Source organism: Manis javanica, chromosome 2, assembly GCF_040802235.1.
Source record: "Manis javanica isolate MJ-LG chromosome 2, MJ_LKY, whole genome shotgun sequence".
Lineage (NCBI taxonomy): Eukaryota > Metazoa > Chordata > Mammalia > Pholidota > Manidae > Manis > Manis javanica.
Window position 1 is genome coordinate 114,478,727 of NC_133157.1, and position 60,948 is coordinate 114,539,674.

Genomic DNA, 60,948 nt, shown 5'->3' on the forward strand with positions numbered 1-60,948 from the left:
AGCAATTCCACTCCTAGGAACCTACTGGAGAGAAATGAAAACATACCATTCACACAAAGACTTGAATGTAAATGTTCATAGCAACATTATGCACAGTAGCCAAAACTGGAAACAATTTAAATCTCTAACAACTGGTAAAAAGAGTAACAAAATGTGATATATTCATTTAACAGAATACTATTTAGCAATAAAAAGGAATGAAATATTCCCACATGCCATAATATGGATGAACTGCAAAAACAGATGCAAAATGATTCCATTTATATGAGATGTCAAGAAACAGAAAATTATAAAGACAAAAAGTAGATCAGTGGCTGCCTAGGCATGGGAGTGAGAATAAGGAACGACAACTAGTGAGGGAGTATTGGGGGTGATAAAATCTTTTAATAGTGGAATGTGGTGATGGAAGCACATCTCAAAACATTTACTAATAATCATTGAATTGCACACTTATAATGGGTGCTATGATATTCAAGTTATGTTAATAAACCTGATCAAAAGTACAGTCATTTGATGTGAGAACAAACAGCAGCAGGAACTAATGTGGGCATCCTTTTACTTTTAGCAACTATTAGTATTAATAGTAATAATAATGACAATCCTGGGTTATCAAGAACTGACTCAACTATTTGTGCTTCTATGCACTGATTTAGGTTGAAGTATATTGTGAAAAATAGCCCATCCCAAAAGTTAAATTCCCCAAAAGGGAAAAGAATCCTCGATCTGAGTTTCTACAGCAGCTATCCTGGCTTAAGACTGCCGTAACCCTGGATATCAACTCTACAAATTCATCAATTTTACTGGAAAAACAAAAATGAAAGAGTAAGTCCAATCACTACTGGTAGACCACAGACACAGACATATTATTTTTCTACCAATATATAGCATTACTTCTAATCTATTAAAAGGAAAATATAAAATCCTTATAAAGATCAGTTTTTAGATTCCTGCCATACAGGTGATGCCTAATAGTCAATGGATTCTCCTAAGATCCCAAAGGGCAGGAACAGAATTATTTAAGTGCTATTTATATGCAGTATTTTAATACTTGTGAAGAGCTCCTTAAATGTGGTTGAGTGATAGTAATTGTTCCACTAATTTTACTGATACATCTCTTTACAGACATTCAGTGGAGAAAGCATGGCAAACAGAACATTAAATTAAGAGTTAGAAAACACAGGACAAAATTTTTCCAGCGTCTAACTGTGAATTTCACTAAGCTTCAAATGCCTCATATATAAAAGAAGTTGTACTATTTTGTAAGGCCCTCTCTTTCAGTACTGAAATCAACAAACCAGTGTTTTTTATGTTTTAAATGAATAACCAGTAACAGCTGCAAAACATTTACTGAATGTTTATGTACCACATACTATTCTAAGCATTTTAGGTGTTGATATGAGTTATATGCATTAACTTACAATCCTCATAGCAACTCTATAAAGCAGGAACTATTACGATTTCCACTTTATAAATGAAGAAGCTGGGGGACATGCATTAATTAACCTGGTCAAGGCCTCAAAGTACAGAATCAGGATTCATATCCAGTTCATTTTGCTCTAGCATATTGTGTTGTTACTTATTATATATACCAACTCTACAAAAAAGTTGATTGTAGAGCTAATTGCTAAATATTCTTTGATAAGGGGTACATAGGTGATACCTCAAGTGTTTTCCTGTAGAAAATGAAAACGATATCTAGTATTTATTTGCATGCTTAGGTACTATTCTAGTGCTTTACATGAATTATTTCACATAATTTTCACAACCTTATGAGACAGATACTATGAAGTGAGATGTAAAGAGATTAAGTCCTTGAAAGCCAGAGTTTGAACCCAGGAAATGATGGTAAAGCCTAAACTATTTAAACACTGATGTTTTATTTGGCTGTGGGTCTCAGTCTAAAAGAATGTACATTCCCAGAGAAAAGAGTTGACTCAAACCTGGAGCCAGAACAAACTCTCAGGAAAACTAGGCCAGAAAAACAGGCCTTCTTCTGAGCTCTGAACCACGTGGTACGGCTCAGGGCTGTCAGTGGACACAACTCTTTCCTACTACCCAGAACAGACAGAGGAGGAAGTTAAGAGGGGAATGCAGTTCAGAAGCCTGACATAAGAAGCCTAACATAGAAAACTTACACCTCATTGGATTCTGGTTGTTTCTGCTCTTTTTTCCCCCTAATTATCTTTCCCTTGCTATAATTCTATAGCAGTCAGCACACACACATTATGTCCAAAAATTTTTTTCTTTACCTCAGCATGAAGTAGTTCCAAGTATGAACATTTAGCAGAGGCGAATCAGCTTCACAACTCTTTATTTAACTTGGTACAGATTTAAAACTAAGTTATTTCTTTTAGGTTCTGCACATCTTAGCCATTTCTATTCCCTAGCTCCTTCTCTAGTCTAGCCAATTTCCTGCTAGGATCGGAGGACTGACAATTAGCAATGGGTGTACTTAGCAATGAGCTCCAACCACTTGGGCCAGGGTGATTAAAGGGCCGGCTCTCTAAAAAGTAGTCATGCATGAACATGTACGTATATACACCCCCAACAAAAGCTGACAAGTTTCACTTTAAACTCCTGACTACAAATATCAGATGGGTCTTGAGTTCTGCCCAGAAAGCTATTATATTTCCCTTGTCATTTCCTCTCCTACCCTCTGAAATAACTCAAATCTTTCTCTCTTTACTCTTTCAATACTCCTTCCTCATCCCCACCTCATTTGCACTTATGAATCTTACTGTATTATATGCCACATGCTTGTACTGTTCAATCTGCCAACATACCATAAACTTTTTCTTTTCTCTTTAATAATGTATTACCTAAAGCCAAAACCTCTATTTGTACACTTGGTCATAACTTCTCTTCCCTATTCTTAAAACCAGCCAAAGACAGACCACATTAACTTCAAAGGAACAAGAATTAAACATTAAATGTAAATGGATTATATGTATCAATTTAAAGATACAAATTGCCAGGAAGGGGGAAATCCTTTCTGAATAAGGTAACAGTGTAATCAGCTTGTCTTGAGGAAAAGCAGTTGTGTGATTGAATTGTGAGCTATATTAGCTGTTCATTTCCATAGTACAATATTTTTACATGAGAGTGTGGCCAACAGATAAACTATCATCATTATTTGAACTTGTATTTTGCAGACATTTAACTCTATAATGGTACAATGGAGCATTGCTGCCAGTGATTTGAGCTTTCAAATGAAAATCAGAATTTTTGAAAATTGTACCCATCTCTGTAAGAATGATATCTTCTCAACACTAAAAAGTTTTCACATGAGTTTGGTGGTGATATTAATAATTGTGATATTTTGCTGGCAATTAACAGTATGTATTTACCTTTCGAAGACCTGCATAATGCAGTGCACCAATATTTTCCAAATGATCAATACATAATGTCACAAAAATATGCATTGGTAAAAAAGACTCATTTAAAATTTAAAAGACCAATGGATTTTACTGTAACAGAAAAAGAAAACTTCATTAATACAGTTTTAGATTCCAAACTGCTGCCAACTATTAAGAAACTACCACTTGTCAGTCCTAGCATATTACCAAAGAGAAATATCCACAATTGTCTGAAAAGACTATTAAAGATCCCAGGGTTTTTTGAACTAAAAATCTACCATGGCAGATGGCAACGTAAGAAGTGAGGCAGAAACCTCCTCCCCAAACCACAAATAACATGAAAATACAGCAAATATAAATAATCCTGAAAGAGCGACTAGAAAGAAGACTGCAACAGACAGCCTACAACTGGGGAAAAGAGAAGACCTTACAGTAAAGAGTAGGTAGGAAAGCTGCAATTCAGTGGTACCCAAGCCCTCCTCATTTGCAAACTCACCGGAAGGAGGATGAGAAACAGAGTGGGCAGGGAGTAGAAGCCCAGGACTGCTAAACAACCACCCCTGGAGAGCTGCTCTGGGAACACGAACCCACATTACATAGTGTTCTGAAGATTAGTGGGGTTGGAAAACAAAGACAGGCAAAATACATGGAGAGACTGAGATTCCAGCCACTTGTGAAGAACAGGTACCCACAACTAGATTCTCTGGGACAAAAGAAAGGTGGGCACTTTGAAAGACACCCCAGTAGTTAGTGGACTGCTAAAGGGGCAAGGATTACCCAGAGCTTACTGCTCAGGAGAAAGGACAGGTGGACTAAATTGTCCTGGTACACTCAGCCCAGCAGACTGGGAACTCTCAGGAGCTTCAGGTGCTCTACCCCTTGGTAGGCAAAGCGCTGAGTCCCCCTAACGTGATATGCAGCCTGATGCTCCTTCCTCCCGGCTGGTAACAGTTTGCAAAACTGCTGCCCCCACCAGAGTGCCAGGCCAGCCAGAGGGCGGTCCTGCCTACAGGAGCTACAAGGGCATAACGCAGAGGCTCAATCATGCGTGCTCAGCCAACTGGCCCTGGGAATGAAGGCAGGCACTGCAGCTGGTGAGCAGAAAAGAGCTCTTACTTCCCAGTAGGCACCAGCAACGCTCACCTGTGCACCTGCCATCGCTCCAGATGCTGGACAGGTCCAGAGAGTAGAGCTTCCAGGAAAAAGAGGGCACCACGACCTACACTAAGTTATTATTCCACAGGAATCACTAGAAATATGAAATGGCAAAAGAATCTTGTAGAAACCAAAATCCCTCAAACAATAGAAAGAGAGCTAAGTGCAACTGAAATCACCAATATTCTTGATAAAGATTTCAAAATAAAAATCATAAACATGCTAATGGAACTGGAGAAAAATAATCAAGTTCTCAGGGAGGATTTCAAGAAAGAGATAGAAACTTTGAAAATGCAGTATCTGAAATGAAACACACAATGGAGGGATTTAAAAGCAGATTAGATGAGGTGAAGGAGATGGTAAATGAAATAGAAATTAGAGAACAGGAATACAAAGAAGCTGAGGCACAGAAAAAAAAGGATCTCTAAGAATGAAAATACAAATGAAACAATATTCATATTATAGAGGTTCCAGAAGAAGAGAAAAAAAGGGGAAGTAAGTCTCTTAGAGGAAATAATTGACAAAAACTTCGCCAATCTGGGGAACAAAATAGTCTCTCAGGAAATGGAAGTGCACAGATCTTGTGACACAAAGGATCCAAGGGAGACAACACGAAGACATATAATAATTAAAATGGCAAAGATCAAAGACAAGGACTGAATATTAAAAGCAGCCAGAGAGAGAGAAATGATCACATACAAAGGAAAACCCATTAGGCTATCATCAGACTTCTCAACAGAAACCTTATAGGCCAGAAGGGAGTGGCATGATATATTTAATGCAATGAAACAGAAGGGCCTGGAACCAAGAATACTTTATCCAGCAAGACTATCATTGAAATTTGAAGTAGGGATTAAACAATTTCCAGATAAGCAACAGTTAAGGAAATTTACCTCCCACAAACCATTTCTACAGTATATTTCAAAGGGACTGCTCTAGATGGAAGTGCTCCCAGGGCTAAATAGCTGTCACCAGAGAAAATAAAACCACAGTAAAGGAACTAGACCAATAAATACCTAGGCAAATGCAAAATTAAATCAACTTCTCCCAAAGTCACTCAAGGGATATACAAAGAGTACAGAATATGACACCTAATATATAAAGAGTGGCAGAAGAAGAAAAAGAAGGGAGGAAAGAAAACCCCTTTAGACAGTGTTTGAAATAGCGTAATAAGCGAGTTACGTTAGAATGTTAGATAGTATAGAAGCTGCCCTTGAACCTTTGGTAACCACGAATCCAAAGCCTGCAATGGCAATACAAGTATCTATCGATAAGCACTCTAAATGTAAATGGGATGAATGTACCAATCAAATGACACAAAGTTACAGAATGGATAAAAAGCAAGACCTATCTATATGCTGCCTACAAGAGACTCACTTCAAACCCAAAGACATACACAGACTAAAAATAAAGGGATGGAAAAAGATATTTCATGCAAATAATAGGGAGAAAAAAAGCAGTGGTTCCAGTACTTGTATCAGACAAAACAGACTTCAAAACAAAGAAAATAAGAAGGACATTACATAATGATAAAGGGGTCAGTCCAACAAGAGGATATAATCATTATAAATACCTATGCACCCAACACAGGAGCACCGACATATGTGAAACAAATACTCAAAGAATTAAAGGGGGAAACAGAATGCAATTCATTCATTTTAGGAGACTTCAACGCACTACTCCTCCCAATGGACAAATCAACCAGACAGAAAATAAGTAAGGAGACAGAGGCACTGAACAACATTAGAGCAGATGGACCTAACAGACATCTACAGAACACTCCACCCAAATGCAGCAGATACACATTCTTCTCGAGTGCATAGGGAACATTTTCAAGAATAGATCATACATTAGGCCACAAAAAGAGCCTCAGTGAATTCAGAAAGACTGAAATCGTACCAACCACGTTAACAAGATATAAAACTAGAAATAAATTATACAAAGAAAACAAAAAAGCCCACAAACACAGAGGCTTAACAACAGGCTCCTAAATAGTTAATGGATCAATGACAAAATAAAAACAGAGGTCAAGCAATATATGGAGACAAAAAACAACAATAACTCAACACTGCAAAATCTATGGGTTGCACCAAAGGCCATGTGAAGAGGGAAGTATATTGCAATACAGGGCTTTCAGGAAAGAAGAAGAATCCCATATGATCAGTCGAAACTCACAATTAATGAAACTAGGAAAAGAAGAACATATGAGGCCCTAAGTGAGTAGAAGGAGGGACATAATAAAGATTAGAGCAGAAATACATAAAATTGAGAAGAATAAGACAAGAGAAAGAATTAATGAAACCAGGAGCTGGTTCTTTGAGAAAATAAACAAAATAGATAAACCCCTAGACAGACTTATCAAGAAAATAAAGAAAGTCTATACACATAAACAGAATCAGAAATGAGAAAGGAAAAATCACTACAGACACCACAGAAATATAAAGAATTATTAGAGAATACTATGAAAAATTATATGCTAACAGATTGGATGACCTAGAAGAAATGGACAACTTTCTAGAAAAATACAACCTTCCAAGACTGACCCAGGAAGAAACAGAAAATCTGAAGAGACCAATTACCAGCAGTGAAATTCAGCTGGTAATCAACAAACCACCTAAAAACAAAAGCCCTGGTCCAGATGGCTTCACCACTGAATTTTATCATTTAGAGAAGATCTAACACCCATCTTCCTTAACGTTTTCCAAAAAGTAGAAGGTAGGGAATACTTCCTAACTCATTCTATGAGGCCAGCAACACTCTAATGCCAAAATCAGGCAAAGACACCATAAAAAAAGAAAATTACAGACCAATGTCCCTGATGAACAAAGATGCAAATATCCTCAACAAAATATTAGAAACTCAATTTAAAAATACATCAAAAAGATCATCCATCATGATCAAGTGGTATGTATTTCGGGGATGCAAGGATGGTAAATATGAGAAAATCCCATCAACATCAGACCAAATCAACAAACAGAAGGGCGAAAATCACATGATCGTCTCCATAGATGCTGAAAAAGCATTCGAACAAATGAATATTCAGTCACGATAAAAAACTCTCAACAAACTGAGTAGAGGGCAAGTACCTCAACATAATAAAGGCCATATCTGACAAACCCACATCCAATATCATACTTAACAGCAAGAAGCTGAAAGCTTTTCCTCTAAGATCGGGAACAAGACACTCTACATACTTTTATTCAACATAGTTCTGGATGTCCTAGCCACAGCAATCAGACAATACAAAGAAATAAAAGCCATCTAGGTTGGTAAGGAAGAAGTTAAACTGTCACTGTTTGCAGACGGCATGGTATTGAACATAAAAAAACACTAAAGAATGCACCAACAAACTACTGGAATAACTGAACTCAGCAAAGTTGCAGGATACAAAATTAATACGCAGAAATTGGTGGCATTCCTATATACTGACAATGAACTAGCAGAAAGAAAAATCAGGAAAACAATTCCATTCACAATTGCATCAAAAAGAATAAAACACCTAGGAATACACCTAACCAAGGAGGTGAAAGATCTATACCGTGAAAACTACAAGCCACTCATGAGAGAAATTAAAGAAGACATTAATAAATGGAAATGCATCCCATGCTCCTGGATAGAAAGAATTAATATTGTCAAAATGGCCATCCAGCCTAAAGCAATCTACAGATTCAATGCAATCCCGATCAAAATACTGACAGCATCCTTCAATGAACTAGAATAAACTGTTCCAAAATTCACATGTAACCACAAAAGACCCCGAATAGCCAAAACAATCCTGAGAAGCAAGAATAAATCTGGGGGGTTTATGCTCCCAAACTTCAAGCTCCACGACAAAGCCATGGTAATCCAGACAATTCGGTATTGGCACTACAACAGATCCATAGATCAATGGAACAGAATTAGAGAGCACACATATAAATCCAAGCATATATGGTCAATTAATATATGATAGAGGAGGCATGAATATACAATGGGGAAATGACAGCCTCTTCAACAACTGCTGTTGGCAAAACTGGACAGCTACATGTAAGGGAATGAAACTGGATTATTGTCTAACTCCATACACAAAAGTAAACTCAAAATGGATCAAAGACGTGAATGTAATTCATGAAACCATGAAACTCTTAGAAGAAAACATAAGGCAAAAATCTCTTGCGTATAAACATGAGCACCTTTTTCCTGAACACATCTCTTTGGGCAAAGGAAACAGAAGCAAAAATGAACAAATGAGAGTACATCAAACTAAAAGCTTCTGTACAGCAAAAGACACCATCAGCAGAACAAAAAGGCATCCTACAGTAAGGGAGAATATATTCATAAATGACATATCCGATAAGGGGTTGACATCCAAAATATGTAAAGAGCTCACATGCTTCAACACCCAAAACCAAACAACCGGATTAAAAAATGGGCAGAGGATCTGAAAAGACACTTCTCCAAAGAAGAAATTCAGATGGCCAACAGGCACATGAAAAGATGCTCCACATCACTGATCATCATGGAAATTCAAATTAAAACCACAATGAGATATCTCCTCACACCAGTTGGGATGGCCAACATCAAAAAGACAAGGAACAAGAAATGCCGGTGAGGATGCGGAGAAAGGGGAACCGTCCTACACAATTGGTAGGAATGTAAATTAGTTTAACCATTGCGGAAAGCAATATGGAGGTTCCTCAAAAAACTAAAAATAGATACACCATTGGACCTAGGAATTCCACTCCTAGGAATTTACCCAAAGGAAAGAAGATCTCAGATTCAAAAAGACATATGCACCTCTATGTTTACTGAAGCACTATTTGCAATACCCAAGACATGGAAGCAACCTAAGTGTCCATCAGTAGATGAATGGATAAAGATGTGGTACATATACACAATGGACTACTATTCGGCCATAAGAAAGAAACAAATCCTACCATCTGCAACAACATCGATGGAGCTAGAGGGTATTATGCTCAGTGAAATAAGCCAGGCAGAGAAACACAAGTACCAAATGATTTCCCTCATTTGTGGAGTCTTAACAATGAAGCAAAACTGAAGGAACAAAACAGCAGCAGACTCACAGACTCCAAAAAGGGAACAGTGGTTACCAAAGGGGAGGTTGGGTGGGGAGGGAGGAGAAAGAGGATTGAGGAGTATTATCATTGGCGTACATGGTGTGTGGGGGGTCATGGGGAAATCAGTGCGGCACAGAGAAGACAAGTAGTGACTCTGTGGCATCTTACTAGGCTGATGGACAGTGACTGCAATGGGGTGTGGGGGGGACTTGTTAATATGGGTGAATGTAGTAAGCACAATGTTTTCATGTGAAACCTTCATAAGAGTATATATCAATTATACCTTAATAAAAAATATGATTACTTTCATGTACCAACACCCATATATGCTGGCGCAATTACCTTAAGAGAAATTGCTTGGTTTTAAGTACATAATAAAAATGAGTTTTATTTACCAGATTTCCCTGCAACATGTATGTAACACAAGTACTAGAAGAAGAGGAGAGAGAGGAACAGAAAAAACAATGTGAAGAAATAATGGCTGGAAACTTCTCAAATTTATAGAAAAACAATAACCTACACATACAGAAAGCTCAACGAACTCCAAGTACCATAAAAAAGAGACATGCACAGACTTAAACAGTAAAAACGGTCAATAACAGGAGAAAAACCTTTAACGCTCGCTGCTTAAAATGGAATTCCAAGAAGATCAATAGCTGACTCATCAAGAAACAATGGCAACCAGAAAGCAGTGGGATAACCCAAAGTGTTCAAAGACAAAAACTATCAACAAATAACCCTATATGCAGGAAAACTATCTTTCAAATATGAAGGTGTAATAAATACATTTCTAGATAAACAAAAATTGAGAACATCTGTTGCCAGTAAGCCTGTCTTAAGTACGAAAGGCAGTATTTACGCGAAAAGCAAGTCAGCCCAGATGTAATCTGAATCCACACAAAAAAGAGCACCAATAAAATCAATTTAAATGAAAAGTTCAGCAAAAAAATAAATTGTTATAAATAGAAAACATTCACTTAAGGCAAAAAAAAAAGCAATAAAGGAGAAATAGAGAAACAAAAGACATAAAACAAAAGTAAAATAGCAAGCATGAATCAAACTACATCAATAATAACATAAAATGTAAATAGGGTAAGCAACCCAAAAAAAAGAGAGAAAGAAAGACAGGACAGGACAGGACAGGAGAGGAGAGGAGGGGAGGGGAGGGGAGAAGAGCGCAGAGGAGGGGAGGGGAGGGAGAAAGACGATCTAACTATATATTGTCTATAGAGACATTAGTTTCAGAGATATGAACAGCTTGAAGAAAGGACAGAGAAAGGTATCACAGAAACAGCAAACCACAAGAAGCTAGATTGGCTACATTAACATCAGACAAAACAGAGTTAAAAACAACAACAAAATAACTTATCAAAGATAAAGGGGGACATCTGATAATGATAAAAGGATTGATTCATCAGTAAAGTTTAATCATTACAAATATGTATGTACCTAATAATAAAATACATGAGGCAAAAACTGACATAAAGGAAGGTAAAAATAGACATTTCAACAGTAATAGCTTCAATATCTGCTGTCAATAATGGTAGAATAACTAGACAGAAGATCAACAAGGAAATACAAGACTTTAACAATCTTATAAACCAACTAGATCCAATAGACATCTATAGAGTATGACATCCAACAGAATATATGCTCTTTTCAAATGCATGGAACATTCTCCTTGATAGACCACATTCTAGAGCATTAGCCTTAATATATTTAAAGGGACATAAATAATACAAACTATTTTCTCCAACTACAATGGAATGAAATTGTAAATCAACACGAGGAAAAAAATTGGGAAACTCACAAATATGTGGACATTAAACAACACACCTAAATGATCAATGGGTCAAAAAAGAAATAAAAGGGAAATAGAAAACAATTTAAGATGAATGATAGTGAAGATATAAAATATCAACATTTCTAGAATGCAGCTAAAGCAGTGCTTATGGGGAAATTAATAGCTATAAATGTCTACATTATGAAAAAAAAAATTTCAAATAAGTAAATAACCGTCCACCTTAGGACACTGGGGAAAAGGGGGCAAGCTAAACCTCAACCAAGCTGAACAGATAGTACAAAGGTTAAAACAGAAATAAATGAAATAGAGAATAGAAAAACCAGTAGGAAAAATAAATAAATAAAGCCCAAAGCTGGTTCTTTATAAAGATCAACATGATTGATAAATCCTCAGGCACACTGACCAAGATAAAAAGACAGAAGACTTGGTAATTCAAGTCATTACTCTCATGCTGCTTATGTCAACAACCTTTTTCCGACAGACATAATTTCCAACCTCACACAAAAAGTAGAAACCTGGTGGGAAAACCCTCCAATTACTGCTCACAACTTACCCGACTCCCCAAACTTACCTAAAACTATACCATCCATAGCTCTTACCCAGGTTAAATTCTCTACCCTTAATTTGGAGAGAATCTTGGTCCTTCTCTGCCTTCTCGGTTGCTTGTTTAATCACTTGCCCTTTCCTATCTCTTCAACCTCTCCTCTACTTACTTATTTCTCCCAGCATATCAACTTTGTCCCTTATTAAAAGTCTGCCCACAAACCTGTGTGATCTCCCTGTATTGTTCTTTCTTGCTTTCCTGTTGCAGTGAAACCTCTTGAAAGTGTAATCCACAAACTTTCTTGTTCTCCAATGTCACTACGAGCTGTCAGATTAAACACGCATCATTTTTCATCTAGGCTACTGCAGATTGACTTGCCACGAACTTATCAACTACACTTGAGATTTTTAATTTGGTATGCACAGGTGGGCTGCAAGGGTTCACAAATTTGAAAGTTTACATATATGAGCACGTTTTTCAGGAGTCTTTTTTTTTTCATAAAATCTAAATAGTGCTAGGATGCCAAAATGTTACCTATTTTTCTTATGGAAAACAGAGCGACTTTAAGAACGCAAAAGTGATCGTGTCATTGGCTTGTCTTTCAGTATTTCTCCATCACCTGAAAATAAAACCCAAACCCCTCCATGATGTGGATCTTACCTCTTCAGCACAGTACTTCATCACTACCTACCTCCTCTCCATCCCTATTTCAGTCCTCTCCCCTACACTACTAGCATCTAGTTACAGTGAATTATTAGCATACCTAGAGTTCATAACTCTCATTTGCTTTAGGGCCTTTTAACATGATTCTCCTCCTCTACATGAAATCACCCATTTAGACCTATTCTCTAAACTGGGATTACAAAAGTGAGGTAGAATAGGAACATGGGACATGTAACATGATTAATTTTTCCTGCCTATGATGAGAAATGCCAACATATAATGGTTACTGTAGTAAGAACAGGAGGGACTCCATCTTAAAGCTAAGATTCTATTCTAAAAACCAGGGAGTTAGGAGGTAAGATTCCTAACATATTTTATCATGATTCGCCAACAAAAGACCCCATCCTAACGCAACGTAAGCAGTTCTCAGTGATGTGTTTTCACTGCTTGAGGGTCACCATTATCTTGGAGAAGAACAGAATTAATAAATTTCTGTGTTAAGTTTATCTTACAGAATATTCAGAGGGCTGATGATGGACGGTGATGTAATGTCTCTCATCGGAGACAAACATCATGACACCACACATCAGCCTATGCTCCCCTGGCCCTATTCTTGAAATCCTTAAAGACCCAAACCCTAAAACTTAAGTGCACCTCCTCTCTGAGATCACCTGCACAGCCGCCTGAGTGTGCACTGTCTTAACAAACTTTCTTGCTGCAGAAGCCTGTTGCCCTTCTCTGAACTCTTTTCATTTTAAAGACAAGAACTTGCTGACCTCCTCTGGAGGTAAATGTATTTGTCACTTTGCTTTTTCATTCAATTTTCTAGTCTTAACCCCAAGTCTTCTCTCTATTGTGCTGCAAATAAGTAGGAAAGGGCTACTGAAATCTGATTTCGGCTCGCAAATTTCTGTCACCTGGGTGACTCTCACAGAACTGTGGCTGCATGATCATACTCTTTGTACGCTGCCTGAAGAAAAGTTCTTTGATTTGGGAAGTTCTCACAACAAAATCTCACTCCATCCAGTGCTCTGTGGCTCCCTCAAATTTTGGAGTGGTAGGGGCTTGCTTAGTTCCCACACTGTGCAGATCAAGATGCCAGGTGACCCTGGCTTTAGGAATTGCCAAGGGAGTTTTTAGCAGTTCAGTGAACTTCCCTTTTCTCCTCTGCTCTTTCCTGTGCTCTACTGTCTGCACAGCTGCTAACATCCACTAATCCTCTTGCTTTATGAACTCCTTTCTTACCTACACTCATCCTCAGGAGACTTCCCTAGTCTGGGTGAGGTTTCACCTAGTGCACAGGGAAAGGCCTCCCCAGACACAGCTGCCTGGCAACATAAAGGGAATAATTTCCTGTTCTCCATCAGGATTAAGTATCCTTTATATTTGTGTTTATGGCATCCTATGTATACTTATATAGCAACTTTTATCACACATCATTATAATTATTAACTTAGCTTTCTTCCCTGTAAGATGACAAGTTCTTATAGAGTTAAGGACAGTATTTTCCATCTCCATGTTACTACTGTATGGCATTCATGTATTTCCCAAGATAAATCATACCTTATTCCCTTGTCAACTCACTGCAAACACTGTAAATACAATATTTTTAATACTCTATGGGAACTAGTTAAGATGAATATGCTCCTCCCATTACCAGATTTAATGATCTCTTCATTCCTTATCAAATTTAAACTTTCCAGTCCTTCCTTATAAGTAACATGTGACAGAGTCATCATGTCCTCTTTCTTGAAATCTTTTCCTCATTTAGCCTCCTGGATACTGTTCTCACTTGATTCTCCAGAACACTCTCATTACCCTGACCTTTTAAATGTTGGGAGTGCCTCTGGGTTTATTCCTCAAACTCTTTATTGATATTCACTAGCTAGATGATTTCCCAGTACCATGATTTCAAAAGTATTTGCTGATAACTCCCAAATTTATATGTGGTGCGTTCACTTTATGAAATTTCACTGAGCTAAACAGTTATGATCCATACACTCTTTCATTTGAGTGTTATACTTCAATAAATGGTTAAAAAAAGAGAAAAGAAAAACAACTATTGTGATGAGCTCTTAACAGAAGTCTTATAACATATCCCAAAGCAAACCTTTTCTCTAATCTTTCATTTCTGACACCATGGAAACTGACTCTTCCAGAGTGCTCAGGCCAAAACCCTCAGACTCAACCTTCTTTTCTCCTTTTCTCTTAATACTACATTTAATCCATCTACAAATCTTGTTAGCTCTACTTTCAAAATATATCCCCAAAATGAGTATTTTCCACATCTCATATGATGTCTCAACTAAAATAACATAATTGGTGTCCCTGTTCTATCCTTGCCCCATAGGAGTCAGAGTGACCCTTTTAAAATATAGATCACATCGTTTCCTTTTGCTTTCCAACTCACTAATTCAAATTTAAAGTCCTCTGGATGGTCTCAGTCCAGCCATCTCTATGACCTCATCTACCATCCTCTCTGTTTCATTCCACTCCAATCACCATGGCCTCTGTGCAGTTCCTTAAATGCACCAAAGATGATTCTACCGCAAAGCCTTTGCACTTGCTGTGCCTCTCTCCAGTCCCGTGGATTAGTTTTAATTTCTTTGGATCTCTGCTCCAATGCCATCATCATCAAAGAGGCTTTTAAAAATAGCAACACCATCCTCTCCTTATCTCTATCCCCCTTACAATGCCTTAACTTTTTTCACAGCAGGTATTTGATTACTGTCTTTCTCCCCAACCAGAATTTAAGCTTCAACAGAGCAGGAACTTTACCTGTTCTGCTCACCAGAACTCCCAGTATCTATAATATCTGACGTTAGGCAAGAGGTGAACAGTATTACTGAATTAGTGTACAATTTAACACTGCCTCTCTTCATTATTTTTGACGTTTTCCTCCTCTCTTCACTAGCCTTTTCTGGTTCTCCCATTTCTGACAGTTTCGGTCCCCGGTTTTGCATGCAAGGACCGCCCACATCCCAGCACAGACGCGCGGGGTGGGCAAGGCTGACCCCTTACACCGTCCCCGCCCAGCCCAAGGAACAGGAGCCCCCGGCGGGGGAAGGGCTGGGGTCGAGGAGGAGCGGGAGGAGACAGGGAGTGAGCAGCCCGCCACTCCCGTCCCCGCTTCCCCGCACCCGGAGCTTCGGACCGGACGCCCGGGTTCCCGGTCGCTGCCGCCCCTGCTCTCACCTGCCTTCCGGCCTGGGGTCGGGGCTGTCGGCCGAAGACCCCGCGGCGCCGCCAGCGCTAAGACCGGAGGCCCGGCGGCTTCGCCTCCGCGGCGGGGGCTGTTTCTGGGTCGCCGGCTCTGGCCCCATGGCGCGGAGATGGGTGGTGGGAGGCAGCGGCCGCGTGTCAGGAGACCCACAGGGACGGGGAACGCGCGCGGCTGCTTCTACCCCCGCAGCAGTTCCGGTCAGGAGCGCGCCGCCGCCGCATTTCCGAGGTTTGAAATGGCGGCCACGAAGGGTCCAACCAATCAGAGAACAGCAGGTCGTTGCTAGGATGCGTGGAGTCCCGCCCTCTACCCTCCCAGGCCCTCTAGCGCCTGACCGAAGCTGAAAAAGTGAGGTGGTGCGCTGGGCAGTCCTGCAGATTAGTGGATGGCCTTGGTTTAATAATGACTCCGTTCCTAAATCCCCAAAGCCCAATACCTACTGCACTGTTTATTAGGACTTTCACCACAGTCCAAGACAAATTGCAAGCGTTTTAATTCCTTTTCAGCATTTGGGGAGAAGAGAGGTAGAAAGTAATGACCGAATATGAGGTGGTTTTATTGGTTACATACACACTAAATTATTCATGTGAGAGAAATCCCAGTTATCAAAGGAAATGGAAATGTGTTCTCAGGGCTGCCTAGGAAACCAGTAAAACCTAATTTTGAGCCCTCCTGCTTCCCAATGGGGAGGAGTGAAAGTGCCTTCATCCTCTAATTATAAGAAGGCAGCAAAAGGCACAACGTCAAATAATGGACTTCTCAAATAATGAAGTTGTTAAATAGCACGTTCTTTGAATTTAAATATTGCTTTTTTTTGTATCAAAGTCTTTCAAAAATAACTTCTCCTTTGACACTTAGGAATCTATCCTAAGAAATAAAATTACATAGGCACCGAAGGGTGGCAGAATATGCCATCCTAAAATATGCTACTGTGGCATTAGGATTATTTTGCACTACAGGCAGTTGAACACCAGGGGCAGGAAGGGCATTCTGGCCTCCCTTTTTTCACTGAAAGCAGGAGATGAAGTTCTGTTGTGAAAACTGCCCTTTCTATACCTGGAGGAAAGAAGCATTCTAATTCCCGAAGATGGGGGGAAGTCAACGGAGAGAGAATAATGTACAAACAGACCTTATTAAAATAACATCTTCCTTTGGTCTCCTTATATATTTTAGTTACTTTCCCACAATTGCCTCTCTTCATCTGCTCTAGTATATAAATAAGCACTAAGATTTTACCACTCCTGTTGGTCTTCATTGTCCTATGGAGCTCCCTTGTTTGTGTGAAAATCCCTTACATTTCCTCCTGTTAATCTGTCTTCTGTCCTTTTAACTGTCATGCCCAGCTGGACACCCAAACAGGGTAGAACTGAAGTTTTGTTTCCCCTACAACATGAAGATATTAATGGCATGGTTGTTGTTTATGATATTAGAAAGAGTAAATAAAGGCAATCTAAAAAAAACAATGATAGGGAAATGGTTAATTATGTTTGATTCACTGGACAGAATATTTTCAGCCAATAAAAAATAACTATGAAGTGTGGAATAGAATAATACGTTGTAATTTTTAAATAAAAACAGGGAATGTAGAGGTATATCTAGTACATTCAGAGTTATGAATTTAAGAGATTTCATAGGAAAAAGATGATATCAATGAATTAAAGTGTCTCCATGTGGTCAGACTTTAGGTATTAATTTTTTTTACTTATATTTTATTATTTTTTAATTGTGAAGTGTTGAGCTTACATTACATTTTAGCATTAGGTAAAGTATGTTTAGTTTCAAAAAGGGAAAGAAGTTAGGGAGTAAGATGCCCATAGAACTACCTCTGTTCTGCCTTATCAGACCCTTATCCCCAAATTAAGAAGGAAATACTGCTTTGCAGCACTAAAAGTAAAACAATACAGAAATGTCCTCTGGGGAGATGGTAAAAAATTTATTTTAATAACATTTTGGCACTAAAGTTTCAAAATATTATCAGTGGAAGCAATGGGGGCAAGGGTAGGGATTAAAAAAGGAGTATTGAAAATTGTGTGTGTGTGTGTCTGTGTGTGTGTGCATGTGCCTATGTGTGTTTTGGGGAAAATATTTCTAAAGGACTAAAATACATATTACGGAGATAATATATGTATATAAACATACATAATGAAGTATACACATTAAAAATTTAACAGTAACAGCTAGAAGTACTGAAAAGTGTCTTACAACTTTCAAACCACTAGAGGAAAAATTGTGGTACAACGAAAAGTCAATCAATCTATCAAATGGGAGGAAAATATGGAAACAACAGAAAAGCATAGTTGAAAGCATTAAGAAATAGAAAACTTCTGTTAATGGAAAACCCAGCCAAATGTAGGTAATCACAATAAAAGTGATTACATTGCATTTTTCCATTGAAAGACAGAGACTCTCACTATTTTTAAAAGAGACACATCCAAAACAAGTTTAAAAATAAACAAATGGAGTTCTAGCTCCTGTAATATGATGCAATAAGTTATCGGGACCATTTTGATTAAGTAAAACAAAAAATGCTGACTAAAGTGCAAAAGAACATCTTGAGGCTTTGATGAATAAGATAGTAAAGAATTATTGGGCCAAATCTTGAGGAAATTAGAAGGTAAGTGGGGGCCAGAAACTCCTTTTATGTTAAAGGTACTTTCCAAACAGGGAAATTTCAGTGTTCATGGACTTAATTGGTGCAAGGGAGAGGAATCAATGCCCAGAGCCCGATCCAAGGTAATTTAAAAGGAGGCTTTTCACCATACAGTTCAACCACCAAAATACTTTCAGAATAAGGGTAAACCCACCCACCTCCTCAACACCCATGAGACCACAAGGGGGTTTTCCTTGGTATTGAGCAGGGCTGGGCATTAGGAGGGACTGTCTCTCAGAAGCTATGACAACAAGCTGGCACTAAGACCAGTGGGCAACCCAGAATCACATCACTTGGATGGTCTGAAAATTAAACAAATATATTTAAACAGATAAACATCCCTTAGGTGTCTTGTTGAAAATGCAAATGCTCTCTGGAGAACTACACTTTTATCCCAGACTGCAGAGACTTCCCTCAAATAATTTTTCAAGGAAAATCACTAGCTCACACACAAAAAAACCAAGCAGATAAGGAAAGAAGCCACTGCTGGTAAGAATCAGAAGACATAATTGACAGAAAAAAACAGACCTGCAAAGATTTTGTCTGAATAATCAGACAGAAATGTTTACAATTACTATGTCAAAAGAAATAAAAGGCAAGATGGAAAATATCTTCAGGAAGTATACAATTACAAAAAAATAAGCATAACGGAGCAGATTTGAAAAAGAACTTAGAAGAATTTGTAGAAATGAAAAAAATACAGTAATTCAAATAGAAAACTCACTGCATGACTTTAAAAGATTAGATAAAGCCAAAGAAACACAGTGAGTGAACAGGATGATAGTTGGAGAAATTAACCAGAATGTAGCATAGACATTCAGATTGGAAATAGAAGATGTGAAGGACTCTACAAGGTACAGCAAAAAGGTCTAACAAAAAGGAGAGGAAAGGGAATATGGGAAGGAAGCAATATTTAAAAAATAGCGACTGAGGACTTTCCAGAACTCAAGAAAGACATGAATCATCAAGCCCAACAGATCATTAAACCCAGCAAATCCAAAGCAGAACAAATAAAAAGCAATACACATAAAGACACATTATGTAAAACTAAAGAAACCAAGGACAAAGACAAAAATTCCAGAGTAGCCAGAGGGAAAAGACCTTAAAAGGAACAAGATTTATACTGACAGCTTCTCATATGCAACAGTAGACTGAGGAATAAATACCAGCATTGAAATCTACCCAGTGAAATACCTTTCAAGAATATGGGTGAAATAAAGATATTTTCAGTCAAAAGCAAAAAAAAAAAAAAAGTTTGTGACTGAAAGATGCTCTCAAAGAAAGTCTAAAGCATTTACCTCAGGCCCAAGTAAGAAAAGTAAAAAAATGGGAGGAATACAAAGCAAAGAAAGTGGTAAATATGTGGGCAAATCTAAAACATTGTATATGACAACAATTAAAAAAAAAAGAAGGATCATAAATGGAATTTAATTATTCTAAGGTCTAAGAAAAGGGTATTGTGCAAGAAGAGGGTAAAGATTCGATTAAATTTGGATATGTTGTAATATCTTGGATAATTGCTATAAATGGAATTACATAATATGTGGTCATTCTGTCTGGCTTTTTTCACTTAACATGCTTTCAAAATTCATCCATGGTGTACCACATATCATTATCATTCCTTTTTACTGCCAAATAGTATTTCCCTGTATGGATATACCACTTTTATTTATCTATTCACCAGATGATGAACATTTGAGTTATTTCCACTTTTGCCCTTACAAATAATGCTGCTATGAATGTTTGTTTACAAATTTTGTGTGGACATACGTTCTCATTTCTTTGGGGTAATGAAGCATTTTTATTGTTCCTTTTTCCCTTATTCTATTTGAAAGCTAAATACTCCATTTCTATTTTTAGCAATTATTCAAGATATTACTACATATCTAAATTTAATCAATATCTCTACACTTTTCTTGCAAAAGATAACCTAGGATATGAGGACAAACAGCACAGAAGTAAACACTATATCTAAACCCAACTATATGAGATATTGCATTGAATGTAATGGACTAAATTCTTCAAGTTAAAGACAAAAATAGAAAAAAATCATAGTGTGTTTACAAAGGACACATAAAAAATGTGCAGACAATGAAGAATGTAAAGAATGTAAGAATGTAAAAAGTGGAAAAAGATATTCAAACACTAACCAAAAAACTACATTAAAGTAGTAATTCTTTATTAATATTCAGTAATAGTAATTTAGTTCAATAGTGTTAATATTCAATAATACAAACTTTAAGGCAAAAATCCAGTTAAGATAGTTATTTTAAAATGGTAAAAAATGTTTGAATTCTGTAGGAACTGTAACAATTTAAAATTCACATGCTCTCAATAACATATTCTGAAAATAGATAAAGCAAAAATTGTCAGATAAAGAAATAATAGAAAAATCAACAATCATAATGGGAAATTTTAATACATCTTTAAAAATAATCGGTACTCAAAATTCAAACTACACAATAAATGAGTTTGATGTAATGGAGATGCATATATCTCCATTGCATCCAACAATTCCAGAATACACATTCTTTTCAAGCATTCACAGAACATTTTTAAAAATTGACCATATAGCAGAATATAAAGGATGTCTTAAGTATATAAAGAGAGAAATTATTTAGAGTATGTTCTCTGAACTTAATGAACCAAAAAAAAGTATGATATAATTAAAAATAAAATAAATAATAAAAACCTAGACTATCCCCATATACTTGGAAGTGGTGGTGGTCCAGGTGAAAGGGTGAAAGGTAGAGGTAAAAAGGCCACTTTTTTGTTTTGCTTTATGTATTAGGGATTGTTTGAATCTTATTTATGGAAAAGATATTCAACAGTGCTTAAGCAATAAAAAGAGCTCCTTGCTGGCACAGCAGATTCTGCTCAGACACTTTCCTTTCCCCATAAGGATGGATTTTTTAAAAATGCATTTGTTATTTTCAATCCAGGGATAAGCTGGAAGGAATTCATCTGCAGTCGTGCACAAACTTAGTTCAGGGTGTGTTCAAGCCCACCTCCACTACTCTGAGACTGAACTGACAAAACGGCGAAGAGTCTGTACTGCTGTAAGTGGAGCAGGCGTCTCAGTCCGCAGGTGGTGTCATTTCCTGCTCTGTGATAAAGCTGACCTGGGTGCACTTCTCCGTCACTCCTGCGGGCAGTGGAGCAGCTTCCCGAGGGCATGGTAAGTGGCTACTGTACTCCTCGGGTACCGGCAGTGTTGCTTTGCTGTTGTAGCAGGTTTGACTCCGGATTTGGCCCTCTTCCCACCAAACAATTCTTTACTTAATTCTTAATACGTGAGAAGACATCTGGTTCTTGCAATATCCATGTTGGGTGCAGATCTGGACAGGCTCTCCTCTATTTATCTTCACTTTTGCTGCTTTGGGAAAAGTTGTTGATTTGAAGTTGTTTACTTAATTGAAGGCTGAAGCGAGCACCTCTGCTTCCTTCAGTTTCTGTGCTTGTTTGAGACCTGGTGTGCTGATATTCCTATAGGAATCAATCGTTTCACTTTTAACATGCTTTTAGAGTTTCTGGGGACTTCAGACCCAGGTTTCCATTGCTAAGCTCATAAATGCCTGGCAGGGTAAAGTGCAAGATCTTCTCTGTCCTCTCTGGAGTTCTTTGTGGACAATAATGACGATAGTTACTTACAGTGATTCTGTTTTGGGCACCTTTTAAGATCCACTGTCTCTTTAATCACTTATGTGTCAGTTACAGAAATGTTTAACATCTTAGAATTTTTGATTTTTAAATAGAAACCTTTCAAACTGCTTTTTCATCTTTGATCTTCTCACCCCATTGGACCCTCCCTTTGACATTATAAGGATGTTTAAATTGTTTTGCTCTTAAAATTATGCTTTCCCACATGAGGGATGGAAATATCCTGTCTTAAGTGTATCAATGTCAGTATTATGGGTGTGATATTGTATTATAGTCTTGCAAGATATTTCCATTGGGGAAAATGGCTAAGAGGCACATGATATCTTTCTGTACTATTTCTTACAACTGTGTATGAATTTGCAGTTCCTATTTATCTAAAAAAAGTTAACTAGAAGATTATGCCTTCCTAGTAATTCAAAGAAGCTTTGTAGTAGCATTTATTAATGTGCTGTGAGTTACCAATGTTGATATTCAGTGGGCATTTTACAGTCTTAGAGTGTGACTATTATTTTAACACATAGTTTGGAAAGGAGGGAAGAATAAGGTGAAGACAGCCTTCGGTACCTTGGAACAGAGTGATGTTGTAAGCTCAGTTGCTTCTCAAACCAGGAAGGGCAAAGTCGATTCTTCTTGGGCCAAGTATTCCTGCCAAATTAAAAAAAGGACAGTATCACTCCTCTGTCTGAACTACGTGGGTAGCAGATCACATGCAAAGCAGCAGTGGTTTTTTTATGTTGGTATTGTGAGCACATGGCATGTGTGCATCCCACACCACTGGGTGGTAAACAGCTGAGGAAGACTGCTGTGAGAGAAATCTACATGTACATAGCTTCAATGATATAGAGACACAAAATGCCCCCTAACCTTTAAATTTTTACCTACATCTAGGGATTTAGTTGAGTCTGATCTGTTTACAGTAGCTTACAATGTACTGGGATCATTTTAAGTCTCACAGGTGAAGGAAATGAAACTGTTCTTTGCAGATAGGGGTCGTAGAAAGCTGTTTATGATGGAATGTATTGTTTTTATTTTTATGTGCCAGGTAAAAGTGGGAGTATTGATTGGTACTAAGTGCATTGCAAATTGAGTTCACAATCACTGTCATGAGAGACTGATAATTGCAGAGAAGTAACACAAGAGGGAAGCTCTGCTCAAGTAATGAACATGAATTCTTCAAAGAGGAGAGAGAGCTGTGTTGTGCCTTAAGAATCAAGGAGACTAAGTACAAGGTTTGACGGGGCTGAGCAGGAAGAGAGTCCAAGTCAGATTGCAGGGGTGTGACCAGCCAGAGCTCCCTCCCACCTGTGACTGGTAGGCTTTTTGTAGCTGAAGCTCAGACCTTGGGAAAAGAGGGTAGGGTTACCTAACACATCAACAGGCAAACCTCCTGAAGGGCCCTGATGATGCAGAAAATGGCCTTCTCACTCTCTAAGACCTCCTGTGTAGACTTGTTCCATGACCCTGGCAATCAAAGCTCAATGATATTAAAGTCAGTGATTGTAATCCCTTTAGATTTTTAGGATTTAACTTTTCCTTTCCCTCTCTTAGATGTCTACTAAAACTGTGTATGTTTAAATAACAAAAAGAGTTGTTTGCTCTTTTAAAAAATGTGGATAGTGATTTAAAAGTGGGATAGGAGATGTGGGGTCTGATATGGGTGAAGGAAAACAGTGAAGTTTAAACCAAAAAGACCACTTACTACCCAGATATAACTAGAGTTAATACTTTGCAATTTTTTCATTAAGGTATCATTGATACACATAAAGGTTTCACATGAGCAACAGTGTGGTTACTACATTCACCCATATTATCAAGTCGTCCCCCCGCCCCCCGCCAATACTTCACATTTTTCAAGACAGTTTTCTATGCTTAGTTTTAAATGTATTTGACATACTTTATATACAATCAACAAAAAGCTTATATACTCTGTACTTAATATGTTATGAGCATTTCCCACTTCATACCTTTTTGGGGGTAAATATTTAAGATAATATTAATTAAGGTAATATTAAGGGTAATAATGCATAACATACTACTGTATTGATGATCTTCCTTTAAATGCCCAGCAGTAGGTGAATGATTAAGTTGATGTTTTCATTCATTTAGTTAATAAATCTGTGAATGCCATTGTGCCTAAACTTTGTGTTTTAGATTCTTTCTTTCTTTTGTAATTCATTTGTTTATGTCGTTTGCCTGTTTATCTAGTAGATGTTGCAAGTGTTTCTTTTGTAACTGACGAATATAAAACTGGTTTATATATAACCCTTATATATGAAGGGCTGTATATAAATCAATTTTTGTATGCATCGGTATTTATTATGGTATAGAATTTTTACATTTGGAGTTGTCAAATCTATTGCATGTTTCCTTGGTGAACTTTTCACTACTTTTAAAAATCTTTTTTTTTAAATTTTGACATCATTAATGTATAATCACATGAGCAACATTGTGGTTACTAGATTTCCCCCCCAATTAATTTTTCACTACTTTTAAGCTTAGGCCATCCTTCCTTATCTAGAGCATATATGAACAGTAAATATAAAAATCTTAAGATATGAAGAGGTAACATCTTTAATTTATCTGTAGTGGGTTTTAAACTGTGTCAAGGTTATACCTTTCCAGTAACTAGCTAATTTTTTGGGGGGGTAAGACAGCTTGATTTTATACATATATGGTATATAATATATATATAGTCTTAACTTGTTCTTAGTCCATTACACAATAGGTGCTTAGTTTATGTTGTTGAAACTTTGAATGGAACTGTTGTCCGTAATTCAACTGTTCTTGTACCCTGGCTTTTGGTTTCCATGAGACACCTTTAATTAGCCTTATAATACATTTCACCAAGGCTAGCTTGGTGTCTGAATGCTGAGTGATGAAGCTCATGTTATCTGAGAAGGCCTACTCAATGCTAACTTACTATGGCTTATTTCAGAGGGAGTGCCTTTCCATTCATATTGGCCAAGCTGGCATCCGGATTGGGGATGCTTGCTGGGAACTCTATTGTCTGGAACATGGAATTCAGCCGGATGGCATTGTTCTCAGCAGTAAAAAGGATCAGTTGGAAAGTGCTAGAATGGATAAAATAGATGCATCTTTTGATACCTTCTTTTCTGAGACAAGAGCTGGGAAGCATGTGCCCAGAGCACTCTTCATGGACCTGGAGCCAACTGTTATAGGTAATATAAATTTACGTTCCAGTGCACTTTTCAGGCCCACAATCAAAACAAACACACCAAGTATCCAATGGTGGGATTATCAGATTATACAAATCTATCTAAATGGCGACATGTGGACCTTTTCCAAATTTAGAGGATCACTCGATGGCACTTATGCTGAGCAGCATGGCAAACACACCCAGAGGGAAGACTGGTGTAGCCTTTTTGTGTAGCAAAGCAAATTAATTCTTAATTTCTCAACACACATCTATCATAACAAAACTTTTAATTTTCTCCTGGATTTGAAAGCCAATTGCCAGAAGCTTCTGACAAACAACCTGAAATTTTGCATTAGCTGCTTATAAAGGGTAGACTATTTGAAAATGATCCCACAGAGGCAAGGAGCCAAATAAATCTAATTGTGGGGAAAATCAGTACAATTCTATTATGAACAATGGCTGCCTTTGTAGTATCTTGTGCAAAAAACACTTGAAGTGAAGCTGGAGCAATCCTGGGTTGAGAAGTGGCCACAGTATGGAGAGGAGGGTGGATTTGGATTTGGAACTATGTATTAATTAGTTATTGCTGTGTAATAAACTAGCTCCAAGCTGAGTGGCTTAAAACAATAATAATCATTATTTTGTCCATGAATCTGCAATTTGGACAGGGCTCAGAGGGGACAGCTTCTCTCTGTTCCATGTGGTATCAGCTAGGAAGGCTCAAGTGGGACATGGAGGATCTGCTTTGAAAATGGCTCATCTACTTGGTGGCCAGCTGTTTCAGGCTGTTGGCTGAGAGCCAGGCCAGGGCTGTGGGGGACATGGGCCTCTCTGTGGGCTGCTTGGGCTTCCTCACAGCATGGCGCTGGATGCCAAGAGCAAGCATTCCCGTGAGAACAAGGCAGAGGTTCACTGTACTGTAATAACCTAGCATTGGAAGTCACACGATGTCACTTCAGATATATTTACATGGTCAAAGTGGTTACAAAGATCTACCCTGGAAGGGGTATAAGCCTCACCTCTCGATGTGGAAATAGATAGGTTCTAGAAGCACATGAGAGATGAAAAATCTTGTTGTGGCCTCCTTTGGAAAATGCAATCTGTACATACTGGACTGATTGGAGTCCATTTCCCTGTCAGAACAAAGTCAATCCACCAGAACAGTGGATTGATGTCAACATGAAGGAAAAGTTAGAAGGTTTTATTGAAAACGGAAGTTACAAATTGTCGAGGCCAAGATGCTTCAATGAAGATTTAGTGTTTACTCTGCTGGATGCTGTGAAACAATTAAAAATAAGGAGACATTGATAACTTCAAGAACAGAGGACACTAGTACAGAGGTGAGGAGGAGCAATTGCGGTATGTTCTGATTTGAGTTGTAAGTATCCTCAGAGAATACCTGAGTTTTTGTTTCAGACACATGGGAGTTAGCTGGAGTCTGCTGTCCTAGGAACCTGAGCAGGGTGGAATATGTCCCCAGAGGACTTAAGTAAATGTAGCTGAAGAAGCCATGTGAGAGTCCACATCCCAGTATTAGGATTATTGTAGCAGACATTTTAATTTGTGCCAATGCACCACAGACACTAGGCCTATGGTAGGCCTAAGGCCCAAGATCAGAAGCTAAGCAAGTAAGAGAAGAGACAGGCAAAGACCCAGAAGAAATTCCCTAATCCTTTAGAATATAGCCTGCTAGGAGGGTGATTTTGAGGGTCCTGAGCTGTCCAAACAAAAAGGCCTAAGGTCCAGGGTTTAGGGAGGAGGCCCTGGTTTTCCTCATTATGTCCAGCACACGTGCCAGGCACTGTTCTTGACATTGGAGGCACGTATAGTCTCGGTGTTCATGGAACCCACAGAGTCAGGTGCAGACCTATAAAAGCCAAATAGGGTGCTTGAAAGCTGACTGGATAGTCATCAGATGTCTACTCCTGAGGGAACAGCATTTGCAAATTCACAGAGGTGTAGAGGAACATGCAGCCTAATAGTTCAGTGTGGCTGGAATGGAGGGTGTGTGCAGGAGGGCAATGAGAAAGGAGTCTGGGCCATGGGCCTGGTAGCAGGAGTCAGGAATTTGGACAGAGAAAGGACCTTGCAGGGCACAGCTGTAAGGGATGGAGATTCAAGTGGAGAGGAGCTAAATGGCATTGGAGGTGAGGCAGCCAAAAAGCCATCAAATAATTGTGTTTAAAAACCATCAAAGCCCCTGCAGATGCTGGTTGAGGATGCTGGGCCAGGCACTGAAGTCTCCAGACAAAATGCTAAATGGCAGGAAGTTAGAGTGGCAGTTTGGTGTGCATATGAAGCAGGCTTCTTTCGGAGTATACGGTTGGGTTTAGGAATTCATGGTCATATGCAGGAGCGCACGGTGAATTGAGAAAACTGTCTTGCTCTTAAAATATTAGAGCATTTGCTCTTAAGCAGTGAGCTTCTCCTACTATCTATAGATATCTGGTGCCAAGGCCTGGGAAGCAGATTTGCATAAATACATGCCATGAGGCCAGTGTTATTATTGCTTTGTGTAGCTGTTGTTATGTGGGCCTTGTACCATGCCCTGTGAACTTGTTTAATCCTCATAACTCAGTAGGGCAGGTCTTGTTAATATCCTGCTCAGTGAGATGAAATAATTGAGGCATAGATTTGCTAAGTAACTGCTCTGTAGTCAAATGAGGAAGGCAAGATGTGAACCCAAGAAACTAATTCATGAACTCACGCTGTAGCCTACTTAGCCCTCTAACACTGCTGTGTGACTCCTGAGGATTTGTGCTGTCAGGGCATTCGAAGGTGGGGGATTGGGTCCCAGACTTCTGCTGTCTTGTCATGGTACCCAGGGTTTGAAGGCAGTGAAACTAAGCACGAATTGCACTGGTTACATTCAATACTGCCAACATCTTAACACCAATTTCTCTGCATCACACATTTATGTGAACTGCATTTGAGTCTCGTGGGTGTTTGAGTTGCCATATGGGCCTTCTTTGTTAAAGCCTCTTTTAAAGTATATGGATACTACAGATTGTCATGCCTTTCCAGTGTTGGTTGGCTGTTTGTAGATAGAAATAGTTGTCTTAGAATGCCAAGGTACCATCAGGTGTGTAGTGGGTTAAATAGTGTCTCCCAAAAATCTGTGTCCACGTAGCACCCCAGAATATGACTTTATTTGGAAATAAGGTCTTTGTAGATGTACTTAGCTAAGATGGGGTCATACTGGATTGGGGTAGTCCTAAATCCAGTGACCTGTGTCCTTATGAGAAGAAGACAGGAAAGAGGGGGTACCTGTGCAGGCAGAGACTGGGCATGTGGCTGTAAGTCAAGGAACCCAAAGCATTATCAGAGTCACCAGGTTCTGGGCAGAGGATGGAATAGTCTCTCCATCAGAACCTCCAGAAGGAACCAGCCCGGCCCACACCTTGATTTTGGACTTCTGGCCTCCTGAACTGTGGAAGAAAAAAATGTCTCTCGTTTGAGGCCACTGAGTGGGTTGTAATTTGTTATGGCAGCTCTAAGAGAGTAACAAAGGGGCATGATGAGAAAACATACTGTCAGTTTATAGGGAAATGCTGGTTCCTTTCACTAGCCTGAGGAAGGCTGGGTCAGTAGTTTAAATTCATCCCTTTCCCACCATGTGGAGGGAAGACCGGGGGTCAGGGTACAGGGCTGTGCATGGATCAACAGGGGGCTGGCAGCTGAAGGGTGTGAAGCACACTGACCCTCTGGCAAGTACCCCTCCCTCTTCCACCCCGAGCAGCTCCTGAATGGAAAGGAAGACGCTGCAAACCACTATGCCCGAGGTCACTGTTCTGTGGGGTCAGGGATCACTGACCTCGTGCTGCAGAGGATCCGAAAGCTGGCGAGTGGCTCCCTTCTCCTTAGGCAGGACCACACCCAAGAGCCTGGGGGTCTGCAGGCACCTCCCCAGCAGCCCCTGTGTTTTCTGGCCTCAACGTCACACCACCCAGCCTGCACCCTGGAGCCTCCTGAGGCTGTCACAGTGGGGAGGCGTCCTGGTGTTGGCTTTGAGTGGCTTTGCTACTTACAAAGGGCAAAAGTACCCTCTTTACTTACTGTAAAGCCCCATCTTCTTTTTCTCTCATTAGACTTATGAGGAAACGTTTTATTTCCTCCCTCCCTCACAGCTTTATTGAGATATAAGTGACGTGTAACACTCTGTAAATTTAAAGTGTACAGAGTGATTTGACACGTGTATACACACACACACACACACACACACAGTGAAATGGTTACCACACTACAGTTAACCACCCATCTGCTCACATGATTACCTTTCTCTCTTTTTTTATTTGTAGTGACGATATTTAAGATCTGCCCACCTAGCAACTTTCAAGTATATAATACAATGTTTTCAACTACAGTCACCATGCTGTACATCAGATACCAAGAATCCCAATTCATCTTGTCACTGAAAATTTGTGCCTTTATACCAACATCCCCCTGTCTCCCTGACCCCTGTGCCCCTGGCAACTACTTTCTCCTCTCTCTTTCTACAAGTTTGGCTTTTGATTCCACATATAAATGAAATGATACAATATTTGTCTTCCTCTGACTTATTCCATTTCACTTAGCACAAAGCCCACAAGGTCCATCCGAGTTGTTGCAAACAGCAGGATTTCCCCCTTCATATTGACAGTGCCCCATCTACTCTTCTGCTGCTCATAGTTTATCTTGTTATCCAAGACTTCCAAAGCATGTGAAAACTTGTCATTTCCAATAGTGACCACTGTTTGTAAAGTTAACTCAGGCAACACCCCACAAGATGACTCTGTTTACTAACAGTTAATTCTTCTCCAAGGACCTCTGTCTGGAGAATTCCTTGCCCAGTAAACGTTTTGGCATTTGGCATAGTCCTTAGGCAATGCCATGCCTTCACACAAGCACAGTAGGCTGGGTATAGAAGTGGTATGTATCTACTGGGAGGGAAAGTGATAGTTCATCATTTGCTAGTCACTTTCTCTTCTTTGTTATTGGTAAAGACCTTGCTTTAGATCACATACAGATAAATCCATGGAGGGCAGTGAACGACAGTTGAATGTTTATGCTTAACTTGGAGTAACACTCTAAAGTGCTTCCCCCACAACAGAACTAGGCCCTCGAATGTGTTTCCTCATGGATGTTTGTCTGGACTTGAGCACGGTAAAACCAGTCCTTTCTGAAGGTTTTTGTTTTTTGTTAGGAACTTGTATAGCCACCACCCTGGCTTCTGGTTAACTTGGCTGAGTTCTCACATCTCATCCACTTTCCCTAGGCAGAACAGTGCAGTGGGCTGCAGGGATTTTTGATTTTCCGAAGCTTTGGAGGAGGCAGCGGATCAGGATTTACATCCCTCTTACTGGAACAGCTCTTGGCAGAATATGAGAGGAAGACGAAATTGGAGTTTTCTGTCTACCCACCCCCAGGATCTCCAGTGATGTCATAGAGCCTTACAACTCTATCCTCACCACCCCCTTCACCACAGAGCACTCGGACTGCACCTTCATGGTGCACAATGAGGCGATCTATGACATTTGCCATCATAAACTTGGTGCTGGATGCCCCTCTTATGCCAGCATTAATAGGCTTTAGGTCAGGTGGTATCTTCCATCACGGCTTCCCTACAATTTGAAGGGCCCTTGAATGTGGACCTAATTGAATTCCAGACTAACCTAGTACCTTATCTGAGAATACATTTCCCCATGACAACCTCTGCTCCCATCATCTCTGCTGACAGTGCCTACCATGAGGAGTTCTCTGTGTCAGACATCACTGCTGCTTGCTTTGAGTCATCCAACCAGCTGGTCAAGTGTGATCCTCGCTTGGGGAAGTATATGGCCTGCTGCCTACTCTACAGAGGAGATGTGGTCCCTAAGGATGTGAATGCAGCAGTTGCAGCCATCAAGTCAAGGAATTCTATGCAGTTTGTAGATTGGTGCCCCACTGGTTTCAAGGTAGGCATCAACCCTCAGCCCCCCATGGTGATGCCAGGGGGAGTACTGGCCAAGGCCCAGTGGGCTGTCTGCTTGCTCAGCAACACCACAACCATTGTGGATGCCTGGGCCCACCTAGACTACAAGTTTGACCTCATGTATGCCAAGGGGGCATTTCTACATTGGTACATCAGAGGAGACATGGAGGAAGGTGAGTTCTTAGAGGCCAGAGAAGATTTGGCAGCCCTGGAGAAGGACTATGAGGAAGCAGGGCAAAGTCTCTGAGGCAAATGTGACTGATGGAAATGAACATTAAGCTGAAGGGACATGCTTTCTTTCCAAGACATTATACATTAGTGGGTAGAGTTGCCTTGATTGCAAGAAAAAGGAAATTAAATCAAGCAAGATCCCCAGCTCCACCAAGAATTAAAGGGGCAGTGTTAACAAAGAGCACATTTTTCCTTCTCTGTCCCTGGGATCCAGCACTGCTACTTGGGAGCCTGCAAGGTTTTTCTTTATTCACTTTTCTATTTGCTTATTAACATTCATTAAACATTCATTAAAAAATTCTTTTAGTGTATATCCTCGAAATTGAACTTATGAGCATCTGCCACACATAAGTGTTTTTACCACTTCCTGGATGATGAAAAGACCATAGAACACCTCACCTTCGTTTACTACCCTTCTGCCTTTTGTGTATTGTTACATTATGGTTTGATGCTCTGTGTATTTTAAACCCTACAGACGTTGATTACTATTGCTTTAACCAGCACCGTTTGCTTAGATTTACCCACCTGCTATGTCAAAGGTACTCTTCATTCCTTCCTGTATTACCATACTTCCATCTGGGGTCATTTTATTTCTGTCAAAATAACTCCCTTTTCTATTCTTACTGTGGACCTGGGGTTGAGAGGACGTGACATTTGACTATCCAAAGAGTGAGATGGCCTGAGATGAGGATTTATGTGCTAGTTATATGCGACCTTGGGGCAGGGACCCTCTTAGTACCTATAGGATCAGGCATAGGTAGGTACTCAAATGTCTTTTAAATTGAAAAGTGCCAGGAGATGATCTTATCCACTACTTTATTGAATACCACCCATGTGACTTTACCGTTTTATGTTCCTCTTCAGTCTCTCCGTAAAATCAGGTTGGATCTTCATATACCCTCTACCACCGCAGAGGAAAAATGCGCCCCTTTCTAGGGCCATTTGTTGCTTTTGAACCTTCGCCATTTGACTTACCTTCTAGAAGATTGCTCCTTCAGTCTCCCTTGTATATTCTCTCTCCTTTTCTTCACTGATTTGTTTTCTTCTCCCTACCAGTATGTCAAGGTCCCCTCATTCAAAACAATCAACCCTTTTTGCTGGATTTTACTACTCCCATAATATGCTATCACATCTGTCCACTCTGCCAAACATTTCAAAAGGATATGCATTCCATACCACTGCCTCATCCTCTGCTTACTCCTCAACCTTTGTAACTTGGTGTCTTCCCCACCATTCTACAGAAACTTATCTCGGAGACCACTGATTGTACTTTATTTATTAAAACAATGACTCTCAGCTTTCAGATTTCTTGACCGTAAGCATTTGGTTATTCTTTTTTCTTGAAACTTGTCCTTTGACTCTTGTGGCCCTACCTGGTTCTCCTCCATCTGACATCTCCACGGACTTCTCTTTGGCACTGTCTTTTCCTAGTGGAGACACCTTGGCCCTCTTCTCTGGCCCTTATGTATCTTATTCACGACCTCTGTGTGGGGGACATTGTAAACTCTAAATTTTCCTTCTCTCTTGAGTTTTATACTAGAATTCCCACTTACTTGCTAGACCTTTCCTCCCAGATGTATTGCCTACACTTAAACCTCTAAGGATTTACCAATTTCCTCAGAATAAATCTGCTCTTCCTTAAGGATTCTCTGCTTGCCTATTTGTGTCATCATCTCTCATAAGCACATTCTAAGTGATGCCATTTTTCACTACTGTCTCTTTCTTGCTCGCAACATAGAATAGGTGCTGTCAACTCTACTTCTGTAATGTTTCAGGCATCCATTGCCTCCCCTTTCTTCCCAGTGCAGTCATCCTAGCTCAGGTCATCAATTCCTCTTTGTAAGTGGCATACCAGTCTCTAAATGCTTTTCTGCTTTTCACTTTGTCTTCCTGATCCACCTGTGACTGAACATTCGGAAGCAGAACTTGGATCATTCTGTTAACTCAGTCAAAGCTTTAAAAAGTCCCCATTGTTTTAAGCCTAAGTTCTGAACTCCTGCGCATGGCATGCAGAGCCTGTGCCAACCAGTTCCTGCATAATTTCCAATCCCATCCATTACTGCGTGGTCCTGCAGTCCATGCATCCAGTGGAACTGCTTGCCATTCCCTAAGTCATGGTTGCCTCTCTCCCATGCCTCTGCTCTCCTCTCTGCTTTCCCTCTGTGACCATGTGATGTAATGCCCACTTCAAACCCAGTTCGAACATTGCCTTTTCCATTGCCCTTGGAATCCATTTCCATTGCCCCTTGGAATCCATTTACTTTTACCCCAGGATTTAGGGATAGTCAAGATACAATCTGAATGTCTCTGTCCATGGAAAATATTGTAATAAATACTCACTGATAAAATATGCTTGTTTCATGTGCATTCCCACATAGCGCTTTCAACTATTTCACTTTTATGTACATGTGTTATTTCTCTCTTCAGACTGAAGGGCACCAGTGAAATGCTTAAATCACTGCTCAGTTCATATGTCTCGGCATTCTGGAGGGCATTTATGAGTGCGCATATTCATACACTCAGAAAAGACCATTTAGAGGTTTTGTTTTTAAAATTCTACTAAAATAAAGATAAAAACCTAATTGTGGATTAAATTGTTAAAATTCAGCTTGTGACTTAAGTTATTTCTAAGTTTACCAAACTTAATCACTTTTAAAGGTAATATACATGAGTTTTTGGGACCCTCTGTAATCCCTTTGCAGTGGCAAAAATTAGGGAATTTTTGGTTCCTAAGAGCAATCTTAGATAAATGCTCTTAGATATCTTGGACTGTATTGACAAATTTAATATGTTTTCTTTATTTTTAAGGTCTTTGTCTGATGAATCTTGCCAAATGCCAAGCTGATCCAACATGACGTTTTTCTAAGCTTTGTGTGGAAATGAGAAAAACTAAGATTTTTTGTCTAAATGTATTCCCTTTTTAAAATTTTGATAATAAGTTCTTTTATTTTCTGTGACAAATGGCCTTTCTTTCATGAAGGTACTGTGATGGCAGATGATAGTTTTCTGAGTTTCCTTTTTTCATGTTCTTACTCTGAAAAATGGACAGTCCTACCAGCACCCTAAATTGATTTTGACAGCTAACTGTCCCATGAGGCCCAAATGTCTGAGAGCCACTGCTCCTGTCTGTGGAGTGTAAAATCAATTTACTTTTCTTTAAAAAAATACTTTTTTTTTTGGAGACTTTGTTTAAATATGTGGCTCATAAATGGGAACAGTAAACACCAACTTCAGGACTGATGTCTCCTCTGGAGGATAGGAAGGGATTGGGGAGGGACAAGACTCTCTCAACCGATGCCTTCATAATGGGTTTCTTAAACTGGTCAAGAGCTGCACAGATTTAGCTATTTGATTCTCCATATCTTCCTGTGTTTAAAATATGTTAGACTAAAAATAATGCATGCAATGCGTGGACCATTAGAGCTCACAGATGGCTAGAGAAATGTAGGCATGGAAAGCCCAGGGAGGCAGGTGGTCTGTCTGCTATTAGAGATGGGCCATTTGAGGCTATCACTGAAGAGTCCTTCCCGAGGCCACAGGGCAAGAAGAAAGTCACAGCAACTTCTCTACTTATTGGCCCAGGATGACAAAAAGCGAGTCTGAGGGTCTGGGAGAGAAAGTGACTCATTCAGCTCTGGGAGGAGAGAGGGCCTGGGATGGACTTTGAGGGCTTAGGATGCTGCTCCACCAGTGGTGCCTCCTGTCACCTGCGGGGCTGGTTTCAGGTGGAGGTTGCTGGGCCACCTCTCCTGGGTGGCCTGCTGGTCAGGACCCACAGGGTGGAATGTCTTCTGGAGCCAGAAGCCCTGAGTTCTCATGAAGTCCTCCTTGCCCCTGACCTTCTTCAGGAGATAGAGAGATGGCTTCCGTGTTGACTCACAACCCCTTGCAGATCTCTGAGGTTACATTCCCCCCAGGTCCCAAAGTGGCCTTGCCTCAACCTAGGACTCTGAGAACTGGACAGTGTGTGAGCAGCATCAGGAGCCAACTCGGCTTGAGGTCACTCCGGGGAAACCCACTTCTCTGAAAGCCACTTCGGAAACCACTTTGCCAAGACGAGTTCTGCAAATGGTCAATCTGCTGGTATTTCCCAATTTACCAAAAAATTATTTTAAAAAACACTTTATAACTTTTGCAGAGATCCACATCAGAGGAGCTGTTTTACCAGTTTTTGAATATTCCTCTGAAGTTTCCCTTGTCCACTGAAGGTCTCTGCCTGTTAGTTTTCTGGAGGTGCCCTGTAGTAGCTGCGGTCACCTCTCCTAACGTTGCACCACAGCCTGACAAGGAGGAAGGTTCCTTGACTTTTTTCAAATCATGTCAATGATTTGGGGAAGGAGACCCAACTCATTTTGAGATTGAGGATTTGTACATGTTTCTGATGGCAAGGGTTTTATGAATTACAGATGGGCAGGTTTCTCTCTTCTAATAGATTTCCAAGGTAGGCTAATCCTTTAGGGACCTCATGTAAGGGAATCGCATGGTATTTGTCTTTTTTTTGTGGCTGGCTTATTTTATTAGCATAATGTCAAGGTTCATTTATGTTGTAACATATTATAGAATTTTCTTCATTTTTAAGGATAAATAATTTTCCATTGTATATATGGACCACTTTGCTTATCTGTTTATTTGTTGGTGGACACTTAGGTTTTTTCCACATTTAGTTATTGTGGACAATGCTGCTATAGAAATATCTCTTCAAGACCCTGCTTTCAGTTCTTTTGGGTACATACCCAGAAGTAGAATTGCTGAATAATTGGGTAATTCTATTTTAGATATTTTAGGAACCGCCATACTGTTTTCCATAGCGGCTGCAGCATTTCACATTCCCTCCAATAGGGCACAAGGGTTCCAGTTTCTCCACATCTTTGCCAACACTTGTTATTTTCTTTTTTCTCTCTCTCTCTCTTTTTTTTTTTTTTTTTGCTTATGGTAATGCATTATTGTAGTGCTAATTGCACTACATTTCCCTAAGGATTAGTGTTATTGAGCCCAATACCTTGTGCTGTGCTTTATTTTTTAGTCTTTTTTCCCTCTGCATTTAATTTTGAAAGGTTTCTTTTGAAGTTCTCTTATAGCTCACCAATCTTAGTATTTTTAAGTGTGATTAATGCCATCCACTGTATTTTTAATCTGAGATATCGTAGTTTCATGTATAGAAGTGTGATTTGGATCTCTACTTAATATGTACATCTTTCCTCTAGCTTTTTAAACAAATGGAATAAAGTCATCATTACCCTTTTACTGTACTTGCCTGCTAATTCTAACATCTGTGTCAGTTCTGCTTCAGTTTCGATAGATTGACTCGTACACATTCTGAGTCATATTTTCTTCCTTATTTGCATGACTGATGACCTTGATGGGTTGTAATTTTACCTGGTTGGTTGCTGAATAGTTTCCTATTCCTATAAATGTTCTGGGGCTTTGTTCTGGGATGCTGTTAATCACTGGGGTACACTTCGATGCTTTTGAGTCTTGCTTTTTAAGGTGCCTTAGGCAGGATTCAAGCAGTTTTTAGTCTAGGGATGATTATTTCCCACCAACGAGGCATGGCTCTTCAGGGCACCCTACCTGATGCCCCATGAATCATGGACTTAAAGGTGCTTCTGGCTGGCTGGTGGGAACAGGCATTAATCGTGGTCCCTGCGAGCTGAGTGTTATTCTCTCTCATCCTTTAAGGTGGCTCTTTTCTTGGCCTTCAGCCGTTTCTTCACACCCATTTGATGATTAATACTCTGCTGAAATGAAGGTCCCTTAAGTGGTCTTTCCACAACTTTCAGGCCTCTGGGGTTTCTCTCGGTGTTGCCTTTACTCTATGTCTACTGGGCCAACTCTGACTGTGTCGGTCTCCCTGGACACTCAGCTCCATCTCCATCTCAGGAAATCTGCTGCCCTTACCTGGATGCTGCCTGCCTGTCCCTGACATGAAAACTGTCTCAAAGTAGTGTCTTGCCAATGGGTTTCAGCCCTGGGCAAGTTCACTATGGATTCCATGTGACCAAAGAAATTACAGTAGAATGTTCTTGGGGTGAAAGGGTTATACCCAACTTTATTTTCACAGTGGCAGGTCAATCACTAGAATCCCATCCACTCAGAGCGAGTCTGCATGCAGCAAGCTGGTCTCTGCCTCTGGGCCTCTCTACCCATGCAGCCATCTCAGTCTCTGTCCTTGGCGCTACCACCACCCCAGCCTCATCTCTGCTCACCTGCAGCCTTGCAGCCATACCACCATGTTGCACAGAGCATGGGGCAGGGCTTTTTATATAGACTCAATAACCATGTATTGCCCACACATGTATAGTGAGCTAGCCGACCAGGCCAGATGAGAATCCTGGCCATAGGAACCTTCACTTTATGCACACACCACAAATTATTTTTCATAGTTATTGATGGAAATGTAGCTGCCAGGGAACCCAAAGGCCAGACATAGGAGATGGCAACTGCACACACTAAAGAACTATGGTACTGGCTGTGTGTACAAATGTTGGACTAGATTAATATAAGATAAATATCTGGAAATTGGTTTAAAAGCAAAATTTCAGAGCCTTGGTCTTTATCACTTTTTGTATGCATTTAACAAAGAAACTTCTTACATACCAAACACACAGACAATAGGAGAAAAGACTCAGCAGCAGTCACTCATAAGGACCAGGAGATACATCTAGAGCTCTGAGGGAGAAGCTCAGGGTTTCTACTTTTCCACCCAGTGCTCACCATTAGATGTTAATCTCTAGGTCTAATAGAGTAAAATACCATTCTTTCCACAAATAGGAACTGATGTTTATTATCTGCATGATACTAAGAGGGAAAATGTGGAATTCTAAGTGCAACAAGCTCGAGATATTCTTAGGAGGGAGAAAAAGTAAGATATAAAAAGTTAACTGGCATGGCATAGCTATTAGAACAACAGTGTGGCAAAAAAAAAAATTAAAATCGGTATGCAAAGAGGTCTTTGCATCCCATGTGCATTGCAACATTATTCACAATAGCCAAGACATGGAAGCAACTTCTGTGTGTGTCCACTGATAGAAAAATGGATAAAGAAAATGTTTTATACACACACACACACACACACACACACACACACAGACATAGAGACAGAGAAAGAAACTATTACTCAGCCCTAAAAAAGAAGGGAATTCTTCCACTTCTAGGAATGTACCCTAAGAATGCAGCAGCCCAGTTTGAAAAAGACAGATGCACCCCTATGTTTATCACAGCACTATTTACAATAGCCAAGAAATGGAATCAACCTAAGTGTCCATCAGTAGATGAATGGATAAAGAAGAGGTGGTACATATACACAATGGAATATTATTCAGCCATAAGAAGAAAGCAAATCCTACCATTTGCAACAACATGGATGGAGCTAGAGGGTATTATGCTCAGTGAAATAAGCCAGGTGGAGAAAGACAAGTACCAAATGATTTCACTCATACGTGGAGTATAAGAACAAATAAAAACTGAAGGAACAAAATAGCAGCAGACTCACAGAACCCACGAGTGGACTAACAGTTACCAAAGGGAAAGGGACTGGGGAGAATGGGTAGGAAGGGATAAGGGTGGGAAAAAAGAAAGGGGGCATTATGATTAACAGGTATAAAGTGGGAGGGAGCATGGGGAGGGCTGTACAACACAGAGAAGACAAGTAGTGATTTTACAGCATGTTACTATGCTGATGGACAGTGACTGTAATGGGGGGGGGGGGGGGGGACTTGGTGAAGGGGGGAGCCTATTAAACATAATGTTCTGCATGTAATTGTAGATTAATGATAACAAGAAAATAAAAAATAAAAAAAGAAGGGAATTCTGTCATTTGAGACAAGACAGATCAGCCTGGAGGGCATTAGACGAAGTGAAATAGGCCAGACAGAGAAAGACAAATACTGCATGATCGCACTTACATGTGGAATCTAAAAAAGTCCTAGTTTCCCCTAAACAACTTAGCACATTGTCGATGGAAGAACATCAAAGAAGTCTTTCTACATCCTTAAAGATTCTCATATGCCAGTCCTAGCAAATCTGTTGTTCAAGTTTTCTCTCCTATTCCCATGACTGAATGGCCTAGAAGTTCCTAAGCCTCATAGTGGTATGATTGATGTGAAAATTCAGGATATTCCTATTAAAGTTTAATTAAAATTAAAATAGTACTTGTGAAAATTTAGGATATTCTTATTAAAGAATAATTAAAATTAAAATAATTCTTGTTTTTAGGCCACACTCAAAAAGAGGATGGGTACTTCCCCTACCTCCCTTCTCTTGGTGACACTTACCTTTCCCTTGGGTTTCATCATTCTCCCCTCTCCAAGGACCCAGTGCAGATAGCTGAGTCCACTTTTGGCTCTAAGGGTCAAGTATGTAGCTCAGGCCTAAGGAAATTAGTCTCGTCTTACCTCCTCCTGCCACACTGCCAGAGGAGACATGGCTGGGAGACCGGAGAAGCCTGTGGCAGTGCTCAAGTGGGACAGGAAGGCTACAGGGGATAGGCTTGCATATTTCCCTCCCATACTGGGATGCCAGAGCAACGCAGAGCTGGTATTTCCCTTCCTTCTGCTTGCTTAGGTTCTGGTAAAACCCAAGATAGCTAGAAAATAGTTTTTCTTGAGGACAGGGCTAATTAAGGAGAACAGGGTGCGCTGGTATATTTCACAATGGTTCCTGTCCTGTTCCCCTGCTGACAGCACGGGGGAGTTTTGCTGTGATCTCACTGTGAGAATCTGGGGCACCTCCTAGAGAGGAAAACTCTTGAGAGTGCCTGGGCTCCTGTGACAGCATTCCTCCTAGAAGCTTTGCAAACTGCCTGTTCTCCACAGCATACTGACTCCAGGTCTTCAGCCAACTCTAGTAATATGTTCATTTTCATTTTTGGAAAAAAATTCAGCATCTCATAATAACTCAATAGAATACCAGAAAGTAGGTCATCAGACAAACTTCAGGAAGGCCTTCTACCATGAGCTGAGGACCCTTCTTCAAAAGCCATGAATGGAACCAGCAAGGCTCAAAAATTTCAGTGTCAGGACCTCTTTTTTTGTTTGTTTTAATTGAGGTGAAATTCACATAACATATAATTAATCATAAAAAGTGTACAGTACAGTGGCATTTAGTGTATTCATAATGTTATTGTTTTTAGCACCCCAGAGAAACACCCTGAACCCACTATCACTCTCCTAGCCCCTGGTAACCACTAATTTATTTTCTGTCTCTATGGAGCTGCCTTTTCTGGACATATCACATTAAAGAAATCATACAACATGTGACATTTTGTGTCTGGCTTATTTCACTAAATGTTTTGGAGGCTCACCTACATCGTCACATCTATCAGTACTTCATTCCTTTTTGTGGCTGAATAATATTGCAGTGTATGGATGGACCACAGTTTGTTCATTGTCGATGTGCATTTGGGTAGTTTCTGCCTCTTGGCTATTTGGCTATAAAACTTGTGTGCTGTAGGAGTTGTGTACAAGTTTCTGCATGGACACAGGCTTCCACCTCTCCTGGGTGTCACTAGGAGTGGAGCTGCTGGGTTATGTGGTAATTTATGTCTAGCTTTTGAGGGCCCACCGATCTGTTTTCCACAGTGACTGCAGCACCATTGCTGCATACATCCCTACCAGCAGTGTATGAGGGTTCCTGTTTCTCCACAGCCTTATCAGTTTTTTTTGTTTTACTTTTCTTTTTGCTTAGAGTCAGTAGTAAGAAGTGACTCTTGTTGTGATTTTAATTTATTTCTGAAATGACCAATGATGATATGCTTATTAACAATTTGTCAGGACCTGTGTCCATTATTAAAAGGTGCTGGGATCCCAAAGAGCTTTTGTTTATGTAGTTTCATCTAGTGAAAGCATATTTAGACACTAAAACCAAGAAATTTAAAAAATATTATTTATTAATTCTTTTGTAAACAACAGTAATAAGCTTATATGTTAACATCAGAATGAAGATATCATCACATATTGTGTGTATCTGGAAAACTCTATCATACACTTAGGAAGAGAGTGAAAAAGGAAAATAACATCTTAATAATCATGAAAAACATTTTGATCTCATAGACTTCCCTTCTCCAAAATGCATAATGAGAATTCAATTTTACTCAAGTAAGATAAGTGTGGATAAAGTGAAGCTTCCTATGGCCAGGATCCTCACCTGAACCTAAATGACTTGATGATGTAACTGGCCTGTTGCTAGTCTACTGTTCCCACACCCATAGGCAATAAGCTATTACTGACTGAGTCACTATATAAAGCGCTCTGGGCAGAAGCAGAGATGAGGGAGGGTTACAGACTTGCAGACTGTTGGTTGCAGATGTAATTCTAGTGCTTGACTTATCACTGGGAGAACAAGCTGGGTAATAAACTCTTTCATCCCAAGAACATTCCATTGTCATTCCACGGTATCACTGAATCCATAGTGAACTTGCCCTGGGCTGAAACCCACTGGCAAGACAATAAGTAAATTAAAAAAAATTTTTTTTCCCCTAAGATAACCCTCTCAACTTTACTGAGACAACATATGGAGTGGATAGATGCTGACAGCAGAGGCTGGTCTGTGCTTGGTTGGTTACAGGACAGAAAAGGGTTCTTTGGTCTGATAAGGACCTGATGACACCTGCCCACCCCACCTTTTTTTTAATAATGCTTTTCTACCCTTTCAGAAATGAAAACTGGCTGCTGGTTTAAACTTTTCACTAATCCCTTTAATCATATGATTTTATTCAACCAGGACATCTGAGTCAACCAGTTTGAGAATTGGTATCTTATTCAAGCACCTGATCACAAACTGATCAGACTGAAATCTCAGCACCTAAAGATTACCTTCTCAGCAGGAATTGGGGGTGGGGGTGGGGTGGGCATGGAGAGGTACAATCAGTGGTCCTCAAAGTGTGGTCCCCAGCCAGCACCATCAGTACCAACTGCAGCTTGTCAGAAATGTAAATTCTTGGGCCTCACCCCAGATGTCCTGACTTAGAAACTCTGGACGTCGGCCCAGCCATCTGGGCCTCCAGGTGATTCTGCTTTGCTAAGCATTTTGCTGACAGTCTGAGGACCATCGGTGTAGCTTCTCCAGAGTCATGTTCTTAACATGGTCTTCGTCCTCATTCCCCACTGCCTCCTTCTTTCTTTCCTCCCATAAACATTGAATGTATTGATCCCTTATGAGTGTTTTTATGACAGTGATTTGGAAATACACACATTTGCAGATTGCGTGTCTATCTGTAAACATCAAATTCGTGCAGGCCAAATTCAGAGTATCTTTTCTAGCAATCCCAAGGAAATGAACTCTTGAAGAGCCTGTTAGTAATGTACAGGTGAAGATTTCTTCCTATACTTTGCCACCTGCGACCAGTTTATCCTTCTTTTCCCAACTTTAACTCCAGTAAAATCCTTTCAAATATTGAAGCTCTACAGTTCTAAGGGCTTGGTTGCCCTCTTTGTTGTTACCCTGCCTTGGTAATTCTTCCATGGCCTCTGTTCTTTGAACTTCAAAATTGAGGGTTCAGGGGAAGAGGGCTAGTTTAGAGGACTGAGTTAAGGACAAAAAGATTCATAGCTAACAGTCTGGAGTTCTTAGAGAGTGTTCATTCAGGAATATGACTGGGAGAATGGGCTAGTCCAACAGAGGCTGGGAAGGGAACTGCGTGGATCATGTGACAAGGTGCAATTTCATAGGACCTTACATAGGGAGTGTGTGTATGTGAATTTACGTTAGTGCTAGGGTTTTCCTTGGATTTCTTGACTGGGAAGTTGGGATGACATTAACATGAGGCTTCTTTTCTTTATGCTCTATGTGGTGTAGAGAGAGTTCCATGCCATTCAAGCTTTAATTAATACATATACATGAAAATAAGACTGAGAGTTCTAGTTGTTCCTTCCTGTTCTTCCAGTGACCTTGGAAATGCTGCCTAGAAGCAGATCGAGCTCACTGGTTGATACTACAGAGCTTCATGGTGGGTGTGCAGATGTCTGGTGTTCTGTGAGGGACTTCAGAGCTTTCCAGATACAAGGGATCACAGGAGGTGCCTCTTGGGTGAGTGTTCGACTTCTTTGATTTCACTTGTGCTCCATGACTTCTGTGGGCTGTTCTTGGCTTCTTAGCACTCTTGGTTTTCTAGATTGTTCTTCTACTCTTCCTCCTGTAGTGATATAACTAAGTAATAGTCATAGGTGTAATATTGCACCAAGAAAAATGGGTTCTCCCCAAACTGATGTGGTAGAGCATTCAACGTAAGCTCCCACTGACCTGCTAACTTTAGGTTCCGCCCCAGGGTATCATTACCTTCCCATATGCTGAAATCTGACCTCAAGGCCTCTTCCGCCGTCCAGAGGCTGAGACTGGCTGCCCCTGGGTTCTTGTGTACTACACATCCCCTCACCTTCCATTTCATCCTTGTGTTTGTGACCACATGGTCCCACTATTGATTCTCTAAAACTTCTTCCTTAACCTCCACTTCCAATCAGCAGCCAATACTGCTACCTTGACCTCCTTTGCATATTTCTTGATTCTTCTCCTTTTTAACTTACACCCACTGACCTAGTTCATGCCTGCATCATCTCTTGTGCAAATTTATTTCGTCATAACATAACCAAACTGCCCCCACTATCACCTGCCTCAAAGTCAGACCACTCAGAGGGCCAGTGCTACCGCCTGTCCTATAAGTAAAGCTTCTGGGGCTCTCTGTAGCCCTCAGGACAGAGTCCAAGCCCTTCAGTCAGGCGTGGTCTTCCATGTCTTGGTCACTGTGTCACTGTCTATCCCCACAATCTCATGTTTCCGCTGCCCCATGTACTTGACACTCAGTGCTTAGAGCTGCTTGGTGTGTCCCAGACATCTGTAGCTGCACCACTCTGCTTTCCTTTGCCCATTTTCTCTGTGCTGAGCAGTGACTCCTGCCTTTCTTTGACTTCATGCATCTCAGGCACCATCAGCTCTAAAAGCCTTGCTGGCAACACCTGTGTAGGGCTAAGTGTCTTCTCTCTTTGCTCCTATAACACATCAATTTTAGGCTCTAACAGATTATATTTAAAGTATCTATTTTTTTCTCTTCTCCTCTGCTCATCTATGAGCTCCTGAGAGTGGGGACCATTTGTATTTATCTTTGGCTCTTATCAAGAGCCTGGTACATAGCAAATATTTTTGTAATAGTTTTTTTCTTTTATTGAGATACAGTTGACACATAACATTGTGCAGGTTTAAGGTATACAATGTGCTGATTTGATATGTTTATATATTGCAATTTGATTATCACCGTAGGGTGAGCGAACACCTCCATCACCATCACATAACTGTCATTTCTTTTCTGTGGTGAGAACATTTAAGGTTTAGTCTCTTGGAAACTTTGAAATTTATAATATACCATGTTTTACTATAATCATGGTGCTGTGCATCAGATCCCCAGAATTTATTCATCTTCTAACTGCAAGTGTGCACCCTTTGACAAAGTTTTTTTGAACTATTTAGAGAATAATAGCTCCAGAAAAGGTATAATAAAAGTAACTAATTGTGCTAAATGATTTTCTTGAGTTGAAAACTCCTAGTTTCTAGCCACTGATGCACTTTAAGAACTTTCTCTGGTGGTGGAAATATTTTGTATCTATGTTGTCCAATAACATAGCCACATGTGGCTGTTGGACACTTGAAAATAGGATTAGTGCAACCAATGAACTGAATTTTTAATTGTGTTAAACTTATTTAAGTTTAAAGTTAAATACCCACATGTGACCAGTGGCTCTTATATTGAGCATCACAGTCCTGGACTTCTGCCTTACTTAGCCCAAGGAATACCTGGTTACTTCCTACCTTGTTCTGAGCTCCCATGGAGCAAGGCTCCAAGAAGTGGTGTGCTGGTGACTTTAACAACCAGTTCTCTGAAAAAGTTTGCCTACTTCCATGGTGTAATTACTCCCACTATGCCCAGTTCCAAGCTACCAATGTGACGTCAGTATACAGAAAACTGGATTGGAAAGAGATGTGCAATAGCAAACAATTACATAGTATTTTCTTGATACAGACACAATAGGTGCAAATAACTCTGAGAAAAAAGAAAGTAGTATTATATAAAATAATTATAAAGTGATTAATTTTGAGTATTAACTTTGTTTTTAATATAATTTATTTAATTATAAGTTCATATACTTAAATTTTTTATAATGGCTCTGCTTAAAAACATTCAGCAAAATTCCTGAAAATTTAACTTTTGGCCCTTAGGAGCCAGTGTAGGCCAACTCTAACTTATTACTGGCTAGTAATTGCTCAAAAAATAAATAAGTAGAATAAAGTAAAATAAAATAAAATAATAACGTATGATTTCTGTTTGGCCACAAGAGGGCATTATCAGGCGAAATTAGATTGGAGGAAGGCTTTTGGACTGGCTTTCTTGACCGGGTCAGTCTGAGATCTTTAAGTCTCCTGGAAGATTTTAATTCTGGGAGGTTTTTGGTTATTGTGGGAACTCATACAGTTGCAGGCCATTCTTTATTTCACAACATAAACTTCAAACCTCTACCACACCCAAATAGCTTCATCCCTTTGTGTCTGAAGGTGTTGGGGCTTTAAGTTACCAAATGAAAAGTTCCTCGATAGGCATTAAGTCTTGTCAGTGAGGGAAGAAGAGGACAAGGAACGAGTGTTTACACTGTCGGGCCCCTGACAAACGTCATCTCATGTAATCCTAAAAGAATGCCTCCGTGATCACCTAGCCCAGTATTGGAATTGGTAGACTGCCAGGCATATGAATAATTACTAATATAATAATCCTACAGGTTTATCCTTGGCATTGCCAAATAGTTTGTACTTTTTAATTCACATGAGGAAAATCAGGAGTATATTGTGGGTCTGATGACCAATATGAGAATGGAAGAAATCTGATGATTTCTCTCTGGCTGGTCTAACTACAGGATCTAAGACCTTTGGTTTTTGAAGGGTATCTATGTCTTCTTAGAGTCTTACTAGGGAGTTTATATCAGGGTTGGCCAGAGTGCCCTCTAGAGTGTGTTTGGGACACCCTGGACAGTCAAGATGTGACATAGTAGGTCTCCCTCATCCACTGTGTAAAGGGAGAAGAGACTAGCCAGAGTGTGTGTGTGTGTGTGTGTGTGTGTGTGTGTGTGTGTGTGTGTGTGTGTGTGTGATTGTTCCACTCTCTTGATCCATAATACTATTAGTCTAGTGCAATTGTTCTCAAAGTTTAGTCCCTGAGCAGCAGCATCAGTTCCACATGGGGATTTTTTAGAAATGCTCACTTTCAGGCCCACCCAGACCTGCTGAATCAGACCTGCAGTGTGTGTTTTAACAAGCCCACCAGGAAATTCTGATGCCCACTCAAGTCTGGAGACCTGTTGGCCTGGGGTGCAGAGTGGTCTAGACTAGATATGCATATGTATTAGATGCATCCTAGGAACTTAGATAGGTGACTGATGTCCCAGCCCACAAAAGGACTGATACGGTATGATTCCATTTATCTGTAATGTCTGAAACAGAGCAACCCCATAGAGATGGAAAGCAGATCAGTGGTTGCAGGGAATGGGGGAGAATGAGGAGTTGGGAAGCATCGATGTTTCTTTTTGGAGTGACAGAAATGTTTTCATGTGTGATTAGATAGTTGTGGGGTATATACAAAGCAGTGCTGAAAACCCTTGGAATTGTACACTTAAAAATGAGTTAAAATTATGATTTCCTCTCTCTGACTACCAGCCAGAAATGTGATTAATTTGATCTCATCTGAAAAAAAAAATAGCACCTGCTGTCTGGGGCCCATCCCCAGAGACTCTAGTTGGGGCGCAAGCATTGGTATTTTTATAAATCTCACCCAGTTGATTCTAATCTGCAGTCAGGGTTGATAATTTAAGTTGGTGCAATAGAGCCACCCACGGGCCATGTTTTAAGTCAAGGGAGCTGTGGTGTGAGTGGCTGCAGTGTGGGGTAAGGGGTGCAGGAAGGGAGAAGTGCAGGGGATGCTGCCTTTGGTTCCTCTCTAGTCAGGGATTCGGGCAGACAGGTCTGGGGCTCTACATTCATGGTGTGTTTGACCTCTGCTGTTTGTGCAATCTTGCCCATGTTGCCTAATCTGCCTAAGCTGTAGCTATTCCAAAGGTTGCTGAGAAGATAGATGGTGATCAGTGTTCAGCAAATAAGCATCAAGCCTGGCATACACTAGTGGCTCAACAAATGTTAATCTCCTTTGCTTTCCCATTTCCCTGTGCGTTCAATACCTACTGACTGACTCCTTAGAAATGCGTGCATTGCCAGCTAGTTCTCTGTCTACCACTCCCCTGAGCTGCATGAGGTTAGTAGGAGAATTAGGGGGGGCTGGGGGCAGGGGTCTCTGCCAGAGGGCTTTCCCCATGCTGGGCTTCACCGCCAGCTTAGGCAAGGGCTTCCTTGAGAAGACAGGACTCACTATCTCTGCTGCCAGGTGAGTCCACTTTGGAAGAGGACGCTGATCAGCAGGAGGACGCAGCCAGCCACTGTCAAGCAGAGAAGCAGCGTCAGCAAGGCCTGTCCTGGTGAGGTTCCAGAGCAGGCTGAGAAAGTCCCTCCAGGAGCAAGGATTTCTGGGAAGGAGTGGGCACTTCAGTTTCTGCTTTCCCATCTCAGAATGTAGCTCTCTTCCCTGGAAGGGCCTGGTGAGGTATGGAGGGTTCCTCAAGGGACTGGCTGTCTCTGGGGGATGAACTGACAGGCATGCTCTTCAGAAAGGGCTCAGAGGCCCAGGCCTCAGTTAAGGAGCCATGAGTGAGGCCTGTGGCGGGTAAAAGAAACGTGTGCAATATTAAGAGATAATGATAAACACATTAGCATCTCTAGAATGTGTTCGTAGTTCCCAAATGCTGCTTTCCTGTGTCCTAGAGTAAGCAAGCTTTCTATCATCCATCCATCCATCCATCCATCCATCCATCCATCCATTTATCAATGTTAGATATACCTCAAAGCCCGTTTCTCTTTTTCTTTTTCCCAGCTATAACTGATATATAACATTGTGTAAGGGTAAGGTATACACCGTGATGATATGATACATTTGTGCATCTGACCTTTGAACAGCATAGGGGTGAGGGGTGCCAACCGCTCCCAATCCCCAGCATAGTCAAAAATCCACATATAACTTTAGATTCCCCCCAAACTTAACTACTAATAGCCTACTGTTGGCAGGAAGCCTTACTGATAACATAAAACAGTCAATTAACACATATTTTGCATGTGTTATATATTGTATTCTTACAATAAACTAAACTAGAGAAAAGAAAATATTTTTTCAAAATTGTCTCAAATATCCAAACAAAAATTTTCCACATATTATTGAAAAACTCTGTGTGTAAGTGGGCCCATGCAGTTCAAACTCATGTTGTTCAACGACTGACTATATATTGCAAAGTGGTAATGACTGCAGCTTTAGCATAATCATCACATAAATACTTCTATCACATCACGTAATTACCATTTCCTTTTGTGGTGAGAACCATTTAAGCTCTACTTCCGTAGCAACTTTCTAGTATATAATGCAGTATTATCAGCTATAGTCCACCATGCCCCACACTAGATCCCAGAACTGATTCATCTTCTAACTGCAAGTTTGAATGTGTCTCCATCTTTCCCACCCTTGGTAACCACCATTCTACTCTCTGTTGCTATAAGCAAGCTTGTTTTTAACCCCTCAAAGCCCCTTTTTCCTCCTACCAAGAATACATCTCTAATGTTTACGGGACATATTTTCTGTCTTCCCTGGTTATACTGCATCCCTCCCTCTTCGCCTCGGCCCCACACGCCCCCACACAAGATGTAGGACTAGTTGGGAGGAAGTGCCTGGTTACTGTAACCCATTCCTGTGATTGCTTAGGTTAATATCTGGATTACTCTTTTACTCTTATACAGTATACATGTAAGAGTAAGGAGTAAGTCATTAAACTAACCAACTAATTAATCACCAACCACCCAACCCACCAAGTTGCACGGGCCCACAGTGTCTGTCTGCTGTACATTGTCAGTCAAAGCAGTCCTACCCACCTGCTATCTGGTACTTGACTGCAAATATGAACATCTCTGTGGTGGTAGCCACTTCTGTATGTTTCTGAAAATCTGTGCAGAAGAGAGAGGGGAGGATGCTCAGTTTATGCTAATTATTGGGCTGCGCAGGCTGGAGAGAGTTAGGGTTGCTCACCTGATGGAAGGGGTGTGAAGCTTAGAGAGGCCATGGTGGGGTTTCTGGTTCTTCTGCCTCGAGATGCCGCCCTCGGGCCTGTTTCTCCTCTTCCTGACACTTGCTTTCTGCATGTTTGAGGACTGCGGGTCAGATGCGGGCGCTTGGTGATCTTTTACACCTACGGGGCAACTCTGCCCAGCTGCCGGAGGGGCTGCTCTGGGCCACCAGCCTTCCCTTTCTTGCATCTGGCTTTATGGCCAAGCTCACCTACACGGAAACCCCAGCCATACCTGTAGTACCTGTGGCACCTGTGGGGCCTGTCATTTTTAAGGGACAGTAAGTGTCACTCCCAGGAGAAAGCATCAGTACTTGCTTGAGGCTCACCCTCACCTGGAGGAGAGAAGAAAAAGTGGGGAGTGGGGGTCCCACAGCACGAGTCCATCACAGCCGACCCAGACACACCAGGTGAGGGGTGTCTCGGTCTGGGCACAGTATCTGGGGGTGCCACACACAGCTCCACATCCCAGTCACTGGCAAGCGGGCAAGTGGCCCTAGGACCACCAGGTGAGAGGCAACTCTAACCCCAATCCTGGCGTTTCCATGGAACTTTGAGTGACTCTCTCTCCCCAGGCTTCCTCCTTAGCCCTGCTTTCCATCTGAGGCTTGGAAACAGGTCATAACAACATAAATACCGTGGGACCATCGCATGCAGTAGACATGCACAAAGGATAGCCTTTCTGTGTGACAGGCTCCCTATTCCTCAGGGGTGTTGTTTTGTTACTCAGGACACTGCTTCAGCTCATCCTCCTTTCAAAAGGAGGCGACCCATACACCCTGGCTGGCAGTGGCTTCCCTGTGTGGGAAAGAAGCACAGCAGCCCCAAAGAATCCAAGAGGAAGACATGGGATGTGGAGAATGTGTGAGCAAAGGAACCAGTAACACTATGGTTAAATGTAAGTAGCTTTTCATTATAGAAATGGTAATATGATTTCAGAATGAAAATAACAGAAGAGCCCAACAGAGGTGGGTTGTAGGTGTGTGTAAATGAATGAGTGTGGGTGTATGCGCACGCACACACATGCACATGTGCTGAAATAAACTCCATCCCTTGCACATTTGCACTTTTAACAAAGTGCAGGTGGGAACTGCCCAAAAGGAAGGAGCATGCTCACAGTATAACACTGTACAGATAATGGACTTGCTTTATATATCAGTAAGCTAGAATCATGGGGAAGGCAGGCTGGCCTTTTTTGAATGAGACGAAGTCTTGGCTTAGAGGACAAAGTGGAATTTCAGAATCAGCTGAAAAGAAAAGAAAAGGTGCAGCATTTTCATCAGTGAGGGGAGCTTGGGGATACTCAAAAGGCCTTTTGTGCTCTTCATCGCCTGCTATCTATCCCCATTCTTGATACAGGGGACCTGAGATGATGGAGACCTTAGAGTTTATCTAGTCTGTTTTCTGGACTGAGAAAAATGAGAGGCCCAAGGAGCCTGAGTGGCTTGCCCAAGGTCACAGAGCTGGTGGGTGACGAATCCCAACCTGGTCGACATGGTGGAAAAAGCAAGGCAATGGCCCTGAGAAGCACCACCACACTGGGAACTGACTCCCCCTTTCATTTATGCACTTGAGCTGTGGCCACATCCACCTCATCTCCCCACAGAGCAGTTTGCAGATGCTCTCAGCAGGACCTCTCTGCTGGGCCCTGAGTCCCTGTACCCACTGGTAGTGAACTGCCTGCCCCACCCTAAAATGGTAAATTCTTTCCGAAGCTTCATGTTCCCACAGTGGGGGCTCCCTGCAGTGGCCTGGAAGAGGGAAAGGAAATTCTGAAGGCAGCTTGAGGAAAGCATTGTCAGTAAATCCAAGTTGCTTCTTCCTAGAGAGTGGACCTTGGTTCTCATTCTATCGTTTCATTCATTTGTTCATTCATTTATTCATTAATTCTTTCATTTAACCAATATGTATTGAGAATGCTAGGCACTTAGTGGGAAAGCACAAAGACCCAGTCACGCAGGAGCAGACGGTCTATTGGCTAAGAAAGACACATGGAAGCAGAATTTGCCAAGGGCCATAGTTGAGGAATAAATGCTTGCTATGGGAACACAGAGGAATGAGTAATTGCTTCTGTTGATGGTGAGGATTTTGATAAGTAGGCAGGAGTGGAAAGGGCAGACTTAACCCAGGGACAAGGAGGCATTCGAACCAAGTGGGGCCAGTGAAATGTGAAGATCTTCATGGCTCTCCACAGCTAGTAAGGAAGCACGTCCTTGGGCTGAAGCTCGTGATCATCTTGGGACCATGGCAGAAGGATCTGACAAAGCCAAAACCAGGAAGAGAGAAGGGTGAAGAGAATTCTGGGGAAGGGGGCCCAACCTCTGGTCAAGCCACGCCTGAAGCTTGCCCCACAGAGGCTCCTGTCAAGGCCTGTGAAAAGTCCCCATGCTCACTAAGTTTCCACTCACCCAACGAAAACCCAAGCCTGACTGCCCATTAATCTCAAGGATCATGACCTGCTCAGACTTAATGTCAGGATTCCCCACCCCATGCCAGTCCAGATGTATGGGACCACATGTACTGTCTACCCCCAAACGTGTGAAACTGGACCAGTGCTCTGACCTTCCACCGCTTGAGCACCCACTATAACCTCTTCAGCTACCCTAAATAACTCCTCTGTCCCAGCAGGGAGCTGAGTGGTCCCACCCTAAATGATATGTTCTAGTCTAACATCTTGCAAATCACAACAGAACTTGTGTTTTAGTTGCAGAATAAAATTTCTTTTACAGCCAAAAACATTCATAATGGTCTGAGCCTGTCTGAGTTAGGTTTGCTCCTTTCAAATGAAAATATCCAAATTGATGTAATCTGTGAACTGTCTCTTAGCCAGACCAGCTGGTTATCTCTTGAGTAAGGGCAGTAAACATTGACCTTTGGAAAAAAACCTTTCAATAACCGTGGAGGTAGTATGGGAGAAGTAGAGAAGAACAGAAAAATAAATGACTTCTAAAACACCATTCTAGTACACAGTTGGAGAGATTAATGGGTAAAAACATCATTTTGCAACAATGCCCCTGGATTAGTCTTTTTTTTTTTACATAATGGAAGCTGCAAATAAATTCAAACTGATTTAAAGGAAGTAATCAGTAGAGAGATTCCTAGTCTAATTTCCAAATTACGTGAGTTTTGCCAGGCCCTTTAACTTCTCCATATCTCAATTGAAGTAGTTCTCCTGTCCCCCACTTGCTAGGTTGTAAGGTTCAAATGAGATTATACATAATATGATAAAGTTCTTTGTAATTTTATGCAATTATCATAGGTCTAAGGGTCTTATAAGATCAGCTGCTCCCCCAAAAGCTCTGGGTTTTCCTGTCGAGCTCTGTTTCTCTTCGTGAAATTATGACCTGACTTAAAGATGATTCATTCTGAAAAGTTGTGGCAGCAACTTGGTACTCACAGTGCTCATTCATCCACAGCCCACTATCTAAGAGGGATTTGTGTGCAGTGTCAAGACTCACCCTGTATGGCATGGCATAGCTTAACACTCATAATGTCCATAAGAAACATCTCGAAATAAATTGCTTTGCTGACAGTTTATTATCTTGTGGCTCAGAGAAAAACACAGAGCATTTCCTTAAGGGCAGGGACTGTTGTCTACTCATGTTTCTATTTTGTCAGCAGTGCCTGGCACAGTTAGTCCCAACTTTTAGAATTGAACTGAATTCTGTTTGGCCAGCTCTCAAACCAGGAGTAAGCCTAGAGCCCAATCACACAGGCTCTGGCTGCTGTGAGAGTGGCTTGAAATGCTGGAGCCTAGAAATAGTCTGTAGATGCTATAGCAATAGTTCTTGTCCACAGTTATGTCCTCAGAGGAGAGGCTAGTGGGATAGACTTTCCTCCTTTGCAGGACACATCATATACCTGCAAGAGAGCGGTTGGCTCCTAGGAATCAGCCAGATGACAGAGTTCAGATTCACCTCTCTACCTGGAAGGTTGACTTGGTCCATGGACTGCATTTGGCTTTGCATTTCTGTGGTTTTATTTTCCTTCTTTTCTTCAGGAATAACTTGTTTTTCTCTGTTCCCAAGGGCTAGAGAGTATGGATGGAATGAAGCAAATAAATTCACAGATGCTTAAAATAGAAAACACTCTGCATGTATTCATTTACTCAGAGTATCTTTCTAAGGCCCTTGATGTGCCAGGTGGTATTGGGGTGCTGGGTTTACAGATGAGCCACATGCAAGCCTTGCCCTTGGGTGCCCTCAGTGGGGCCTGCTCACACCCAGCCCAACACTGGCCTGTTGGTACCCATGTCGGTAATGACAATGGTCTACAACATATTTCTTAAATAACTGAAAGCTTTTCTGGTGGAATTTTTTGTGTTTGTATGTCTCCCCAAAAGGGATTCCATTCTGGCCTCCAGCCCTGCCGACACTGTGCATGGGTGTTTATGAAGGCAATGAGGAGTGCTCCAACTCAACACCCACTGACCCCTTTGTTTCCTTGAAGCAGTTCATTTAAAAGTTAGAGAGATGTAATCCAAAGCAAAGAAAGAAAACCTCTCCTACAACACTCCTCTCTATTGTGGAGAGTTTGGCAAAGGATCTGAGTATGGGCATAGTAATGAGGGGGCATCAGGATTCCAGCTTAGGGTCACGGAAGGTATCTGCTAGGTGCGTCAGCAGAGCCCCAATCTCCAGAATGCAGGTCATACATGGTTTAGGGGGACAAAGGTCCCTGTGGCTCACCAACAGCATCTCCAGGTTAAGAAATAAAAAGACAAGTGAACCTGCCACTATTCACCACATCCTAATATCGCAAACTGAACTAAAGACCTACTAGGGAAATGGGGCTCCTGGGAAAGCCTTCAGGATTCAAAGGATAAAGTTCAATGGCAAATCATGGTATCAGATCCACTTAGGTTTAGAAAGTCTTGGGTGTCATTCCTCTCAAATTCCACTCCAGGGAGGTGATCCACCTCCAATATCCAAGCAGTTGGCTCTGCCATCTCAGCTTACTCCCACCAGCCACAGGGAGGTTTGGGACCCTTATTTCACTGGTGATTCTGACACAGCTGATTTTGAGGACCAGGAGGCTCTCAAGCTGTGTTTTGATACCCAGAAATAAAGAGATTCTAAATGAACAACTTCCTCTGCCTCTCAGCTCCCCTTATGCTGATTTGGAGCCTTACCTGCACACCAGTCTGACCAGCCTGTAGGCTTGTTATTCTCCTCACTCCCCAAGCCCACAAGGGCTTCACAGAGCAAGAATAAGAGTCAGCAAGTTTCTGAGGATGTGGGGCCTTTGGGGAATATTCCTTATGCTCTGGAATGCCAGCTCCGGACAGGAGGCTGGGGAAAGCTCTGGACTGACCATACCTTCTGCTTGATAATAAGTTGGCCCTTGAACAACACAGGTGTGACCTACATGGGTCTACTTACATGTGAGTTTTTTCAATAAATACATTGGAAAATTTTTTGGAGATTTGCAACAATTTGAAAAACATTTTCTCTTCCTTTAGCTTAGTTTATTGTAAGACTACAGTAAATAACACATATACATGTTAAATCAACTATTTATCTTATCAGGGAGGCTTCTAGTCAACAGTAGGGTTAATAGTTAAGTTTTGGGGAGTCTAAGGTTATCCACATATTTTTGACTGTGCAGGGGTCAGCACCCCTGACCCCTTCACTGTTCAAGAGTCAACTGTGTAGTTTTCCTTCAAAGAACTCCCCCAAAGGCCCCATGGCACCCTGAGTGGAAGATGTTGGTCCTCGATTAGACTCCAGTATTCAGTAGCATGAGCTTCTCTTCCCTTTTTACCCTGGCAGGCAAAACATGCCTCTCCCACTGCCTCCATTTTTCTACCCAGAACTTCCTTAGTGCTGCAGAGATGGTCACTGAAAAGGGGCAGGTGGGGGGTCCTGGGCAGCTGTTAGGGGCTCACATTGCTCTGTTACTGGAGGCGGAGGTAGGATGAGGTTTCATCAGCCAGGATGTGGGTGGTATGACATAGGTGCTTTGGAAACCAAAACAAAAGAGAGTTAATTCAGCCTTACAGGTAGATATTGCCCTCTAGAATTGTTATGATTTTTCATATTCTTTATATGGGCTCATTCTGACTGTTCTTTTTTTATTTTTTATATTTTAATAAAATGAACATAACCTGAATTTTACCATATTAACTATTTTTAAGTGTACAATTTCAGTGGCATTAAGTACATTTTCATTGTTGTGAACTGGAATTATTTTTGTTAATTGTTCACTAATAATTCATGTCTGTTCTCTCCGTGCCTCTGAAATACAAGTTCCTTGAGAGCTGGGTATCTTGGTGCCTAGACCAGCCCTCAGGACCAGGAGATGCTCCTTCAATGTTTGCAGTGAATGAATATTCCAGAAACCACTCAAATTCATTTTCATATAGTTTGGGCTGGCCAACTTTTATCTATAGGGCTGAGTGAACAAAAGCTCACACTTGACTACAGCTCTTCTCTTTCCCTAGATAATTACAAAAGGAGACACTTACAAGTCCTTATGCACTGACATTTGTTTTCCCAGAAAGTTGGTTTGAAATAAAAAGTAAAACATTTGGACAAAACATCCCAGAATTCTGAAAAATGATTTAAAACATATTTTAATAAAGACACATAAATTAAAGACACCCCATGTGCACTGACACCCAGTACAACCAAACCCAAACTGGTGAGTAGGGTATTCATTTTCAGGCAAATCACCATCTTCTCCAGCTCTTTTGGCAAATCATCTGCAGCCTTTCAGGTTGTGAAGATCATTAAGAAGTAAATTACCACTGGCCCAAGGTGATGGACTTCCCCCCAGAATTAAGCCTTTTGAATTAGAACAGATAATAACCTGATGTGTCTATTAGCACTATAAACTAGCAGAAACAGATCTAAGATTGTATTATTTACTCAGCGAGTGATAAAGAATGGACTGCTCTGTGTACTTTCTGACCAAGATTCATATGACCAACTAGAAAATTTAATAATTTGTATACACTTCTCTTCTGAGCTCTTTACTCCAATACCACATTGTCTTGATTCCTGTAGCTTTATAAAAAGTCTCAAAATCAGAAGTGTTGTTATTCCATTTCAGTTCTTTTTCAAAGTTGCTTTGGCTGTGATAGATCTTTTGCATTTCCATGTGAATTTTGGAGACAGTTTGCCAATTTCTGTAAGAAAGCCTGCTAGAATTTTGATTTGGGAAGAATGACACCGTAACAACATTGATTTGCCCAATCCACAAACTTGTTATATCTCTCCATTTTATAGGTCTTCTTTAATTCCTCTCAGCAATGGTTTCTGGTTTTCAGTGTCATATCTTTCTCATCTTTTGTCAGTTACCCCTAAGTAGTTCGTACTTTTCAGTGCTACTGCAAATTATATTGGTTTGTTTTATTTATTTCAGTTTCCAATTGCTCATTCTAATGTGTAGAAATATAATTGTCTTTCATGTATTGATGTTTTGTCTACAGTAACTAACACATATATGGACAGCTGATGTTCAAAGTAGACGTAAGAGAAACTCAGCACAGAGAACCTTTCCAACAAATGGTGCTGGAACTATTGGATATCCATATCCTTAAAAACTCAAAACCAAACCAATACAAAACCTTCCATCCATACTTCACATTATACACAAAATTAACTCAAAATGAATCACAGACATAAATGTAAAACGTTAAGCTGTAAAACTTCTAGAAAACCTTTGTAACCTTTAGCTAGCTATGAAAGATTTCTTAGCTATGACACTGAAAGCATAATACATAAAAAATTAAGTTGAGCTTTATCAAAATAAAAATTTTCTGCTCTTCATTAGATACTGTTAAGAGAATGAAAAGACAAGCCACAGACTCTGAGAAAATACTTACAAATTGTATGTCTGATAAAAAATTTGCATCCATAACATATAAACAACTCAATAACACTTCAACAACTCAAGGTTTTTAAAAGGGCAAAAGGCTTAACCAGACACTGTACTAAAGAAGATATATAAGATATATTCTTATATATAAAGAAGATATACCAATGGCAAATAAGCTCATGAAAAGATGCTCAGCATCATTAGTTATTAGGAAAATACAATTAAAACTGTGAAAGACCACTACACACCTATTAGAACAGGTACAATTTAGAAGACCAGCCAGCCACCAACAGAAAATTTGTTAACTACATGAGGTGATGAGTATGTTAACCTAATTGTATTAATTCCTTCACTATATATGCATTTATCAAATCATCACAGTGTATACCTTAAACTTACACAATGTTATAAGTCAGTTATATCTCAGTAAAGGTGGGGGAAAACAATTTAAAGGTTAAAAAAAAAGTCTGACCACACCAAGTGCTTACAGGATATAGAGGGATTGGAACTCTCACGTGCTATTGTTGGAAATGTAAAATACTACAATTACTCTGAAAAATGGTCTGGCAATTTCTTTAAAACTTAATGCACATATCATATGATCTAGCCATTCCACTCCCATTTTCTCTATCCAGGAGAAATGAAAGCCTATGTCTACACAAAAACCTACATATGAATGTTCGTAAGAGCTTTATATGTAATAGCCAAAAACCAGAAACAACCCAAAACTCCATTAACAAGTGAATGGATAAACAAATTGTGTGATATCCATTCTCTGGAATGCTACTCAGCAATAATGAGGAGGGAGCTACTGATAAAAGTTACAAGATGGATAGAGAATTGGCACAGTTTCTATGTGTGAAAGAAGCCAGACAACGAAGGTTACCTACTGTATGATTCCATTTGTGTAAAATTTTAGAAAATGCAATTAAAGCAAGTGACACAAAGCAGATTGAGGGACAGGGCTGGGTAGGAGGTAAGGATTTTGCAGGATATGAGGAAAATTTGGTAGTGATGATTATGCTTACTTTCTTGATCATAGTGATGGCTTCAAGAATGTATACACTGACCTCTAAACAAATCACGCAATTTAAATACATGCACTTTATTATCTGTCACTTATACCTCAGTAAAGATGCTTAAGGAAACACTAAGAAATAAAAGGAGCTACTGGATGGCAGCAAAGTGTTTGTGGGGTCAGAGCTATGCTGTAGTTGATGAGCTTTAGAGACCTTGCCACACTTCCAGGAGGACAATTCATCTGTGCTGGATTCTGACTAAAGCCGCATTTCACTTTCACATTGTGCAACAGGGCTGCCCCACGGTGCTGGCTATCTCTGGCATCTCCTACAGGGTGGAGAGGGATACTGTCGAGCCAGCTGAGGGGAACTGACCAGGTCACCAACATAGCTCAGACTCTCAATACCCAAACATGGACTGAAGAAAACAAAACATCATAAATTCCCCAGACCTATGGTATCTACACCAAGCCAGCCAGCAGCAGCTGTGGATGGATGGCTCCAATCAAGAACTGGGTGGACTGGGCCAACTGGATGTAAATTACTGAGAGTCTCGCCGTGCACGCGCACACCATGGGGGTACTAACTCCCGGAGAGAGTCCATGGACGGCCTTCAGTGGGTCGCTGACTCCCAAATTATACGCAAGTTTTCAAAGTATGTGCATTCGTGCGTTTTTCTGGGGAGAGGGTTGCTAGCTTTCATCAGACCCTCACAGAGACCCCTGACATTGGAAGATTAAGAAGGATGCCAGACCAGTCTATCCCTTCTCCTCTCTCCTCTTAACTCCCGGGATGAAAGCCTACCAGCTACTCGTTGCGTTCTCCCCGCCGAGAGTACATCTAGGAGGCCTATGTCCCATCGCAACACGCCGCCCCCATCATTTCCTCCCGGTGGCTGGTGGCCCAGCGCGCGTGTCCAGGCTGCCCTGCCGCCTCGCGACCTCTCACAGCTTCCTGCTGCGTAAGAATGGACCGTTTCCAGGTCCCCCAGGTGTGCAACCTGCCTACATGTGTCCTCTCCCCAGGGCCGCAGTCCCTACCCGTTCGCCCCCTTCACTTTCACTGCTGACCCGTACTAATTACTTGGCTTCGTCTGCGGGGAGAGGCGGGGTGGTTGTCCTCGGACCCTGCAGGGAACGCGTGCCCGGCAGTCCCCACAGCTCTCCTCGCGGGTTCGGAGACCGAGTCCACGCGCTTCTCGAAATGGCTGTGAAGCTCCGCGTCGGAGCCCCCCGGCAAAGCCGGCCTCTTCCCTCTGCCTCGGCAGCTGGGAAGGCGGAACGCGCGCCCAGCCGCCCGTACCCTTCACCCGCCGGGCGGGCGCCCCGGGCGGCAGCTCCCGGTCCCTTCATGAGCGTCGGCGCGCCCGCCCCTCTGCGCCCTTCCCGTCGCCCGCGGGGGGCGCGCTCTCCCTACCCGGCGTCGCCGGCGGCCGGAGCAGCAGTAACAGCAGCGCGGGCAGGGCGCGCCCCGCGCAGCCCCCGAGCCGCTGCCCCGCCTTGGCCGCGCCTCCGCCCTCCACCTGCGGGCTCGCATCGGCCCGGACGCCCGCCGGCCCGCGGTCATCCGCTCCCGGGGGGAGGTGGCGAGAGCAGGTCCCGGGACTGGCCGCCCCACGAGCCGCATTCGCGTTCCCTTTTGCTTTAGCCCCCGGAGGGCTGGGAGAGATGAGGAACAGTGACAGATCAGTGACTCAGCATCCCCACCCTCTCCAGAAAGCCCCGGCAGCCTTCTTGGCCCCCGTCGCCGACCAGTCCCCGGAGAGTGCCGAGCGGGGACGTGGACCGTCCTCTGGGGAAGCCCGGGGTCCTCCAGTTCCTTCCCTTGTCTCCTTGCCCCTGAGGACCCTAGAAGCCCATTCGGTCCCTTGTCCTCACGCAGAGGGAGCGAGCAGAGGCGGCGGGAAACAGACGCTTTTCGGTACACAGGGTTGGTGGACATTCACGCCTGACTTCTGCACTCGGTCACCTCCCCTCGTCTCAGCCTGCGGCTCCGACTTCAGCTTCCCGAGATTCCCGCACTAGACCTGGACGATGGGCTGGCGGCGAGCCGCCCTACGCCGCGCAGGGTGACAGAGGAAGTGTCGCTGACAGTGGGTGGCAGAGGAGGTGTCGTCGCGGTGCGGCCGTTCGGGTCACCTGCGCGCGGCGCTCAAGCCCGCCCCGGAGCGTCACCCAGGCCACCTGCTCTGAATCCGGGCCATCCCTCTTATTCCAGCTGCTTCTCTCTTCTCCAGCAAGATTTCTGATATTTGAAGGAGGTGTGGGACTGAGAAGATTGAGGGCCAGGGCAACCAACTCATCTGTTCCCTACTTCCTTTCATTAGAGGAGTGCTCCTAGTCTACCATCCTCTTCTTTTGCAGTTGCACTTGTTTCTTTCTGCGAGTCTCAGGCCTGACTGACGTTGTTGAGAACAGGGTCTGTTATGTTAAAGCTCCTGATATACAGGCAGAAATTCCCAATTCTAGGAGTG

General features: G+C 41.3%; 1 long non-coding RNA gene and 1 pseudogene across 1 annotated transcript; both read left to right on the plus strand.

The window, feature by feature from the left end:
- Window positions 1–21,577: 21,577 nt before the first annotated feature.
- LOC140847812 (uncharacterized) lies at window positions 21,578–59,292 on the plus strand. Its single transcript, XR_012128003.1, has 3 exons — window positions 21,578–21,630; window positions 43,332–43,474; window positions 58,769–59,292. It is a non-coding gene; the product is annotated as an uncharacterized lncRNA (long non-coding RNA).
- On the plus strand, window positions 25,078–31,698 carry LOC140847811 (tubulin alpha chain-like 3; annotated as a pseudogene).
- Window positions 59,293–60,948: the final 1,656 nt, after the last annotated feature.